Raw genomic sequence first — 72,089 nt, forward strand, 5'->3', positions numbered from 1 at the left:
TGGGGTTGGGGGTGGGTGCGGGGGAAGGGGTGGGGTTGGAAATGGGGTTTGGTGTGGAAGTCGTGGGTAGGGTTGGGGTTGGAGGTGTGGTTGGGGGTGGGGTTGGGAGCGGGTGTGGGATTGGGGGGGTTTGGGGGTGGTGTTTAGAGGTAGGGTTGGGGTAGGATTGGAGGTGGGTTTGGGGGTCAGTTTAAAGATGGGTTTGGGGGTAGGGTTAGGGGTGGTGTTTTGAGGTGGGTTTGGGAGTGGGATTGGAGGTGGATTTGGGAGTGGGCTTGAAGTGGGATTTGGAGGTGCGGTTTAGAGGCAGGGTTGGGGATGGGATTGGAGAGGGGCTTGGGAGTAAATTTAGAAAGCAGACATTGGATTGGCTTCCCAGTGCTTTCCCACCTCTGGTGAGGCTAGATCAAAGCTGCAGTGGCAACATGCTTGACAGCAGCGGACAGAGAGCTGCAGAAATAATTGAAGTAATTAAAGGTCATTTATTAAAGAGTCTTGAGGTTTTACCAAGGGCACATATAGACTGGGATAGTGGTAGTGTAAAAGGCAGTGAGGGGAAGAGTTCCTAGAGTGTGCTCAGGAAAATTTTCTGTAGCAGTAGATTTCCAGTCCAACAAGACCTGGTTCTTGGGAATGAAGTGGACCAAGCAGGTTGAGTGACAGTAGGAGAACATTTAGGAGACAGTGATCACTGTATCATAAAGTTTAAGCTGGACATGAAAAAGGACAAAGAACAATCTAGAATAAGAATAATTAACTGGGGAAGCCAACTTTCCCCAATGGGGTAAGAATTGATCTGAGCCAAATATATTGGAATCATAGGTTGTCTAGGAGAACAGTACCTGAACAATAGGCTACCTTCAAAGGAGAGATAGTTTAGGCACAATCAAGGTCTATTCCCACAAAGGGGAAAGGTAGGGCAAACAAATCCAGAGCACCCTGGATGACAAAAGGGATAGAGATTAAGATGAAGAAGAAAAAGAGTGCTTAAGGCTGACGTCAGGTGGATAATACAATGGAGAGCCAGGCTGAATATAGAAAGTTCAGAGGGGAAGTGAAAGAGCAAATAAGAGAAGAAAGAGAGAGTATGAAGAGACTGGCAGCTAATATAAAACAGAACCCCAAAGTGTTTGATTGGCATATAAATATTAAAAGGGTGGTAAAAGGAGGAGTAGGGTTGATTAGGGACCTAAAAGGAACAAATCAAGCCTCCTTAGACAGCACCTTCCAAACCCACAGCCAGTACCATCTGGAAGGACAAGGGCAGCAGACACATGGGAACACCACCACCTGGATGTTCCCCTCCAAGCCACACACCATCCTGACTTGGAAATATATTGCCATTCCTTCACTGTCGCTGGATCAAAATCCTGGAACTCCCTCCCTAACAGCACTGTGGCTGTACCTACACCACGCTGACTGCAGCGGTTCAAGAAGGCAGCTGACCTCCACCTTCTCACGGGTAATTTGAGATGGGCAATAAATGCTGGCCTAGCCAGCAACGCAAACATTCCATGAGTGAATAAATAATAAAAAAGGGGATTTTGAAGGCAGGCGGCCTAGCTGAGGTATTAAATGAATAGTTTGCATCTGTCTTTACCAAGGAAGAAGATGCTGGGTAGGTCATGGTGAAAGAGGAGGTAATTCAAACACTTGAAGGATTTAAAATTAATAAGGAAGAAGTATGTACTTAAAGTTGATGAGGCACCAGGAGCAGATAAGGTGCATCCAAAAATACTGAGGGAAGTGAGACTGGAAATTCTGGAGGCACTGGCCATTATTTTACAGTCTGCTTTAGATTCAGGGGTGGTGCCAGAGGACTGGAGAATTACAAATGTTACACCCTTGTTCAAAAAAATCAAGTAAAGATAAGCCCAGCAACTACAGGCCAGTGAGTTCAACTTCAGTGGTGGTAAACTTCTAGAAGCAATAACTTGAGACAAAATTAATTGTCACATGAACAAATTCAGCTTAATTAAGGAAAGTAAGCATAGATTTGTTAAGGGAAAATCATGTTTAACTAACTTGCTGGAGTTTTTTGAGGAGATAACAACAAGGGTTGATGAGTGTAATGCTGTTGATATGGTGTAAAAGGACTTGCAAAAGCATTTGATACAGTGCCACACAATAGACTTGTGAACAAAGTTATAGCTCATGGAATAAAAGGGACAGTAGCAACATGGATATAAAATTGGCTGAGTGACAGGAAACAGAAAGTAGTGGCTAATGTGTGTTTTTTGGACTGGAGGAATGTTAGTAGTGGAGTTCCGCAGGAATTGGTGTTGGGACCCTTCCTTTTCCTGATATATATATATATATATATTAATGACCTTGACCTTGGTGTACAGGGCACAATCTCAAAATTTGCAGATATGAAATTTGAAAACGTTGTGAACTGTGAGGAGGATGGCTTCCTTCTGCACTGTAGCAATTCTGTGATCAATTAGTTAAACACAGTGATAGAACATTGTTATGTTGCTCACAGTAAATCATCTTCGGCATCACATCCTAAAGCTTCTATGTCATGTGTAATATTTGAAATCATTCTTTCAAAGGTATCTGATTCTGAAGGCACAGACCAGCTGTCATAACTTCTGACAGCAGATGCTGATGTATTACTCATGCTTCTCTTGATTCTTCCAAAACTGTCTGTCAATATCCCTCTTCCATCTTTAATTCCAATGGTTTCTAAGAAGCTCTCAAAATAGCTTGTGTCTTTATCAGGTATGAAGGCCCGCATTCCTAAGTTAAGAATGAGACATAAATTAGTTAACTTAAAATTTTCCCTGAAGAAAGCTACAAATATTGAAACATTGGGCTGGATATAATGGAGGGAACAGGGATCTGGCCCGCTGGCTGGAGAGCTGGCAGGAGCCCCACGTCCCCTCATTTAGAGAAGGCCACATTGAGTGCCAATGGGACATTTAACTGGAGAGCAGTGGGCCTTCCCTGAAATCAAGGATCCAGGGGGTAGAAGCCCTGCCTGCCAAGCGCTGCCAGCCAATCAGAGGCTGGCAGCTGTATTGAACTGCAGAGCCACTGGAGAGGTGGTAGCCGCTGCCACTATGCCATCCACTCAAGGCCAAGGATTGTCGCTGGATCCCAGGCCATAGGTGAATGATGATGGGAGGGGAGTCTCAGGGGAGGAGGATACGCAGGCGGTGGCTTTCTGTGCACCCTCGCCCTCTCCCTTCCCAATGCTAGGTCGCTTGATCAGGCACTGAGTGCCTTTGAACAAGGGACAACCCTGCACCCTCCCCGCCCTCCCCCACCCCGCCCCCCGGAAGCAAGCAGGCAACCCTGCACGGATTTGCTTGTTATGCTCTCTGCATGGCAAGCCCCCCACAACTGCCACTGGGTTAATACCAGTGGTGGCAGAATAAGGCATTGGGCATTAATTCAGAAAGCAAACATTGGATTGGCCATCCATGGGCCATACATGGGCCTTCCTGCCATGGACCTAATTGGCTTTAGTTCCAAAGACCTGACTCTGTCCCATATGCTAATATAAAATGCTTGTGCAAACTCCGTTAGCAATACTATAATCAATTTTGGTCAAATGTGAAGATCATAGACCACCAACAGCTTTTCAGGTTCAATTTAATGTAATAGATGCAGAAATCAAGAAGCTCATTACCTTCCTTCCCCCTCCAAAAAGGGCCAGATTAAAATCCAGAGTAAAGAGAAACTCTGAAGCAATATCATAATGATTTTTCCATCGTGCTGGTTAGCCAATAGATTTTTGTTAAGTGATCACTGAGAAATTACCTCTTAAAATACATTAAACCAGTCAGAAGTGCATCATTTCAATTTAGAACACAGAAACAATCTTATAATCACAGCATGTATACTCTATCCTCCTTTGTTCTTTATTATCACTAACAAAGTTACACAAATGCCTTAGCATAGAAACAAGAACTGGTATTTAGATCTGAAAGTTACTGAGGAGACATTTTTCTAGTGTACACTGGTAATGGGTGTCATTGGCAAGGTCAGCATTTGTTGCCCATCCCAATTGCCCTTGAACTGAATGGCTTGCTAGGCCATTTCAGAGGACAGTTACGAGTCAACCACATTGCTGTGGGTTTGGAGTCACATGTAGGCCAGATCAGATAAGGATGGTAGCTTTCCTTCCCTACAGGACATCAGTGAACAAAGTAGGTTTTTACAACAATCAGTGAGCCTAGCTTTCAGTTCCAGATTTTATTAATTGAATTAAATTCCACCAGCTGCTGTGGTGGGATTTCAACCCATGGCCCAGAACATCAACCTGGGCCTCTGGATTACTAGCCCAGTGACATGACCACTATGCCACCATCTCCTTTAATGAGGAATTCCACCTACTGGGAATGCATATTGAAAAAGCATGAGCAATTAGTTACATGGTGCTAAATTGAACACAGTTAATGTTGTGCTGTTCTAATTGCAAAACTATGTTACTGTCCTGTTTGTGTTGATTAGTTCTTATCTTTGACTGTGTAGAAGTAATGCATTAAATTATTACATCAAAAGTGTTCTATTAAGAATGACATGGGCTTAACTGATGCTATGCTTTATTCCTACTGGAGACTGAAGTGTGGCTGGACATTTTTAATTGAGTTGGTTTATGTAAGACGATGCAAGTGACAATTTTGATAACAGATACAAAATGCTAGATACAACCCCAAATTCTAATCACTTGTTCCTACGTGCCATATTGCTAATTTATTCTGGCCTGAGCATCCTGTTTTACTGCTGAACCATCACTTTGTGTCCATCCTACATTTAAAATACATTTTAAAATGATTTATTCAGTCAGAAGAGGAATCTTTCACTAGTCTACTTCAGTCTAAGATTGAGTTCACCAGCTGTGACATCCACAAAAACAAGCTTTTACCTAAAAGAAGGAACTTCCGTTTTTCTCCATAAAGGTGAAGGAGTTCTGCACAGTAATCTTCAACTGAAGCGCCAGTTCGATACTCACGGAGCAGCAAAGCAAACTGCTGAATTTCTTGTGCTGACAACTTTGTTCTCAGCTATAAAAAGCCCAAAAGATAAGCACAATAATCTCAGTCAAAAGCTCTATGACTCATCACATGGGTTTTGATAGCTATATTTTACTGCTATCTGTGGCACATATGCTGATATCATTTAAATTACCCTGAAAATATCATTAACAAGAAGTGAACATTTGACGGATGGAATTTAAAACCTTCCAACTTCTGCAGATGTTTGGGAAACTTTTAATTGGATAACATAGGTTTTACATAATAATATTCAGAAGGATTAATAAATCCCTACAACAATGATAATTCTCAAACAAGTGTGGGCCTTTTTTAAAAAAAAATGATCCCCAGCATTTCAGATATACAACTCTTAATTTGACTGCCTACATTCTTTGTTCAGGTCAGAAATATCGACCAATAAGTAGAACATCCTGTACTGTGAAAGATACAGTCACAGATAGAAACATTTCAACATGTTTATCTGCTCAAAGAAGAAAAGAAGCACTGAGAAGAGCAAATGAAAGACATTGGGGGTTCTTTTATATATAGGGAAAAGCTATTAATATTGCCTCCGTTGATGAACTAAACTCTCCCAAACTGTTGGGTGTGGAACAATTATCCATGGCTGAACTCAACAAGGTTTATCCAAACGTTGATTGGGATCTCTGTCCATGTGCCGAAAACAAGACATTTAAAAAAAATATTCCTATTCCCCTCTGCCCAGTTATAAGGTTTGTTGATCCTAACCCTCCGCCCTCCACCTCCCACCCTCACCCACCACCCATCCCCTGCTGAAGTTTGCTGTCTGGTACGTATTATATATTTTTTAATTGAAGTTCCCCATACATCAACATTGTAACCAAAAAGGAGTTTTCCTCACTTGTGGATTCTGTTGATTGTGTTTTTGGGGTCAATTATATTGAGAAGGCAGAGTTTCCAACCTCTCATCATGATGTAGGCATTCTCTTGCATTACAGATCCAGTGAAAACCAAAGAAATTTCACCTGGAACTAATCCAAAGCTCACTTAAGTGAAAGATATACCGCTGTCTTGTGCAATGTTATCCCTGTGAAATGTTGCCCTGTAATTCTGTACAGCATTTCATGGTCTCCAGACTGTATTGACATTCTTTTTGGCAGATAAAGTATTATTTTTATAAACCACTACATTAGAATGGTTTTGTCATACTCTGCTGACAGTGGTATAAATTTACTTCATAGCTTGCTCAGGGTAAGTAGTACATCAGTTACAGAAGAGGCCTTTGAGGTTTCAAAAGCTCATCTGTGCAATAAAATGTCTGTTTAACAAATGGTATTACATTTGTGCTCTGTTTCATTTACAACACAAGAGCAATGGTGGTATATATCCCTGGTAATAAAGAACTGGCTTGCTTCACAATCCCTTCCTACCACAGGATCTTTATACAAGGGCAGATTTTAAATATAATACTCAGATCACGGGTGTATGATTTAAACTAGGGGAGAAAACTCCAGTAGTGCGAAGGCAGAGCAGAGATTGGACTAAATTATAGGTTTGAGAAGGTGGAGAATAAGGACAGCAAATCTCAATAATAGCAAGTAGTCTGTAGAGCAAATCAGAAGTGGACAAGGGACTGTAAGATAAGCATTTATTATAATATAAAGGTAATGAATTCTCTTCCCTCCTAAAGGTATTGACTTCTGCTGGACATACAGTTCAACAGGCACCAGACATCCTCCATTACCTCAGTCACTGGCTATTATCAATATGTGACCCTAGACAATGAGTACTGACAGGCTATTCAAATGCATAAGGCATCAGAGCCATGACCAATCCTGTCCTTACCTTGTGTCATTTCTAAATGAGGTCAGAAATTGTCATGTTGTTATACTGATATAAACACCAATTGTTCGTAAGGGATTGTGTAAACAAGCTGTGGATTCATTTAATAGAATAGGCCCACAAGAACATTTATACATAGGTAGAAAGCTTGAAGACACCAGCAGCAGAGTGTGTGCATGTGTGTGCGTGTGCTCTGCTCTAAAGCAAAAGTGAAACTAAGACAGGACTGCATGACACACTTCCCTTCTCATGATATCATGCTGCTATCCCTTAAAGGTATATTACAACAGTTTTCCCCTCCTGACTCAGGGATGCCTAAGTCCCATTGTAGGGCCCAACTGGTTCATATTGGTGTTTTCACTCCACATGAGTAGTAGCCCTAAATCCCATGTGCCACAGTGTTCCTATGTCCTTTTACCTTCAATCAATTAGTTATCTAAATTATTCTTGAAAGTTGACACTGTTAATGCTTCAATCACTAACATTGGTAGTGGAATCCAGAGTCTCGCCTCCCTCTGTATAACAAGGTTTCTCCTACTCTCTGTATTAAATTTGTAATGGCCAATCTTATATCTATGTTCCCTCATCGGCCTTGTTTTCCCAAGTTTCTGGCTGCCTCAGAGCAAACTAATTTTGCAGTGGGTGCCTCAAATAAGCATTAGGTCCTTTATTAGTGCATGCAAAGCATCTAATGCCTGCTTCAGGCATGAGCACTTCACCCTAATATTTTGGCCTTTACCAATATGGCGGGCAACAATATTTTGGCTTGTTATGAACATGTGCTCCTACTTACTGTACCCTAAGATTAGGAGGCCAATTAGTACTTGAAAAACAGACAATATCCTGATTTCAGGGCCACAAGACTAGTAATAATATACACAAGTCGGTCAAAAATCTTTTGCTCTGCTGGAATACAAATATGTCACCACAATTAATTAGTTAAGTATATAGCTGAATTTTGTATGGGCGAAATTTTTTGCTCTGGAGACTAAGTGCTGTGGCGTGCGGGATTAGTGGCAAGTTTCCCACTGATTGGCAGGGTGGGTTCTCATGCTCAATCTTCTGCGTGAAACCTCATTAATTGTGCATAAGCAAGCTGCTCGCTGAATCACATGGCAGGCTAGGCACTGACTCGTCCACCCACCGTCAACTCATTGGGTTGAAGCCCCTGGCGCCATATTTAAACACCATCCGAACACACAATTTACTCTCTGTAGCCCAGCTGTGTGCAATTGAAGTTCCTGAGATGGCCCCAAGGAACAATAAGAGTGCGCCAAGCTTTAGCCACGGCTCCCTGGAGGCTTGAATTAGAGGTGTTGGCCAGCACCTGGAGGTTCTTTTTCCCAGGGATGGATCCAGGAGGTCCACCAGCCTCACCTCGGTATCCTGGGAGGCAGTCATGAAGGAGGTCAGCTCTGTGGGCAACCGCCAGAGAAATGTCATCCAGTACAGGAAGAGGATGAGTGATCTCATTCGCACCGCCAGGATAAGTCAATGTTCAGCTCACCCCAAACTCACACTCTCATAATGGCATCATGCAGTCAAAGCGTCCCAGAACTCAGGGATCTCACACAATATTAGTGGGGAAATATCAGCATTTAAAGCCTATTCAACATCATCTCATTTATCATCCTGCACAAGCATCATCTTCAGCTCTTATTGGGGAGGGCTCAGCACATACAGGAGGCATGCATGCTCCCCAACCTCTTCTCCATTCCTTCTTACTTCATCCCATCCATTTGCCTTCATGCAGGCCAAGCTTGCCCACAACAAGAGGGAGAGACCCCAGACTGGAGGAGGGACGGTCGACACACTGGAGCTCTCCAGATTAGCGGAGGATGCCATCGAGTTGGCAGGGGAGGATAGAGATTGCTCCTGTGGTGACGATGAGATCGGCCTCTCCCAGCAAGCCAGTATGAATGAACCCTCCACGAGTTGTTCACATCCTGGCACTCTCAGTCAGTGACATGCAATGTTGTATTCAGTCTGTTAATGAACTAAATCTATCTTCTCTCCCTTACAAGCAGCAGCAAATCCAGACAGACCAGCATGGGCAACATAAGCTCCAGCGCCCAGGCCACCTCAGAGGAGGACGCTGAGGAGCCATCTGAAAAAGATCTGTCACTGCATTCATCTGCACCCTCCAACAGCGCAGAGACACACAGGCCAGTGGGTCATAGTTCTAGATTAGGCTAGGAGCTAGTTTCTGGAGACCTCACTGATACGTCTCCACATCAGTTGGAGGCAGTGACAGCCCAGGTCTCTACTTGGAGGACTGCTGGGAGAACAGGCACCCACTGAGTCAGAGTCAGATGATGAGCCACTGGAAGCGGACATGCTGAAGATGCGAAGACAGGTGATGGTACATCAGGCAGAGTTGTGACAGACAGTGAACAGACTGGAACAAAAAATGGAGGAGTCCATTTGCGTTCTGTCTCATGTCATGGCTTTGACATACGAGCACCTTGAGGCTTCCACGGGAAGGGAGGCGAATGCCTTGGAGACCTTGGTCCAGTAGATTCTGCTGGATTTGCGCTTGGGACTTCACTTCATCGCTATTTGGGTTTATAAATAAACACAAAGTGTTTGAAGATTTTTTTAACAAAAATAAAAACACACAATCTTGTTTAATGCCACCGATGATTCTCCTCCTGGATTGGTAGCAGCAGCGTCCTGAAAGTTAATCTTTAATTCTTGCAGACAACCCTGGAGTTCAGCAACATTGAGTTATGACTATTTTAGTCATGATTGACATGTTTATAGATATAAAAACAAGTTACATTTTCTAAATAATCAAATGAAACTCAACTTTCTGTAGATTGCATTAGATTGTGGGCGATGTTTAAACATTTGTGAGTGGTTTGAATTGCATGTCGCCCTCTCTCCTGTCCCCACCCTGAAACCTATTGGGTTGATGTTGTCAATATTACATTGCATTGGCTATGTTTCAGTTTTGTCAGCATTTCTTTGTCCGTGAAGCAGCAAACCTCAATTCACCTGTGTATTCACTCAAAATGCGAGTAGTCATGTTGTCAGACACAGGGAGCTCAAAGCCCAAAGCCAGGTATTGGTGGGGTCCATCAGTGGCTAGGCGAGGGCGGGTGAGGGACACCTCGACCTCCCTCCAGATGCCCCTTCTCCTCATGGAATCAGAGGCCCTCAAGCACTCACAGGGAGGAGGGCTAGCAGTTGGACAGCCATCCACTGAGGTGACTCTGTGAGTCCAGCCGATCCCAATCCCCTCTGCCGTGACCCCATCACCTCCAGCTGCACAGGCTGAGGAGGGTGCACCTACCTCACAGCAGGAGACCCAAAGCAGGCTGGGGCCCTGCAGGCCTCAGCCCTCCAGAGGTTGCCCGCCAAAGTCATCAAAGACAATAAGGTGTAGCAGTCAGCAGGCTGCCTCCACCTCCACTGCAGATGTCAGGGATGCACTAAGACATAGCGGTAGGGTTAAAAACATTAAGAAACCTTGGTATCAATTTTGGATCAAGAGTGTTTACTGATGCACCTTTGTAAATACATTTGCTGTTCATGACAATGGTCTCGTCATTTGAATGCATTGTGCATATGTACCTATGTGGCTGCTTATAGCGAGGGTGACCCAAGCTTCCATCCATGATCACCTCCCTTTGTGAGGTGATTCCTGTGATGTCCAGCTGACTCATTTAAGTTACTCATAAGTTAATGACCCCTGGTGTAATGACAGGGAGATGTGTCAACCTCTTTATTGAAAGTGACTGCAAATTGTGTTAGGAAGTAATATTCACTAAAAGACACCATGGAGTTATGTGTGCTCAATTGTATTGGAGAGCTACTACTCATCATCAAATGGCTGCCTTCAATGTTTGTGCCAAAGCACAAGACCTGCAGCCATGATGGTCTCTCCAGCTATATGTGCATCTCTGTAGCGGCAAGAAGTGTCTCATTCTGGAGGCCACAGCTGCATCAAGTCCATTTGACACAGGCTTTGAGCTGGCTGCTGTCTTTCACTTCCCAGAGCGGCTACAAACAGCTTTGGCTGCTGACCTTTTCCAAAGATTAGGGCCTGGTGCAACATGAGGATTGGATGTCCAAGGCCCAATGCTGACCTGGCTCTCGATGTTAACGGTTGTAAAGGCCTTTCAGGTCATCGGCATGCCACTAAGGGGCAGGGGAAATCCGCTAGGGTGCCCTTGCCTGCATTTTATCCCTCCTGGAACCTCATGGCTATGAATGTGTCACAGGCACGTCTTCCACTCTTGCAGCTTTGATTACATCGTCACGTGGAAGCTCTCCGTCATCACCCTCTTCAGGTTCCTGCCCTTCCAGGTCTTCAACGTTTGATGGGCTCTCACCTCCTCCATGTCTCCTTCTGGCAAGTGATCTCCCCTTTGAAGCACCAGGTTGTGCAGGGTGCAACAGACCAGGACTATGCGGGGCGCTCTCTCTGGAGAGAATTGCAGAGTCCTAGCTGAGTGGTCCAATCATTGGAAGCACATCCTCAGGATGCCAACAATCTGCTCCTTGATGGATCTTATTGAGCTATGTACCATGTTGTATCTTTCCTCTGAGGCACTTTGAGGATGACGCCAGTGTTTGGCCAGGCAGCCCTCATCACCAAGCAACCAGCCTTGTAAGCACTGCAGCCCTTTGAAACCGTGGGAGTGTCACAGGATGTCTGAGTCATGGGAATGCCCAGGGTACCTGGCACAAATGTTGCACACCAGTTGAACGTTTTCTGTTGATGAACATCAGGGTCTGCTGCATGGAGCTCTCAAAGCCACATGTGTGTAATCGATTGCACCCTGTACTCTAGAGAAGCCAGAGATTGCCACAAAACCCAGGAATCTAGCAGCCTGGCTAACTGCATCCAGTGTGAACTGTACATGATGATGAGCCTTACTGTAAAGGGCATCCGTCATCTCCCTGATATATTTATGTGTTAAGGACTGTGAGATGCCATATAGGTCCCCTATGGATCCTGGATCGACCCACTGGCAAAACAATTGAAAGTGGCGATGACCTTTAGGGGCCTTGGCAGAGAATGTCCTCCCAGTCCATGTGACTGGATGCCCTTTGACCCGTTAGCCATGCCAACTGGGGGAAGCACCTTAGAGGCATTCATTGATCATCTTGCAGATATCCAGCAGCTGTGCTCCCTTCATGGTTGGCTGAATCTTCCATTCTCACATTCTTCCCTGTTAATGCTCAAATTGATCAACTTCATTGTGAACCCAATGACTCCTGCAGTGTCACGTTAAAGTGCTCCAAATGCCAATGGCTTCACTTGCACCTTCTCAACAAACTGTTCCTTAGTCCTATCAGCTCAGACCCCAGTTTCACGTTGTTACTCTAAGCAGTGTGAGGGTGCCCCCTGTTGGGGCTCCCGGGTCTAGTCGTGAGCTCCTCCCACGCTGCCTCAGCCAACTCCCTTGCAGATTCTTTTTCAGTTTTGACCTTAAACTGCATCATAATTTTGGGTTCACATGATGTGGTGCTGCATTTTTATTTCGAGGCCAGCTTCGACCCTCCCTCTGTCACAGTTCGGGTCCCCCCGATCTTCCTGGAACCTCACGATGTGCGGGTTAAACTCCATCTGGTGATTCTCCAGCCTCCCCCAGTAACCCGGGATCCCATTGTTGTTGTGGTGGACATTCCAGCCCTCCCCCCGAACCCATCACTGTTGACGTCCCCATGCCCCATGTGGATCTCATCCCTCCCCATCTTGAGGCTGTGTACATGGTCACATACAGAGGTGACCCCCACCCCCATTCTGCCCAAGAGAGTTTCGAGTACCTGTCCATTATATTCCCCCCTTTTCCAGGCTGCAGATACCTCCCCTGACCATGGCCATCCTATCTGTAGCCTAGTACCAAGCCAGGCACCCTCATCACCACTGGCTGTGAGACTATGAACAATCCCTGCACACCAAGCTGTGCCTGATCCTCATTGAGCACACACGCCTTGCTCCTCCCTGGAGCGAGAACACAACGTGCGTGCGATGCTTATCCTGGTAGAATGGCCCACAGAACCTCAGGACTGCCTTTAATTTCTCACCCTGACCTCTTAGCATCAGTCCAGGGGTTATGACTGTATTTCACTCAGCTCTCTGGCTGCTCAGCGAATGACCACAAGACTATTTCTCTTCACCACCACCACCTCCCCCACCAGCACACCCCCACTCCATGAGTCTCTGTGCAACCCATCGTGCCACACTAGCCCAACACCCCCTCCACCCCCCAGACTCTAGAGTCTGTGTGCATTGCGTCCCTTTCATGCAAATAAAATCCCATCAACCACCCATCCCTCCCCCTCCTTGTCTGCGTTCTACTGTCCCATGTCAGGCTCCAGCTTCCCCAGCCCCAATCTTCCCTCTGCCTGCCATTGCACCCTCCCCCTCCAACCCTCCCAAACTGCCTTCACCATTATGTCTCTGTCATCTCCTCTGCCCCCCCACACCCCCGCTTCCCCCCACCCCACTAGCCATGCTGGTTTCTGTTTTAGAGTGCAGCCCTGCCTGAGGCTCACAGCACACAATGCTTTCCTGCCAGAGTAAAGCAGCAACCACGGTGAGCAGCCCAGCTCAACAACCGAGGCAACCACGGTGAGCAGCCCTACCATACACACCCGCCAGTGTGGGCTAACACTGCCATTGCTGTTGTAGCTAGGCTTTGAATGTTGCACTCACCTGGAAGTCACAAGTGAAGTGAGGGTGGACTGTTGCACATCATTTATATCTGGTCGTGATGTAGCCCGGTCTAATTTCCCACTCGTGTGGCACATAATTGGGAGGCGGAGTGTGATTCTGGCAAGTTGCATTTTTAATGAGTATTCATGACATGCTAATGCATGCAAATGGCATGCCTGACGTGGATCAGCGGGAAAGCAGACCCGCCATCATCCCACCATGAAAGTGGCGAGGGGATAACTCCAACTTGTCTTTCCGCCAGTGGGAATCCGACTTTTGGCCTCGCTCTGATTTTTCCACTCCCGCCCGCCGTGAAACCCGCCACTGGTGAGACGGGAAAATTCCACCCCGAGCACAGTTTGAGGCATGTGTTTTGTGAAGCAAAATAATGAAGCTACCAAGTACAGAAGAAACCATTGTGAAGTATATTGTGAAGTGTCAGGCTGAAGGTTTGTCGGAGATCTGTGAATGGCACTCTTGTGACCAGTTACTAGGAGTGCTGTTCAAAGAGGGAAATGCAATAAGCTAGCGTATAGTTGTTTTGACGATATATTCAATCTCCTGTTTGGCTCAATGGATCGGCGTGCAATGAGGTCTAACACTGGGCATAAATGCCAGGAAGATCCTGAATGAATGAATGATTTTTGCTCAGTTGGTTAACCTCAACCAAGGTGGGTGACGCAGATCAACACTTGGCCTCAGGAATGGGAAGGTGAAAAACAACCAAGATTCCTGATCATGCTCACATTCAACAATTCTTTTCTATGTGTTGTGAGGGTGTAGAAGCTTTGGATGAAGACAGGGCTAGATTCAACTGTGATGACACCTGCTGTTGAATAAGCCTGCCAATGCTCATTACCTAATGATAAGCAGGAAGACTGACATTTTAAGGATTATTGCACCAGGGATCTACTTCAAGACAGGAGGAGCAAGGGTACAGTAGAATAAAAAATAACTGCAATTCACCAATTCAAAAGCTTTGCTTTGGAAGTGATGCTGCTATATTTGAGTAACCTCTGTTACTGGTACAGTAGACTAAATAAAGCAATTAGAACAAGGTGAGAAAGAAAGGCTGAACATTTCTGCACTTCAATCAGTGTAAAATCGATACTGTCACTTTTGATGAATATAAATGGAAATGTCTCACTTACGATGCACACAATATTTACTTACAGTTGTCATATAATCCTGCAGCAGATCAGCACCAGTGCTACTCTGGTCACTCTCACTGCCAGCTGTGCCTTGGCTGAATTGTGATTCTCGGTATGAAGGTGAAGAGCTGCCACTGCAGTAAGGATCAAATATGTCCTGTGATCCATCGCTGTGCTCAGAAAAAAAAGGCACTTGAAACAAAGCAGATTAAAATAGGGAAGCTCTATGCCTATTATTCAAGTGTTGTTCAAAACACACTTCCAGAATCAAGATTACTTACAAAGAACTGCAGCAGCTAAAATCTGCTTCATAGCCATATGTCTGAGCAGTTTGGCTGCTGTCACCTGAAGAATCAGTGAAAAGGACACTGTTAGCAGAATGGAAAATGAGAAAGAGCTACAGTGCTTCACACGATTAGGAAAATTAGTTATAACTGAACATTGTAATTAATCAAGTATATATTTCTGACATTGACATTTTACACAAAGGAAGTTTTCTGCACTTTGCTTGCACCTCCTTCAATATGGTCTACTGCATTCGCTGCTCCCAATGCAGTCTCCTCTACATTGGGGAGACTAAACGCAGACTGGGTGACTACTTTGTGGAACACCTTCGCTCAGTCCGCAAGCATGACCCAGACTTTAGGGTCGCTTGCCATTTCAATGCACCACCCTGCTCTCATGCCCACATGTCCATCCTTGGCCTGCTGCAATGTTCCGGTGAAGCCCAACACAAACTGGAGGAACAGCACCTCATCTTCCGATTAGGCACCTCACAGTCTTCCAGACTTTGAACATTGAGTTCAGCAATTTCAGACCATGAACTCTCTCCTCCATCTTGACCCCTTTTTAAAATCCAATTTTTATTTATTTATTTTATATTTTAAAATTTCATTTATTATTTTATTTATTTGTTCATTTTTAATCCTTTTTCCCCAAACCCCCAGCCCCCTCCCCCCACAGGGCAATCTGTCACTTGGTTTTATGTTTTGCTTTCAGAGTGCTGACCCTTGTTCTGCTATTAACACCTTCTGCTGTCTTACCTTTATGCCACTATCAGCACTGTCTTTACCTTCAACACCTCTTTGTCCTTTTGTCTATGACATCTTTTGGCTATCTCCACCTATCACTGGCCCTCTATCCAGCTCTACTTGTCCCACCCTCCCTTTAACCAGCTTATATTTCACCTCTTTTCTATTTTTCCTTAGTTCTGTTGAAGAGTCATACGGACTCGAAACGTTAACTGTGCTCCTCTCCGCAGATGCTGTCAGACCTGCTGAGTTTTTCCAGGTATTTTTATTTTTGTTTTGGGTTTCCAGCATCTGCAGTTTTTTGCTTTTATCTTAGCATAACAGCCATCGCATTTCTACTTCCCTTTAACTCTGAAGAAGAGTCATACAAACGCGAAACGTTAATTCTGTTTCTCTCTCCACAGGTGCTACCAGGTCTGCTCAGTTTTTCCAGCATTTTATGTTTTTATTATTATTATTGAAGTTTATTGTGTGATGGATGATTTTAAAATTTTTAAAATTGAATTCCTTCTCTTTCATGGTTTCCCCTTTCATAGAGAAAGTAACAAATGCAGCTAAATATTTTTCTAAATGTAATTATTTTGAATCTAATTTTTTCATCTGATCCCTTATCCCTGTTCATAATCATTTGTTTCTTAACTGGCATAATTGTGTGGAAGAGGCAAGTTATTAGTTTATGATGTTTTCTAAGGCTTTGCATATCAATATATCGCCAACAAAGAAACAGCCATTGTGAGAGGAACATCAATAATTCCCTGCAAGAAGCAGGTCATCCATTATGAAACCAAACAACCTACTCTGCAGCCCAGATACAGGGCTGACAAATCACAAACACACACTACAGACACAATGTCAACCTGTGTCCCAAACTGTGATTGTTGTATACATACCTCTCCCTCCTCCCTTTGCCCAGTCTAATACACAATGTTAAGACTGTTTTTCCCTTATTCCACTATTTTAAGGTTATTTTAAACCAATAAAACTCCTGCACTCCTATTTGTAAAATACCAGTGAAACGACAGATCAATATCATAGTGCCTTTTTAACAGGAATGCACATTACTAAGGTATACTTCACTTGTTTCAGAACAATTTGTTGTTATTTTACCAATACGTGCAGTAAAACTTGGATTCAGGAAGATTTACTAACACATTATTTAATATCTACAGGAGTTGGGTATACCACAACATGGCGCTATAATAAAATTTAAGCTGAAGATAAAATACAATTTATGCTATTTGCAGCTTATAACTTAATTTCCGTGCAACTGACTTGAATTGTGTGTGTTCTATATCACTCAGGGAGTCCAACATGCACTTTTACATGCACGTCGTGTCAGGAGATATGGAGAGCGATGATAGAGCCCCCAACTCTCTTTCCATCACGTGACTGACCAGAATTTCTCCCACTCTTACCCCCTGCCATTGGCATGCATGGGAAGGGTTTGCAGGTTGATAATTAACTTGTCTAGCCAGGACACAAAAGTGCCTTCCTTGGTCATCAAGTCCTGGGGTGGGATTCAAACCCGGAGCTTCTGACTCAGAGGCAGGGACGCTGCTCATTGCATCACAAGACTTCCTACAACTCACTTCTAATCACTCGGATAAAGAAATTCAATGGCCAGAATTTTCCTGTCGGCGATTTGGGGGCGGGGCCCGCTCACCGACGGGAAAATGACGCGGGATGACGTCGGAAGGAACCCCCGACGTCATCCCGGTCCCTTTAAATTTTTAGAAAGGCGGGCAGACAGCGAAAGCAGCTGTCCGCCCACCGACCTGTCAATGGCCAATTAAGGCCATTGACAGGCTAATTAAGATAATTAAAGACCTGCCCATCCAACCTTAAGACTGGTGGGCAGGCCAGGAGCCCCAGCGGGCTCCTGATAATAAATGAGACCTCATCCACTGGCGGGATGCGGTTTCATGTCCGTTTTTAAAAAGTTTAATAAAGTTTATGTCCTTTTTATTAACATGTCCCATCTTGTGTGACATTGTCACATGAGGGGGACATGTTAATAATATTTTTATTTTTCTATTTTTTAAGTTTTGTGCACTGTCACTAATCCCCCTGAGACAGCACTTAGTCTCAGGGAGCAGTGCGCATGGGCGAACGAGCGCACTTTAACAGCTGGGGATTCCCTCCCCACCCCTGCACAGGAAGTGCATAACACTTCCTGTCGGGCAGGCCGCTGAGCGGGCCTTAATTGGCCTGTCTACTCAAAATGGCAGCGGGCCCCGTTTCGGCGGCGGGGGTCGGCTGTCCGCCCACCGCCAAGCTAGTGGGGCCCGCATGCCCACCAAGGGCAAAATTCTGCCCAATGCATTTTTAAAATTTTAAACTTTCCTGTTTACTAGTGAACCAAGATAAAAAAAATCTATTTTCTCCACAGTCTAAGTAAGAGATTGTCCATAAAACTTGTAGCTATACTAGAACACAAATACACGATGGTCCAATTCATTCATGTAAAATAAATAATAGCCTGGCAGCCAAATTTACAGTTAACATTCATAAAGGAAGCATGAATATTCAAATAGACTTGTGTCTGTTATTTTTTAATACATCTAAAATTTTGAATTGAATTAAATGCTTGCATCACTTTTTTTTAAAGAGAAACAGCCCAATTGTAACGCAGTAAAACAAGCTTGGGACCAGGATTCAATTTCTGTCGTTGTATTCTGCCAGATTTGCAATTGTGGGTCATTTGTATTTTGAGGAAGGGGTCACAGGGACTTGTTTTTCATCCCCTGTATCTAGGGTGACCCTGAAATTGTCTATGCAGTTATGTTATATCATTTTTATACTATTCTAGCAATGTGATAAATAGCAATGTGATAATGACCAGATAATCTGCTTTGTTGTCATGTTGATTGACAGATAAATCCCCTGGCGTTCTTCAAAGCGATGCTTTGGGATCTTTTGCATTCACCTGACATTTGTCCAAACTGCTTCTTACCTGATTTGTGGCAAGTAGGGATGCTTTTGGAAATGGCCAGTTCAGAAACATACATGCACACGGAAACACGCACACGCAGAAACACACATGCAGAAACACACAAAACTGCAAAGTGATTTACAGCATCATGAAGAGATATCAAACACAATTCCATGGGTCTCAAAGATGTTTCAAAATGCTTATCACTATCTGATGCCTTGAATCAAATGATTTAATACAGGGCGGGGAACCTATGGCTCGTGGGCTGGATCCAGCCCATTGCTCAATTTCATCCGGCCCGCAGCAACATTTCTAAAAATATGGACCTGTGTCAGTAGCTACTTCAAAATAGCATTTATTATCATCATTGTGAATTTGATTTGGATAAAAGCGCCAGCTAAATTACTGTAATAATATTTACCAATATAACATTCAAATTCAGCCTTTGCATTAAAACAGCGGGCAAGTTGAATGTTTCGGTATTCTCTCTAAAATACTAAATTAGGTTGATTTTTATGTGTGTGGCCCGCGACTGATTTTGCCTATATGAGAATGGCCTGTAATAAGAAAAAGGTTCCCCACCCCTGATTTAAAAGAAAGAAAGGACTTTTATTTGGGTAGAAATGTGTGACTTCTATTGAAAAGATGATCAGGCACGATGTTTGTTATTGCACAATACCTATTTTACTCTCATCTAGCACTTTTCACAAACTCAGGACGTTGCAAAGTACTTTACAATCAGTTAAGGACTTTTGAAATGTAGTCACTGTTATCTGCAATCCATGGTTCTCTGTGTTTCAAAATCACTGTTAACAAATAGAATTACTAGGCATTTGCAGTTGATCCTGTCACAAATTAACTTTGCCAAGCTGTAATCTTTACCGTGTGTATGCGTGTGTGCGGGAGAGAGTGTGTGAGTAAGTGTGTGTGAATGTGTGTGGGAGAGAGAGTGTGTGTGTGGGAGTGAGGGTTGGTGCTGGGAGAGAGTGGGTGCGTGTTTGTTGGGGAGATTGTGTGTGTATGTGTGTGTGTGTGTGTGTGCGTTTGGGGAAGAGTGAGTGAGTGTGTGTTTGTGTGTTTGGATGGGAGTAAGTGTGTGCGTGTCTTGGGGAGAGAGAGTGAGTGAGTGTGGGAAGTGTGTGTGTGGGTGGGGGGGTGGCGGGGGCTGGTGCTGCGAGAGGGTGAGAGTGTGTGTGTTGAGGAGATTGAGTGTATGTGTGTGTGCTTGGGGAAGAGTGAGTGAGTGAGTGTGTGTGTGTGTGTATGCAGATCTGTGCATTCCAGCAGTGTTAAACTACAGGACTGTACAGGTAGGCTGAGAATTTGAGAGGTACTGCTATTATTAAAATGGAGTTCATTAGAAAATAAGTGGTTTGAGATTTAGAAACTCATAGACGTTTACAGCACAGAAGGAGGCCATTTGGCCCATCGTGTCTGCGCCGGTCAACAAAGATCTGACTACACTAATCCCATTTTCCAGTGCTTAGCCCAGAGCCCTGGAGGCTACGGCAAAGCAAGTGAATATCCAAATACTTCTTAAATGTTACGAGAGTTTCTGACTCAACCACACTTTCAGGCAGTGAGTTCCAGATTCCCACCACCTTCTGGGTGAAAAAAATTCTCCTCAACTCCCCTCTTAGCCTTCTAGCTCCTACCTTAAATCTATGCCTCCTGGTTATTGACCCCTCTACTAATGGAAAAAGTGCCTTCCTATCCACCCTATCTATGCCCCTCATAATCTTATACACCTTTCTCAGGTCCCCTCTCAACTTCGCTGCTCCAAGGAAAACAACCCTAGCCTAGCCAATCTTTCCTCATAGCTCAGACCTTCCAGCCCAGCCAGCATCCTGTAAATCTCCTCTGCACCCTCTCCAGTGCAATCACATCCTTCCTATAATGTGGTGTCCAGAACTGCACGCAATACTCCAGTTGTGGCCTAACCTGCGTTTTATACAGTTCCAGCATAACCTCCCTGCTCTTGTATTCTATGCCTTGGCTAATAAAGGCAAGTATCCCTTATGTCTTTAGAAGTGACAAATTATTTTAATAGTCATGCATACATCTCTGCAAACACTATAGAAATTGTCAATAATGTTTTTTACTTGATGGCAACACTGTTAATGTTAGGATTGTTACCAGATTCTACTGTCAACAGCACTGAACAAATATATTTGATACAAGCCTTTGATGGCTATATGACTGTTTTCATCCTGAAACATACTTCTCTCCATTAACCACCGTCTGTCTGGTGTGGATGTATAGTGGAGTCCTGCTCGATCCACACAGTCTATTGTCTGATCTCCATAAATGATTCGAAATACCTGACAGATGAGGGCACAATATTCTTCGGCTGAATCCTAGTTCCAAAACAAATTAAGATTATTAATTTTGCCACGCGTCTGTGAAAATCGATCTCAAAATTTTCATTCTTAGTACAACAAGAACAGCTCACTCTGCTGTCCACTGCAAGTATCACTAGGTTGCAGTCCGTTTCTGAATTGGGCACAGCTTCCTGCGGATCAGACAAAGTTCCTGTTGTTTGTCTACGTTCCAAACTGCCACCAGCAGCTACAGCAGCCACTCCAAGACCTAATGTGAGATAAATAGTTGTAATATTCATGCAACCAGATAGAAATTACAGACAATCCTATAATATTAAAATAGGTAAAGGGACTGCAAAGATAAAGTGTGAACAGGAAAGAAAATCTGGTGAATGAAATGAAGGGTGCATGAAAAGCAATTTGTTTTCTTTAATATTCATTGGGTAAGATGAAAGCATTGTGTGTGTTGCTAAGCAGTGCACGCCAAGGGATTGAGATAATGTTTTCAACTATTGGAGGAAAACTCAAGCGATTTATTAATGTCATTTTAACCTTGAGATGTGTTATGTCCATGAAACATATGCAGTCTGTGTTTTGCTATATCGCACACCTGCAGGGGAAATTTAAAGATACTTCCAGCAAGTTTATTTTGCTATGACATCAAGTGCAATAGTGTGGAGTGAAGGAAACATGGTTCTATAATGTAACTTGAATTGCAAAGATGGTACAGTATGTGATTTGCACTGAAATGTTGTTGAGTTGTATAAAAATCCATGTTACGTGGGGAACAGCATACTTTATACACATGCTAATAAAAAAGGTTATTGAATTACATTCTGCATGAAGCACCTAAATTAAGTGCAGACATGGCTTAATTGTCTGGACCATATTAATTAACATCACATTTACATAATACAATTTAGCTTCCATGAATTGTATTGGCAGCATTGATTTGGATATTTGACTGGTTACTTAACAAGTAAGTGTTATTTAAACCAATTTTTTTATCCAATGAGCAAATTTCAAAGGCATGACAGCTTTTAAAGTTTTGTGTTATGAACATTTGTTAGAAGCAAGATTTTTAAAAAAGTAATAATAATCAAAGTGATCAGTGCTGGGGAATGGAACAATTTGCATTTCAGCTATCCAAAGTAGCTGGAGGTCAGGTATAGCCCACCTAGAAATGGGATAAATTCTGCGCCAATACTGCCTCAACTACAACTTCAGAAGAAAACATGCCTATATGGTGTATGTTTTTCCCAGACCAAACATCTTGAGGTCTCTCTGAATGTTATTGCCAATTAGTGCGAAATAATGGGCAGTTTTTGTATTGTGAAATCACCAAAATTTATTTTCACATAGGACTTTTATAGCCCAAAAATGGAAGAGGCTCTTATCCCATGAGTCTAGGCCACCCAAGTCCTTCAGACCAGTGTCTAACCCACTACACCACCCAATGTTTGAGAAGAAAACGTATTCTGGCCATGGCAACGCCACTTCACTCGCAAACATTTTTTTTTAGACACACATAATTCTGAAATTTTATTAACATATTTAAGACATAAATGGTTGGAGTCTTACAGGACTCCTTCTGAACTGATAGTGGTGATTCTGATCAAGATCTTAGAAAACTGTTGCCGACTTGCACTGAATGTTTTGATGTAAATGAATATACCTGTCTTCAGAATGAGTAGATGCAGTGCATCATCCCTGACATAAGACACAGCAGCAATCTCGTGGGTTGGGATTCTCAGAATCAGCTCTTCATTGTCCCTCCAGGTCAAGAGAAGGCAGCGTGCAGACAAACTCAGAATGGTATCCTGCTCTGCAGTCGTTTGCAAAGGCAGCTGCTTCTGTTGCTGTCAAAGGTAGGATTCTGTATATTTCAATTATTCTTAATTACTTTCTATCTTCTTTTGTTTAAACCTATTATTTTACATAAAATCTACTTAACAACCAAATTCTTTGAGTTTATAAAAGAAACAAATTATCTCAATCAAATTCTATTCAAGCGGAGATAACAATTTCTGTAAATTACAATATTAACATTCTGAAATATGAACTGACTTTTGAACTGACGAAATAAACCACTTTACTTTGGTAAATTATTCATCAAAAGATCTATGACCTGGAATCTCTTCTTCAAATCAAAATGTATATAAAAAAATTGGTTAACATTAATAATTCTAACTATATAGTTTCATTTAAATCAATTTGATTCAAACAGGGACTGGTAGGGTCTGGCATTCCTTAAGTGACAATATTATCTCAATGATGTCATAAATTTTTCATGTAGCCTCAATTTAAAATTTAAGTCATATTGAAATGCAAAAGTGAATATATAATAATGTGCTATATTCAAATATTTAATCAATTTTACTTGCCTAGCTTCAGGACTTGAGCTCTCAAGGATTTGAGCACCTGCCTAATCTAGGCTGACACTTCACTGCAGTACTGAGAGAGTGCTGCTTTGTCTGAAGCCATGGGCGGAATTTAATTACCACTATTCGAGGAGTGGACTTGGGGGTAGCAGCCATAGAATCAGGAGGGAAGGCAGGTAGTAGAGTGCCTTTCGCCTTTTCGACTTCTCCTTGATTATGCTAGAGGGGGAGGAGGATAAGGAGGGCATTCCCACCCGGAGGCCAATTGCCCTTAAGTGACAAATTAATGGCTATTAAGTGTCTCTCCTGTCATGGGGTGGGGCTATACTCCAACTGGGGAGACCATCCAGTAAAAGCTGTTGGCCTCCCTGAAGGCTCGGGGGGCTCCTCCAGTGTGGTTTATGGAGGCCCCCCTCACCTGGTGGAAAGGGCTGCCCCCGCTGAAAAAGCCCCCCTTTCCTCCACAAGCACCCCCCACTCCACCTCACCGTAGCCTGTTTGAATGTCCCCAGTGAGCGCGACCAACTTGCCTGCACACTGGGAGCCACTTCCATGTTGCTATTCTGAGGCCTGCTGCAGTACTAGCAGTGACCACCGTTCTTGGTGGCACTACAGGGACCGAAGAGCTGCCAGCCCTCTGATTGACTGGGGCTTCCGTAAAATGGCAGGGTTGCCCCCAATTTTCCAGCTGGTGGACTGGGCCCTTGCACAGCCATTAAATTCAGCCCCAGGTCTTTTGGATGAAATGTAAAAGCGAGGCTCCATCTGCTCTCTTGGGTGAACATTAAAACTCCATGATGCTCCATAAAGAAGAGGATGGGAGTTCTCCCAATATACTAGTCAACATTTTACCTTCAACCAACATCACTAGACCAGATTGTTTGGTTATGTCATTTGTGGGGCCCTCTTTCTGCATCCAACAATCAACTTGTTCTTAAGCAGAATTGAGTGAACTATTTATATTTGTTAGCCCTTTATGATATAAACTGCTCAGAATATTCTCTAGTATTTGTCCCTTACCCTTGCTGTATCCAAAAGCTGCAGCACTTCAGCTCTGCTTGCTGGATTTAAAGAGCATGAAACCCACGTCAAGTGACCTAAAAACTGGAGAAAAAGAAAGACAACTTAAAGGAGGGAGCTGGTGAAACTTGGCCCCTGGTTGTATAAAATTACTGGATTCTTTAACGAGCCTATCGGAATATCCTTATGGGGAACTGACTCACACAATGTTTGGCTAAAGTTCTTTTACTGTTGCATCTTCAGTTCAAGTCCAGATTAGATTAATGGAATTAAATCAAACCCTGTCTGTCTCAGTGAAATTACAGTCTTAAACCAAGTTGCTCCTTAAACACTGAGAGGTGACAATGCAGATCAATCCATTATTTATACAAATATAGTTTAATTCAGAGGTGGGGGTAGGGGGCACATAAGATGGAAATTTTTCTAAGGAACAAATAGGCTAGAGATTATTGTTGGCAACAATACTGGATGTTTAAAATAAATACTAGATTCAGACAATTCTAATGCAATAATACATTTTAATTTAATCAAATGCAGGTGGAAATCCACATGCCTATAGGAAAAGGAGAATAATATGGGTAAATTTACACTGCAGAAGTTTACAGAAACCACTACACATCAATGCTAAAGTTGAATTGTAAATTAGCTGCTAAAGCCTGAGAAGACTCTGAAACCTTGTTGCTGTGTCAGGTTGGGCCTTGATTGTAGATTCAGGCCGTATTTACATTGTAACAGCAACACTGGTGCAAAACCAGATTATTTCACACTAGTATTGAAGTGCAATAGACTAAAGGACATATGCAGATCACAACTGGAGTTTTTCTCTGTGTGATGTTAAACTAATCTTGGACCAAGACTATTCTCACAGAACAGATCATCAGCACCAATATGTCGGCATACACCAAAGGACTATCCATTCTTTTCCATAGGGTGGGATTTTCTGGCTCCGCCCACTGCCGGGATCGTCTGGTCCCGCTGAAAGTCAGTGGGCTTTTGGCTGGCCCGCCGCATCCCCTGCTGAAGGTTCCACCACGGCAAGGCCGGAAAATACTGGCCGTAGAGCCAATAAAAGTGTTAATTTTTGGGTGCTGCGCTCTGATCTGCGTTGCATGAAAGCCCACGCATAAGTCAAAATTTAAATTCGTTCTGAAAGAAAATCTTGGAAAGTTATACCTCATCTTATTCAATGATTATTTATACCAAAGTAATCAGACCCGATTTTAATCCATTCAAAAACCATCCCACCCGCTGGCATTATGTTAAAATCTGATCCATCGTGCCTACAACTGAGACATGCTCCTTCTTTTGCCCCTTGTCTCCAACCTGTGTCACCATCTTTCTACTATCTCCCTATTTTATCAATATCTTTGGTCAATGCTCTGCTGAACTTTTCTCTCTGTTCCTCCTGAGCTCCAAATGTGCTGTCCTGCATGTTCATCCTCCCTGCATCCTACCTTAATGTGTTCTTTCTCAGGGGCCCCGAGCTGAAACTCTTTACCTCCATGAGTTTTACCTTGGCTTTGGTATTTCACTTTGGTTTCTCAATAACAAAACAAAACATCAAGTTTCCAATATATCATCAGCCAAGGTGACACGTTGCAATCGCTGGAATGGTCCAAGATATACTGTAAAATATAGAATTATGTTATCCAGGTGTGAATCTGATTATTTTTCCCCTTAATCTAATCTGGTGAAATTATAGCTGATGTGACCAGTATCCACAGAATGCCACACAGATAAGAAACATCATTGATCACATGATCAGGAAAATGGTCATGAATAAAGATTTAGTTTTTATCATAACTTTAAAGATTTATATGACAGAGTCATTAAATGCGGAAAATGATAAACCTGGGAGTGATCATAGTAATGCAGTTAGAGGCCCAGGAAGTGGTGTATATTCTGAGACTGAAATGGTTCATGACCGTCAACTAAATTTGAAAATTAGTGTGTCAGTTCAGTGGTGGTGCCCATTCTAGAGTGGAATTTTCTGTGAGGGTGTTTTCTGAGGGGGTTGCAAAATTACACCCATTTGTGTGTCCATTCTGCCCATGGGCAACAGTTTTCCTCCGTCGGGGGAGATGTGCGGGATCGGGCGCGGGCGAGGGCAGGAGGGTTCCTGATCGGTGCCCTGATCAGGGGCACGCCGCCATTTGATGTGGGTGGGCTAATTAAAGCCCGCCCAACATGATGTCCGCTTGGAAGCGCTGTGCGCTCCCTGTCCGGGTGGGGGGGTATTCCCTGAACCGGGATTGCGCTTAGGGAGATCGCTGGAAGTTTTAAAAATTTGTGGAAGTGTGGAAAAAAAAATTCCTGACATGTTCCCCCATGTGACACTGTCACATGAGCTGGGACATGTCAATTTCTTTTATTTCAACTTTTCACAAACATTTTAAAGCCCTCATGAAACCTCGTCCCACCCGTGGATGAGGTTTCATGTTTACTCTAAAGGCCTCCTGGCCTCCTGACCTGCCCGCCAACCTTAAGGATGGATGGGCAGGTTCTTTAATTAGCTTAATTGCTTTTTTAAAGGCCTTAAGTGGCCATTGACAGTTCAGCGTGCACGCAGCCGACTCAGCTGCGCGCCCGCCAAACTGAAAGTCTAAATCATGCGGGGTGACATCGGGACACACGTCCGACAGCACCCCACATAATTTTACACGTTGGCGAGTGGGCCCCGCCCCCCCTCTCACCGACCGGAAGGTGTAGCCCATGTCTATTTACATCCATATTTCCTACCAATCTCATTAACTTGCATTAGAACAAGTGGAAATCAGTGTTCACAACCAGTGCCCGAGGTATTGCTTTTTACAAGGATAAAAATTAATGCTTCAAGTCACCGAACAACCATTCATGCATATTAAGTACAGCATGTTTAAGAATATGCAATTGTGGAAGGTTTTCAAACTTTCATATGACTTGTACCCATGTCATAAAAATTCATTCAGACAAACAGAAAATACACTGCAGGTCTCAGCGAGGATATTTACTTTAAAAACTGGTGAAAATACCACATCAATGCTGTGCCAGTTATTCTGGGATTTATTTTACACCTGCTTTGAACCAATGTGATTGTAGGAAATTCATGTGTAGCTAGGGGTTTGGACATTACAATAAGCAAAAATGCATTTAGGCACAAGGATTGATAGATGGGCATAAAAAAACATGGAATCAAGGACATAGCATAACTACGTAGCGTAGTTATAGTGGATAGTTCCTTAATTCACTGATTACACATGTTCTTGGTGCAAAAATATACTGGAAATTCCAACCTACTGTGCAAAGTCTCGCTTGCTGAGAGTACATGTAATCCTGGGAAATGGCACTGTATACCATGAGAGCAGCATCATTAAATATACCCATAGATTGGTACCTCGTAATCACTTCTGTTGTATGTAACATTTTAATATGGTGGGATTTGGTCAAGTTTACAGTTAACAGTTATTCTCAGTGCAGTTGTTACTTGTGTTCTAATCCATAAAGAGAATTAACAGTTTTCTATTTTTACTGCCACAGATCTAACTATAAAATTTATTTAAAAAAATAAGAAAATTAGTTTTCCAATAATAATTTAGAACTATGTGGATTCCATTTCAATTATCAGAAGGCTATGTGAATAAAAAATATTTGTATAGATGTTTTAATTGTCATATAAAAAATGTAGGTGAAGTTTTAGATAGTTTTCATGCATGTAACTTTTGTGCTGGGTGTGGGCAAGGCTTATGGACTGGGGTGCAGCAGAAAAAACAAAATGCGATCTCCTCTTTTTATCCTGTTATGTTTGGCAATTTGTGTAAAAAAAACACTTTGGCCAGAATTTCTGTCTCCGTCGGGCATCATGGTGGGCGTGAGCAGACAATATGGCGGGAAGGCCAAAAATCAGTTTCACGACATTGTGAAACCAGTTTGTGATCATCTGCTCCATCCGTCAATGGTGGGCCGTGTTTCTCACCGCTGGATGTCGGGAACGTCATTTTACTACATCTGCATTAGCCCTGCTCACTGGAATCATCCCACCACGCTGGATCATCCGAGCATGTTGGAGTAATTGTACATCGATGCGTTTCACCACAGCATTTAAAAGGCGTGCACCTGGCAAGCTGAACCTCGAGGGGAACTCAGAGGTGGGTGCACACAAATGTTGTGCAGCGCTCACAGGGGCAGCCCGTTGGATTTCAAGGTTGAGGCGCTACGCACTCAGGTGAGGGCACAGGCAAGTCACTTTTTTCTGGCTGGCTTACAGTGCAGTGCCAGGGCAAGGGCTGCACTGCAGTTGGGGCAAGTTGTGGGGGGAAAGGCAGCCCGGCTTGATGGTAGTGCACAAGCACACGCAGGATTGTGGTGGGTGGAGCGGGGGGCAAGTGGTGCATTAGGGAAACCTTATATAAAGTGACCAGTCCTCCACAGCTGAGATAATTCAGGCACAGCCACATTGATATGATTGGAGTCGGGCCTCTAACTTATCTGCCCACTCAAGCAACGCAGAGGCATCAAAGTGCCACCAAATGACCCCTCGGGCGCAAACTGCAAAATAATGAGTGTTTTAGTGCACTGCAGAACAATTGGATGACTGGGCAAGCTGTACATTCTCCTTGTGGAAGCTGGCCATGGTGGAGGTGCTCATAGCCCCTGGCGATGTCATCATCCCGGTTTGGACCAGTCTCCTCCATGGTTCAAGGTAACAGTGTAGCCTTGCAGCGCGGGTTAGGAGAATGCCTGCATCTGAGCTGAGAGCACAGCATGCAGTCCAGTGAGAGAAGCTGCTGCATTTCGGTCAGGTGGAGTGGGGTGGAGTTTCGGGCAGCCATGCAGCACACTAAACTCTGGCCATCCAAGTGGTGGACTGTGCTCTCTGGGGTGTGTTAAGGGGCCTTCAAACTTAGCCAAACTTAACTACACCCATGTTAACCCATGTGTCTCTCTTTCATCCTGCAGGAGGAGTACATTAGGAGCATGGAGCCTAACGAACTAGCTGTATGCCTCAAGGCGTACAGAGAGCAGAGATGAAGGAGAAGAGAGTGACGGAAGCGCTTGGCTGGACAGTGGGAGGAGCAGCACCCTCAAGAAGAAGGGGCAGCTGGGGCTCCTGCGCACGACACTGAAGAGCCACAGTGAGCCATCGCTGGTCGGCACCTAGCTAGACACGGTCAAGAGACAACACTTGTCACTCCTGCAGATGACCGAGAACCAGTGTTGCTGAAGACTGCATATGTTTAAGGAACTGGTCGGTCACATCTGCCACTTGCTGCAGGATTTGGCGACCTGTGGGCATGGAGGGCATCCACTGCCAGCGGCTGTGAAAGTGACCGTGGTGCTCAATTTTTATGCCAATGGCTCCATTCAGGGCTCCACAAGTGATCTCTATGGGATATCACAAGCCTCCAGACAGAAATGCATCCAGAAGTTCACGGATGCCATATTGGCGAAGGCACACAACTTTGTGTATTTCGCTTGGGATCAGGAAAACCAATGGGTTGGGACCCGCTCACCGACGCGTAAAATGACGTGGGATGATGTCGGGCAGAACTCCCAATGTCACCCCACATCATTTCAATTTTCAGATTGGCGGAAGCGCAGCTGAATCAGCTGTGCGCCCGCCAACCTGTCAACGGCCAATTGAGGCCATTTAAAAACTAATTGGAGTAGTTAAAGGACCTGCCCTTCCAACCTTAAGGTTGGCGGACAGGCCGGGAGCCCTGGCAGGCTTCAGACAAAGCATGAAACCTCAACCATGGGTGGGATGAGGTTTCACGTAGGTTTTAAAAAATTTAATAAAAGTTTAATTAAAAGTGATGGACATGTCCCAACTCATGTGATAGTGTCACATGATGGGACATGTCAGGGCAATGTTATTTTTCCAAATTTTATTTTTGAATTTGGAGCCGGTCTCCCTGAGGCAGCACTTAGCCTCAGGGAGATGAATGTGTTCTTTCATGCGCATGCGTGAAAGAGCACACTCTCAGCTTAGGGAACCACCCCCCCCCCCCGCCACCTGCACAGGGAGTGCATAGCGGACGTCATGCCAAATAAGGCCCGCCCGCCTACATAAAATGGCTCAGCTGGGGTGTGACCACCACAAACGTATCCTGCAGGTCTGCACATTGCTCCCAGGGAGTGTCCACACCTCCTACATTCTCAGAGGTCTCAGATCCCTGACGTCATCCAGGGTCCAAAGAGGCTGCAGGGTTGGCTCCTCAGGGACAAGGGCTACCCACTGAGGATGTGGCTGATGACATCCATGCAACGGCCTCAGACTGTAGTAGAGTGAAGGTATAATGAGGCTCATGCTGCAACTTACACCTTTCTGGAGCAAACCACCAGAATGTTGAAAATGAGGTTCCGGTGCCTGGACCGGTCTGGTGGAGCCCTGCAATACAGCCCACAGAGGGTGTCACACATCATCGTCGTCTGCTGCGCCCTTTACAACCTGGCACTGCAACAGGGAGAGGAGCTGCCTGAGGAGGAGACGGAGGAGCTGCACGTCTCCTCCAATGATGAGGATGTCGACGAAAATGAGGTTGAGGAGGTCCTCGAAGAGGACAACTGTGGTGAGGCCATCGCACTGGCCAAATGAGGCAGGCGCGCCTGGGAGGCTCTCATAGCTGCTAGACTCGTGGAAGGTGATGATGGCACACAGTGATGAGATGCCATGGATCCTCACATTGCATTTTTTCTTAATTCATTCACGGGATGTGGGCGTCACTGGCTGGGCCAGCATTTACTGCCCATCCCTAGTTCCCCTTGAGAAAGTGGTGATGAGCTGCCTTCTTGAACCGCTGCAGTCCATATGGCTTAGTTACACCCACAGTGCTGTTAGGAAGGGAGTTCCAGGATTTTGACCCAGCAACAGTAAAGGAATGGCAATATATTTCCAAGTCAGGATGGTGAGTGACTTGGAGGTGGTGGTGTTCCCATCTATCTGCTGCCCTTGTCCTTCTAGGTGGTAGTGGTCGTAGGTTTGGAAGGTGCTGTCTAAGGAGCCTTGGTGAATTCCTGCATCTTGTAGATGGTACACACTGCAGCTACTGTGTGTCGGTGGTGAAGGGAGTGAATGTTTGTGGATGTGGTGCCAATCACATGGGCTGCTTTGTCCTGGATGGTGTCAAGCTTCATGAGTGTTGTGGGAGCTGCACTCATCCAGGCAAGTAGGGAGTATTCCATCACACTCCTGACTTGTGCCTTGTAGATGGTGGACAGGCTTTGGGGAGTCAGGAGGTGAGTTACTCGTCGCACGATTCCTAGCCCCTGACCTGCTCTTGTAGCCACAGTATTTATATGGCTAGTCCAGTTCAGTTTCTCGTCAATGGTAACCTCCAGGATGTTGATACTGGGGGATTCAGTGATGGTAATGCCATTGAACATCAAGGGGCGATAGTTGGATTCTCTCTTGTTGGAGATGGTCATTGCCTGGCACTTGTGTGGTGCAAATGTTACTTGCCACTTGTCAGCCCAAGCCTGGCTATTGTCCAGGTTTTGCTGCATTTGGTCATGGACTGCTTCAGTGTCTGAGGAGTCATGAATGGTGCTGAACATTGTGCAATCATCAGTGAACATCCCCACTTCTGACCTTAATGTGGAAGGAAGGTAATTGATGAAGCAGCTGAAGATGGTTGGGCTAGGACACTACCCTGAGGAACTCCTGCAGTGATGTTCTGGAGCTGAGATGACTGACCTCCAACAACAACAACTATCATCTTCCTTTGTGCTAGGTATGACTCCAACCAGCAGGGACATATCCCCCTGATTCCCATTGACTCCAGTTTTGCTAGGGCTCCTTGATGGCACACTTGGTTCAATGCTGCCTTGATGCGAAGGGCAGTTACTCTCACCTCACCTCAGGAATTCAGCTCTTTTGTCCATGCTTGAAACAAGGCTGTAATGAGCCAGGAGCTGAGTGGCCCTGGTGGAACGCAAACTGGGCATCAGTGAGCAGGTTATTGCAAATCAAGTGCTGCTTGATAGCAGTGTTAACAACCCCTTCCATTACTTTACTGATGATCGAGAGTAGACTAATGGGGCGATAATTGGCCAGGTTGGATTTGACATGGAGGAACACTGGTTCACCAGCTGAGGGGGAGCGGTACGTGGTAATCAGCAGGAGGTTTCCTTGCCCATCTTTGACCTGATGCCATGAGACTTCATGGGGTCCAGATTTGATGTTGAGGACTCCCAGGGCAACTCCCACCCGAATGTATACTATTGTGCCGCCACCTCTGCTGGGTCTGTCCTGTGGTGGGACAGGGCATATCCAGGGATGGTGATGGTGGAGTCTGGAACATTATGTGTAAGGTACAATTCCGTGAGGATGACTATGTCAGCCTGTTGCTTGACTAGTCTGTGAGAAAGTTCTCCGAATTATGGCACTAGCCCCCAGATGTTAGTCAGGAGGACTTTGCAGGGTTGACAGGGCTGCAAATGCCATTGTCGTTTCCGGTGCCCAGGTTGATGCCAGGTGATCTGTCCAGTTTCATTCCTTCTTTGTGACTTTGTAGCAGTTTGTTACAACTGAGTGGTTTGCTAGGCCATTTCAGAGGGCATTTAAGAGTCAACCACATTGCTGTGGGTCATGGAGGCCAGACCAGGTAAGGATGACAGATTTCCTTCCCTAAAGGACATTAGTGAACCAGATCGGTTTTTACAACAATCGGCAATGGTTTCACGGTCATTATTAGATTTATAATTCCAGATTTTTATTGAATTCAAATTTCATCAGGGTCCCCAGAACATTCCCCTGCGTCTCTGGATTACTAGACCAGCGACAATACCACTATGCCATCGCTTCCCCCAGCAAACGTTTGACTTCTGATGGCTGATAGCAGCGCACATACCCTATGTGATAAGGCTCCTATCATGGAGATGCAGTGGATGCCCATAATCTCTACATTCCAGGAGGATGGTGATGACATGCAGTGGGGACATTCCACACATCCTCACTGAGTTTATGTAAATGTCTGACTCCTGTCTGGCTGATGGCAGCTCGCTTGCACTCTGTGAACAGGGTCATAGCATGGACAAAAGAGCTGAATTCCTGAGGTGAGTTGAGAGTGACTGCCCTTCACATCAAGGCAGCATTTGACCGAGTGCAGCATAACTACTCGTGATCCTATGGCATCCTTCATGAGCTGAGCCCTTCAGGGCCACACTGTCACCAGACACAGATGCTGTTGAGATGGGGGGCCAGCCGCACCCCAAAGGTGCTGGGAGCACACAGGGAGAATGACAGAACTCTGTGCCGCTGGCCCAGGATATTCTGGCAGCAATAACAAGCACCATCGAGGTGCAGGCTTCATTAATGTGTCCAGTGAGTGTGAAGATGCACCATCAGTGGTGCAGGGAAGGTTGCACAAGCACAGAGAAGAGGCCCTGGACTGAGACACCTGCCTTTAACTTGTGCAGGAACCAAGGTTTCACATCTGAGTGACATGAATACTGCTCATCAGAACAAGGAGCCATAGGCAGGGAGACATTCTTGAGTGTTTATTTACAATAGTGAACATTATGTACAAGTGATTGACACCCATGCCAAGGCTGTGCAACATCTTCTTAACCTTCCTAACCCTGGTGCTACGTCTTGGTGCTCCCCCAACATTCACAGTGGAGGAGGAGGCAGCCTGCTGATTGCTACACCCTGTCCATGATGACCTTAATGGGTGTCCTCTGAAGGGCTGAGTCTTGGAGGGCCCCAGCCTGCTTTTGGGATCCACCTGTGTGGCAGTAGCACCCTCCTCATCCTGTGGTGCTGGAGCTGCTGGGGTCACAGGAAAAGGGGATTTGGGTGGGCCAGGGTCACCTGGATGGATGGCCCTGGGGTATGCACCTACTGATCCTCCTCCCTATAGGTGCCTGAGGGTCCCGGCTGACTCCTTGAGGGGAAGCGGAACTGGAGTGAGATTGAGCTGCCCCACACCCCTCTCATGTTGACAGTGTTGGAGGCCAAGTATGGTGTCAGCGATGGAACTCAGCCTGTGCAGCAGTGCTGGAGTGAAGTCCTGGCCCAAGGTTTCCTTGGCAGCCTCCATCCTACTGGTGTTGACCTTGATGCATTGGTATGCTGGCACTATCACCTCAGAGTGAAGGCTGATGGACTCCTCCACTCTGCCTTACAATCTGAGGAGTGCAGCAGACATCCCTTCTTGATGTTCCCGAGCTTGTCTTTGCAGCTTCAGCAACTGTGACATGACCAAGTCCAGAGGCTTCTCTACTGACTCAAGCTCAGCAGACTTCTGGTCTTCAGCAGTCCTCCGAGTGCCAGACACCTGGGAAGTCCCTGCCGCTGTCTGCTGTGGATCAGACAGTGCGATGTGCTCAGCAGATTGTGACATCTACTGTAGAGCTACGTCCCACCGAAGTGTGTGTCTCTGTGCTGGTGGAGGGTGTGGGTGAGCGCTGTGATGGGTCTTCATTGAGGGTGTCATCAGGTTCTTCTTCTGGGGTTTCTTCAGGGCATGAGTCAAGGATCTGAGTCATGGACCCCCTTGGCAGTTTCCCAGATGTGCCTGCGAAAGCAAGGAGAGATAATTAGTGCATGACAGGGGACTATGAAACAGGGGAGATCACTCACAGCATGGTTGTGTGATGGATGTTGCACTGCTGGATCTTCACTTGGTTGAGCACGGCCGACCCCACCATCAGCACAAGGATGGTCTAGGTCATTGCCGGCCACCTGGATGACTCTATATTTGAAGTCCGTGAGGACCTTAATTTCAGGCATTTCTCCACCAGCCTGCGACCTCTCCCTCTTGTTGTGTGCCAGCTTGTCCTGCATCAATAGAGATGGAGAAAGTGTAAGCAGGACGCATGCCAGGCCAGATGTGAAGGGCGCCTGGCATGTGTGACTGGTGAGTGGTGCCATGGACGGGATGACGATACGATCTGCAGGGCAAATGAAGGTGTGTGTGAGAGAGTGAATGGTGATGTCCCTTGAACTGACATATAATGAGTTCCCTGTGGATGTGTGATGGGTTTGTGAATGTGAGAGTTGAGAGTGATGAGAAGAGTGATTTACCCTGTCGGAACGAAGGAGATTATTGATCCTCTTTCGGCAATGGGTGGCTGCCCTCTTTTGCAGGGTGTTGGCGCTGACCACCACTGCCACCACCTCCCACGCAGGATTAGTGACCTTGCTTACTAGTCACCACCCAGAGCGCGTGTAGACAGGACATCACAGTGGGCCTCCAATGCGTCCAGTAGGCACTCGAGGGAGGCATCGCTAAATGTGGGGGCAACATTTTTTTCCTCCCTTTGGCAGCCATCAGTTCCCAGCAGCTTCCTATACCTTGAAGACTGCTGGCTTTTTGCAGGAGTGGCCTTTAAAAATGGTGTCCGGTTTACTGAAGGCCTGAGGTGATGGCAGAGTGGGCCAATCGGAGGATGCCACGCCAGCGACCTGGTGTGTTTCCGGGGAATGCATAATTAATGAGGTGGGAATGGGATGATAGGAAAAGCCGCCATTGTAGCCAGCGGGTAAAACATCCCTTTTCCCGTCCACTAATGCACTTAGTGAAAATCTGGGACGGTTCCGCCCTTTGAGATCGACGTGCTGATCTCTACAAAAGAAAAACTGAAACAAAAAACAAAATGCCGACTCTGAGGAACACAACTTGCTGCCTAAATAAACTGATTTCAGTCATAGGATGATAGGGAAATGGAGCTGACATACTTCATGGAAGTGTTAAATGTTTTAACCTTCAGTTTACTCATTAATTTATAAACAGGCATAACAAGGGTTATTTGACTATAAAGCAGGTTGATAATATAGGTTCCATTTCTACCGTTGTTCCCAGTAAGAGATGACAAAATTATCTTTTGGGAATATGGCAAAAACCTATTCAATGGTATCTGGAACTGTCTGCTCTTGCAGTGGTTTTACAGCTTGTACTACAACCAGGAATAGTTATTTTTATGTCAATCCCTAGTTTTGAGATACGTACCATAAGCTTGTACTGCCTCCAGTTAATTGTTTGTTAATGTATTGACAAATGACCAAGATGCCCTTTAATATCCTTCTCTGAGAAAATATTTAGTTACAGGTAAGCCATATGTATATAAAATACTACAATTTTTAGAACAATTAAAATTCAGTTAGTCATTCACTACTATACAGAGGGAAATTTTAAGAGTTGAAAACAATTTGTTCTTTTATCAACCAGCATTATAGAACTTATACTTATAAACAGAAACTGCACACTGGACTTTGTCTTTCCATATTACCAAACACACCAAAAGGTTAAAGTGCTCATGGAGAGACTGTGCGAATATGAGTATTGACAATGAAAATGAGGTTGGGAGGGGCCTTATGTGGAGCATAGGTGCTGATTGGTCTGAATGGCTGGTCTGTAAATTCTGTACTATTCTATTGAGATTACAGTGATGGTGTCTATTATTAATATTTTATTTACTAATAAAAAATGCAGTCACATAGGGTGCGTATTTTGTGCTCTGGAGACCAAGTGCAGTGGTGGGCAGCAAAAGTGACACATTTCCTGCTGGCCGCAATGGCGGGTTTCCGTGCCAGATTGTCCGTTTTTCAGCTCATTATATATGCATGAAGAGGAAGCACATTGGATCCCGTGATGGGGCAGGAGGAAAAGGTCGTCCACCAGCTGCACCATTCCGGCTTGGGAGGAGGTGGCCAGCACAGTCAGCTATCCAGCGCAGAAAAGGGATGAATGATCTCATCCGTTCCACCAGGGTAAGTCAACCTCCTCACTCTCAGCTCACACTCCCACAAGCCCATCAGGCATTCACAGGGTTACAGTCCATAGGGATCTCTCACACTACTATCTCAAGGGACATCACCACTGACTCTCTCACACACACTTCGACATCTTCATCTCCTCTCACATCCTGTGTTGCTCGTGTCCTCAGCCCTTACACAGGCCCACTCAGCACCCACACAAGGCAGGTATCCATATAGTCTGCCTCAGCATCCATCCAGCTCACAGTCCGTCCACCTGTCTTTTTATAGGACAACCTCCCTCACAACTAAAGGGAGAGATCCCTGACTGGCTGGTGAGGGTCAGGGTGATGCCTGGGCTCAAGCCCCTCACAGAGTTTAAAGAGCGTGCGGCAGAGCTGCTGGAGAGGACCGGGACTGTGCGTGTGCCGATAGTGAGACCGGCATCTCCCAAGCAAGTAAGGACCCAGCACCAGCTCAACATTCACCCAACAATACTGTGAGTGCTTTATAATGTTGTTGACTATTCAGCCAATTACTAATAATCTGTTCTCATATTGACAACAATGGGAAATGCAAGAGGGACAGTGGCAGGTAGCCCCTCAGCCCCAGTCCTCTCACCACCTTGGATGAGGATCCTGAAGACACATTAGATGAAGGCCCATCTCAGCATTTACCTACACCCTCCACCAGCGCAGAGACGCACACCCCAGTGGGACCAGGTTCTAGAGCAGGTCACAAGCTGGTGAGCACAGCACAGACTCTGGTCCACAGCAGGCGAAGGCAGGGACATCCAAGGTCTCCAAAACTCAGAGGACTGCTTCAGGCCAGGATTCTGCTCAGTCCCAGTCAGATGGCGAGCCTCTGGACTCTGCCCTAACACAGATGTAGAGCTTCAACAACAGACAGGGGAATATCAGGCAGGGCTGTCAGATGGACTCAACAGATTGCAACATGCAATGTCAGTACACTGAGGTCAGCACTGGTAGAATGGTGACCGCTATGGAGACCTTGGTCCAGGATATAGGGCCTACTATACTCAAAGAGTTACACTCCATCACTGTAGGCATAGATGACATCCATCAATGGCTAAGCGAGAGGGGACAAGGCACCTTGACCTCATTCCAGGTGTCCCTTCTCCTCAAGGAGTCAGCCAGGGACCCTTGGGCATCCAGAGGGATGAGGAACAGCAGCTGGACACCCTGGGGACATCCACCCAGGTGACTCCAAGAGTGTCCAGCCCATCCCAATCCCCTCTAACTGTGCTCCCATCAGCTGCAGGTCCACAGGCCAAGGAGGGGGCACCTGCCCCACAGAAAGAGGCCCAAAGCCCTCCAGGTCTCAGCTCTCCAGAGGACACCCACCAAGGTCATCTCAGACAACAGGGCGTTGCAGTAAGCAGGCTGCCTCCTGCTCAGCTGTGGATGTCAGGGATGCACCAGGATGTAGCAGTAGGGTTAGGAAGATTAAGAAATACTAGGAGCGCAAGGATTGCACAGGTGTTCACAATCTGTATATCATGTCCACAAGTGTAAATAGATTTGCACCCATTCCACTTCTCCTGGTCTGTATCCCTTTGATGAAATGTTTTGTGGTCAATGAAGTTTCACACATTTCTGTACCCCCTGCCCCTCCACCACCTTCTCGCAAATGTCCCATCATGTGCTTCAGCTTGATGTTGTCACCTCATGACGGTGTCTGTCTGTTCTCTGCTCAGTGTCAACATCAGTGAAGTGTAAGCCTCAAAGAAATGTGTGGTTGCCCAAGGCATCTCTGGGACCTGCTTTAGAGGTTAACATAACCTTCAGTCATGATGGTGTAAGATGGAGGCTCATGTAGTCATCCAATGCAGTGGCATTGTAGAATGATCAGTGTGTTTGGTAGATGATGAAATGTAGAGGTGCATGAAGACAGGGCATCTTTCACTGACCTCCATATACTGTCCGTCAGCCTTGCTTATGGTCTATAAGCCCAAGCTCTGCACTCGTATGCGCTCATGTCTGCCTGCAGCATTCTCTAATGTCTGTCTGAAAATGTTAAAAGGACCCCAATATTAGTGCCCATTTTCCCACTTCCATGTTTCTGAGATGAAAACATCGCCGACATATTTTTGTCGGCCATTTCCAGTTACATGTTTAAAGGTTTGTGACCTAGCTGCTATGTGCATTTTCCCCATGTGGCTACCATGGTCATGGGAGGATGCAGCACAGGGCCATAAGTTCTGGCTAGCGTCTCCTGACATAACCCCTCTGTGAGTTCCCAGATGCTCAATCCTAACGATTATGTGGAACTAACAATGGCATCATTGTGTCTGGTTTCCGTGTGCATGTGTCAGGCTGCAGCTGTGAAATGGGCTAAGAGTGAGAACAGATAGCAGCTGATGTGTATTCTTTATCATGTACCACTTGGGACCTTGAAGGTTACATAGCGTGTCTGCCTTTTCGGTAGCACAAAGGCCAGGGCTGAGCAAGAGGGCAAAATTGAAGTCAAGATGGCAGCATGTTCCAGTGTGGCACGCAGGTATCATCAGAACATAGTGCTCATGAAGTGTCTGAGGTTAATTGAAAGGTGAGATGAACTGCAGCCCTGCACCCTTCGCTGAGAGCGATGGATGACTGTGTCCTGAGGATGTATGTGATGATGAGGACTGAGTACAATGAGTAGGCATCCACACTTGTCTTGCCTAGTCGGCTGGCAGAGACCAAAAACCACATTATGGTATCACAATCAAACTCACACATGAAGGTGATGTGTACTAAGTGGAGATGGACCTCCTTGAGGCGCCTTGTCATAATGCTGGCATACTGCCACAAGCGCACTGAGGGTTGCAGTGCTGCTCCTGACCATCTGTGCACACAAAAAGTCCTGTTGTAGATATGATCACATTACAGAAAGGCTAAATGCTCCGAGCTTCCTAGGATGAGGAGGTAGTGATGAAAGAGCATAAGTACTCATTCAGCAGCTGAAGTGGATCGTTGAGATGAGGAGGAGAGCGACAAAGATGGTAAAATGGACCCAGCATGGGGAACATTGGTAAAAACGGATCATCATAGCTAATCGTCATCATCCTCCTGGAACTCGGTGGCTATTAGAATTGCACGTGCACACCTGCCTCATCTGGCCAGTAAAAAGGCCTCTTCCCCTGCTCCCTCAGCTTCCTTGCCCTTATTGCTCTCAGCCCTCTCAACATCCTCATCATTGGAGGGTATGTGCAGCTCCTTCATCTCAGCATCTGGCAAGTCATCCCCCCTGTGTAGGGTGCAGCAAGGCACAATGATGTGTGCGAGCCTCTGGGGAGTGAACTGGAGAGCGCAGCCTGACCTGTCTAGGCATCGGAATCACATCTTCAGGATGCCAATAGTTTGTTCTATCAATGAGCGTGCTGAGGCATGAGCAGCGTTATACCTTTCCTCAGAGGCACTTTCAGGCTGCCGGATGGGAACATCAGCCCCATCTTTAGCGTTTGTCCCCGAGGAGCAACCCTGGATGCGCTGAAGTCCCTTGAAAATCTGCAGAACCTGCGATTGACTCAAGATGTAGGAGCCATCTGGCACATACCTGCATAATGTGTTCCTGGTGGTTGCAAACCAGCTGCTTATTGAGAGAGTTCCTTTGATGAATTGAAGTGGCTGCTGTCAGGGAGCTTTTATAGCCACATGTGTGCAGCCTGCACCTGTGGGAATCCAGAAATACCAACAAAGCCCAGAGCTCTCGCAGCCTGGCCGGCTTCATCTTGAGAGAACTTCAAGTATTGTGTGCCTTGCTAAATACGGCATCCATCACCTCCTGTATGCACTTGTGTGTAGAAGCTTGAGAGATCCCAGGGAGGTCACCAGTGGAGCCCTGGAAGGAGGCACATACAAAGAAGTTCAGAGCAGCAGTGACTTTGAGAGCCTCAGGCAATGGATGTCCTCCTAGTCTCTGCACCTTCAAATCCACTTGGAGAATGTGGCAGATGTGAGCCACCAGGCCCCTAGACAACCGGGGGCATTGATGGCACTGATTCTCATTCCTCTTGAGGTATGAGAAGCGTCTTCTGTCCACTCATGATCTGGCTCAATGGCTCTGTGAGCCTCAGCTTCTGGGATCTGAAGGGGCCACACTGCCCCTTGCTCATCAGGGTGACCCTCTTCCCTTTGCCCAGCATGGTGCCAATGCACCCTTCTTCTCCACCTTTGCTGTAGCCTGTGCGCCAGGAAGAACGCCACATTAGCTGATCCATCCATCTTTCCCTTGCAACCATCTTTGCAGGAACACTGAACAGAGGCATGAGCGAGCATTAGCCTTCAAACGACATCTTCCTCTCGCTGACTAGAGAGTGACTGTGGTGCCAATGGGTTACTTCAATTCCATCCAGTCCCTTGGCAGCACTATTACAGCCTTCAATATTACCTGCAATGCTCTCATCCCAGCACACACCCCCGACCCCTCAACAGACACTACTGCAATGACAGTGCTTAGGACGGGCACTTGGATCTGCAAGAGTTCTGCCAGACACTGGAAGCCTCAGGCAGGGTGCTCTGAGACTGCAGCATTTGGTTTACACAGCAGCCCAAATGACCAGTGAGGGAACGAAAGTATTTTAAGTGGGGTGGGAGAGGTTCCCATCTCTAACTCTGCCAGCTGGCAAGATTTAGAGGTGTTATGGCCAATAGGCATCTGCATTTTGTCCCCTTGTCTATTGGTGCCTTCTTAAAATGGGGATTTGCCAAGAATGGGACGAAGGGTTTTGGCAAGGAGGTCGTTGAATGGCCCAGTTATAAATTACTCTCGCATGAAAGCATCACAACAGCTAAGGCTCCAGATTTCCTCAGTTAGGTTTGGAATGCTCCTAACATGTCTCAGCTGTGCCTTCCTTTCCATTCGAAAATTTGGAACTTAGGAGGGCGCCCCTTCAACTGGCCAACATGCGCAGTGGTTGACTCCTCCCACAAGCCCTGAGAGCCTCTCCTGCAGATGTTTTTCAGACTCTCTTTTTCAACTGTGCCATAGATTCGGGTTGGAAAACGGTGGTGCTGAGGTTCTACTTCGAGACCAGCTTCGAACATTCCCGTGTGACTGTGGAAATCCCTCCCGTCGTCCTGGAGGAGCATAATTCTCAGGTTTCCCTCCCTCCAATCACTCTCCTTTTCCCTCTAATCCTTGTTCCCCTAGTCACAGTTGTGGATATCCCTGTCCTACCTCCTGAACTCTTTGCTGTTGATGTCCCCATGTCCCATGTAGACCTGAAGCCTACTGCACCGTCACATACAGAGACTCTCTCCATGAGACCATCGAGTGCCCCCCCCCCCGCTACATTAACTGTTTCCCATTTACAGGCTGCAGATGCCTCCCCTGACTGTGAGAGTGCCATTTTCATGCCAGTATGAAGCCTGAAACCTCGAGGACTGATGTGTGTGTGCGTGTGTGCATGTGTGCGTGTGTAGCGGGTGGTGGTGGTGAGGGGTGGGTGGGTGGTCACAATGCCCTGCGCACACCATGCTGGACACGAATGACCCAGGACTGAAAGGCTGGCCCCTTTCCTGGATAGGGACAAGGACAGTCTTTCTAAGCTCAGCCGTCTAAATTATGGACTTCTGCACAGGACTGTGTTTCTATTCTGGCCCCAAGTACGTTTCTCCCCACAAAACTCACCCCCCACCCCCTCCCACACCAAGTCATCTGTCTGTATGCACTCTTCCCCAGTCTGTCCCCTACCCCAGTCAAACCTTTGCCCTGCAGATCCATCCCTTGCCTCTGTATTCTACGACACCATGCTGTCCCCAGTCAAGTCTTTGTCCTCCAGCTCTTTTCACCATCACCCAACCCATTTCCCTCACCCTCGGCCTTACTGCTGCCCTGGAATGGTGAACCATGCCTCTGAACCGACCTTGAGTTCCTGCTGGTCTTGCGTGTGCAGCCTGGCACGGAGTCAGAGCAGCCGCGAGCGCAACGCATTAGGTGAACGTGTTTTGAAGACACGAGTGAAGTGCAGGTTGACAGGTGCACAGCACTTATATCCGATTGTGAATCATGCCGGTCTTATTAGAGGCCGAATTGGGCTTCTGATCAGGAGTGGGGCCGTGATTCTAGCGAGCTAGCTTCATAAAGAGTATTCATGAAATTTAAATCCATGCAAATGTCGTTCCCAACATGGCGTGACGGGAGGCCGCCATTAAAGTCGGGAACGGACAATTGCATCCTGTTCTTACGCTGACAGAAAACTGACTTTTTTCCTTCCTCCACATTTTCCGGACCTGCCCACCATTACGCCCACTGCTTGTGGGACTGGAAAACTCCACTCATAGATTCCCAAAGACACCACATGTAGCTCATTGAACATATGTTCTAAAAGTTAAATGTAAAGATTCAGATTGACTGTGGCACAGAAGGAGTGATTTTATTCTATGCTGTTGCCTCCTGGTTTATTCAGCTTTATACTTTTTCTAACTCAAAGCCTGTTGCTCACACACTGCAGCTACATTTTGTAATCAGTTTTTTGTTTTATATTAAAACCAGTTCATAACCAGTAATTACATCTAAACCATCTTAGCATGATTAAAATCCTGCACATGTATCCAAATGCTCGGTTATAATACTTCCGTGGGGACAAACAAGATGATGTATGTTTGTCAGGGGTTTCATTGTGCCAAATAATTGTCTGAATGTGAGGTAAGATTAAGAAGTAAACATTTCCATACTCCACACCTTTCAGCAGGAACCCCACCATATGTTAATTGTTTGTCAATTACATTGCTAAGGTTTGTAAATGACATGTCAATTACATTGTTCAAGTTAAAAGAAACAGGTGATGGGCATTAATTGTCTTTGAGCATATGTAAATAGGGGACAAATCCCCTCTCATTTATTGATTTTAGTTTAATTTATTGATTTTTGTTTTACTTAAAAGAGTATAAATAGGGGATAGCTGGGACACTGGGTTGAGTGGGAGAAGAGCTGTGAGACTGAACAACTCAATAAACTATCTTGAAAAAGGAGAGCTCTGTACTTAGTTTTGGCTTCACGGGTCAGCTTGAATCCTATTAACACCATATACCACATCTTTCAATAGAAAATTCCAGTACATACCAACCTTCTAATGAAAAAAAACTCACCATATACCCTACCTTTCGATAGCAAATGCCACCATATACAACACCTTTCAATAGTAAACCCCACCAGGTACCACATCTTACTACAGAAAACCTCAGCTTTCAATGGTAAATTTCACCACAAAACCACAGGTTTCAATAACAAATCCCATCATATACTACATAATTCAGCACAAAACTGTACTATGTACCATATCTTTCAATAGGAAATTCCATTGCATACTACACCTTTCAATAGCAAACCCCACCAAATATATCATGTCTTTCAGCTTATTATTAACTATTAACTATTAACTGTATCTTTTCAAAAGAAAATATAGAATCACAGAATTTTATAGTATGGAAGGAGGCCATTTGCTCTTGATGCTTTATCCAATTCCCTGAAAGAGCTTCCTGCTAATCCACTTCCCCTCATATATGTTTAGAGATTTTAAATATAAATTTATCCATTTATCCGTTGTATTATGGATTCTGCTCGCACCACTATATCTTGTATAGCATTCCATGTCGTCACAACCAGAAACAGAGCCGATAGTTACAATGGTTACACTGGGGATCCTAAAATCTTGTTAGCCATTTATAACATTAACTCTGCAGGTTTAATTTTGTACTTCGAATCATAGAGATTACAGCACAGAAAGAGGCAATTCAGTTCATCAGGTAGACAGTTCTTTAACTGGAGCTGTTTATTCTAATCCCAATTTTTGTCCTTTTCTCATAACCTGTTACAATTATTTTCAACCTAAGTAGACTGTTTATTAGTCAATAGCTTATTCAGTACCCAAAACACCTAGAGACATGAGGTTATGAAACCAAACCTACTTTAACCTCTTTCTCAAGATAATCGTGCAGCAGGATCTCAGGATCTATCAGGTAATCTGGAGGGAAGAGCGGGATAGAATGGAGAGGTCTCCTGTATACACTGCTTCTGTCCTGCTGTCTCCGGTTCTTGTCGGCTTTGGGAAATACCAGCCTCTTGATAGGAGACACAAATCCCTGAAAATGACGAGAAACCTAATTATCATAACTTTAAAACAATTGTTTTAAATATCTCTCCAAACACACTCTGAAAAGGTGATGATTAAGATTTTAGAAATAAAGGCAACACAAGTTATAAGCAAGGTGCCCTAAATTGCTGCAGTCACAACCAGGAAATTTGGCAGAGTTTTTCACTACAAGAGCTATTGCTCTATTCTCACTTGCCTGTATCCTCCATGTACATTAATATTCCTCTTTCTCAGGCAATTATCTAATTATTTATTTAAATAATTTATAGGCTCTGTTTCGACAAGTTTATGACAAAACAATTTCACATTCCAACCACCCTCTTTCTGAAACTTATTCATGTAAAGATGTCAGTATTTCATAATTACATTGTATACATTTTGATAATACATAAGCAATGGAACAAATCCATCTGAATAAATCTACAACATGTACAGCAGAAAATGTCTGACCATTTATATTGACAATATAAAGTATAAGATTCATTGTTTGCCACTTGAAAACTGGCACAACTATAATAACAGTCACACATTGTGACACAATTTCTGATTATTCATTGCTACCTCCTATTATTTATCTATGTCACACTGCATTCACAATGCAGTTTTCATAACAATCACTAAAGGGCTTTGTAAGTTTTAAAACCTACGTGTGGAAAGAACAATAAATATGCATTGGTTTAATCAGGCTAGGGATATAAAAAGGGAAATAACATTTTGACAGCAGCTTATTAATTTATCAGAACATTCAAAAATATTTCACATATAATGAACTACACTTAAAGTTTTATTTGAAATGTTGTTTTGCACACAGGAATATCCAATGAGACACATGAGCATCATTGAACTGATTGGGAAGAATATTGGATAGAGAAGCAAAAGGACAATACTGTAAGACCATAAGATGTAGGAGCAGAAATAGGCCAGTCGGCCCATCGAGCCTGCTCCGCCATTCAATGAGATCATGGCTGATCCGATAATCCTCAACTCCACTTTCCTGCCTTTTCCTCATAACCCTTGATTCCCTTTCCTGATTAAAAATCTGTCTATCTCAGCCTTGTATATACTTAACGACCCAACCCCTACAGCCCTCTGTGGTAAAGAATTCCATAGATTCACTACCCTCTGAGAGAAGGTATCTCTGTCTTAAATGGGTGACCCCTTGCTCTGAGATTATGCCCTCTGGTCCTTGACTCTCCCACAAGGGGAAACAACCTCTCAGTATCTACCCTGTCAAGCCCCCTAAGAATATTACATGTTTCAATGAGGTTGCCTCTCATTCTTCTAAACTGCAATGAGTACAGGCCCAACCCACTCAACCTCTTCTCATAAGAAAATCCCTCCATACCCAGGATCGACCTAGTGAACCTTCTCTGGACTGCCTCCAATGTCAGTATATCTTTCCTTAGATAAGGGGGCCAAAACTGTTCACTAAGTGTGGTCTAACTAGTGCCTTGTTTAGGCACTATATTATGCTCCTTCCCCTTCTTTCAATACTGCCAGAAAATTGTGCACATCCTCTTGAATTGGTGGGTGGTAGGGGTGGGTGGTGGTGGGGTGCTGGATTTCACACTTTCTCAGTACTGCTCTGAATTGTCAGCTTAGGTTATGTGCTCAAGTTCTGGAGCAGGCTTAAGTCCACATCCTTCTGACTCAAAGGCAAGATGCTACTAAGTGAAGCAAGCTGGAAATGATATTCAGGATCCATTCAAGGTTTGATTTATGGGCTATTTTATGAATTACTGCTTTGTAACTCACTGCCTGGCATCTACTCTTGTATATAAAATGTATTTTGACACACTAAATGGCCCTGATCTTCTGGTCCAACTGGTGGTGAACACAGACATTCACTGCTATTGAGGGTTGCAATGGCATCAGATGTTCCTGGGAGTTGATTTATGTCCAAATCTGCAATTTCTGGTTTGTCAGGTATGGTTCCATCAGAGCCCACGCTGATGGTTCCCCGTGCAAGACCTTTCAGTACGTAAACTTGGACTTTTGCCATGATACTTACACTGTTTTCACCCTGATTTAATAAGGTGTAAAGCCTGCTAGGAGTACATGTCTTTAGATTCAGAGGACTGTCCAGCACCCTGTACATCCAGCACTGCTAAATCCCCTCCTGGCAAAGCTCACCCCCACCTCTCCTCTTCTCACCCACTCCCATGTCCCTGACGCTGGTCAGCCTCACCTGCACACTTGACACTGCTCAACCCACTCCCGACACCTCTCACTCTCACCCCCCTCACTGCTCACACAGTCCCACACTCCTGACACTGCTCAACCCCCTCCTTACACTGCTCACCCACTCCCAAACACCCGATACTGCTCAGCCCCACTAGCACCCCTGACACCATTCAATGCCTTTCTGACACTGCTCAACCCCCACTCGCCAAAATTACTCACCCCCTCCAGCATCCCGAACACTGCTGACCCCCCACTCCCCAACACTGCTGACCCCACTCCCGACATAGCTCACCTGCTCCTGCATTCCCGACACTGCCCAAACATCCCTGCACCCCTGACACCCGCCTGGGCTCCATAACACGGGGCTGGTGGAATCCAAGAGTTTCAAATCATATGTGCTGTAAATCTCAAAGTGTAAGAAGTGAATATCTTTTCACCATTGTAACACAAAAACAAACCAACAGTAAAGATTGCACAGGGAAAATAGTTCAGAAAACAACTTTGCTTTTACAGTTGCAAAATGGGAACATGAAAGTAAATGTTTGCAAACAGAGGATTATTCAAGCATGAAATGCTTTATCACAATGGTTATTGAGACAGAGACTGTAACATTATTTAAAAGTATAAATGTTTGAAAAGGAGGAATATAAAGGATGTGGGGATTAAGTAAGCAGGTAGAGATTTACAGCACGTTGATTTGCAAGTACCAGCACAGGCACAACGGGTGAAATTATCATCTGTTATGTTGTAAATACTATGATTATAAAAGAACTTCAATAACAGAAATCAGATTAAGGAGATGAATGCGTGGCTCAAAGACTGGTGTGGGAGAAGTGGGTTACAGCTCATGGGGCACTGGGATCAGCACTGGGGAAAGTGGGATTTGTACCTTTGGGATGGTCAACACCTGAACCGTGCTGGGACCGGTGTTCTTGCGGGCCGCATAACTAGGGAAGTAGAGAGGGGTTTAAACTAAGTAGCAGGGGCAAGGGATCAAATTCGGGAAGATGTGGTAAATCAAAGAGTAGAGGCAAGACAAAAGAGAAAGGTATTATGGGAAATGAAAAACAGACCGTAACAGGAAGAGATAGAGAGTACAAATCTAACTGTAAATCAACAGGTGAGACTGGAGGTTATAAGAATAACAAAAGGATAAAACTAAAGGCTCTGTACCTGAATGCACAAAGCATTCGAAACAAAACAGATGAACTGAGAGCGCTCATAGAAATAAATAAGTACGATTTGATAGCCATTACAGAGACATGGCTAACGGAGGACGTGGATTGGGATCTGAATATTGAAGGGTACAGGACACTTATAAAGGACAGGAAGCAAGGAAAATGTGGAGGGGTGGCTCTGTTAGTTAATAATGGTATTAGCACAATGGACAGGGATCACCAAAGTTCAGAAAATCAGGATGTGGAAATGGTTTGGGTAGAGATGAGAAATGGTAAGGGCAAGAAGTCACTTTTGGGAGTTGTGTACAGGCCCCCTAACAGTAACCACATGGTAGGGTGGAGCATAAAGGAAGAAATAATTGGAGCTTGTCAGAAAGGCACAGCGATAATCATGGGAGATTTTAATCTACGTATAGACTGGAAAAGTCAGATGGGCAAAGGTAGCCTCGATGAGGAAATCATAGAATGTTTTCGGGATAGCTTCTTAGAACAGCATTTTCTGGAGTCAACCACAGGGGAGGCTATGATATTCCTGGTATTGTGCAATGAGATAGGCTTAATTAATGACCTCATAGTGAAGGCACTCCTAGGTAGCAGTGACCATAATATGATTGAATTTTACATTAATTTTAAGGGGGAGAGGAGTGGGTCTGTGACCATGTTTTTAAACTTAAATAAAGGCAATTATGAAAGCAGAGTTGGCTAAAGTGAATTAGCAAATTAGGTTAAGGGATAGGTCAATAGAGATGCAGTGGTAAACATTTAAGGGGATATTTCAGAATGCACAGAATAGATGCATCCCAACGAGTAAGAAAAAAGTCCAAGGGACGGACACACCATGGTTAACCAGAAAGGTTAAAAATAGTATCAAACTTAAAGAAAAAGCATATCATTGTGTAAAGGCAGGTGGAAGGTCAGAAGATTGGACAGAATATAAGGAATGGCAAAGGATGACTAAAAGATTAATAGGGAGGGAATAATTAGAGTATGAGAGAAAGCTAGTCAGAAATATAAAAACAGATAGTAAGAGTTTCTATAAATATTTTAAAAATAAATGAGTTAACAGAGCGAGTGTTGGTCCTATGGGGTCTTAAAAGAAGCGGCTAGTGAGATAGTTGATACATTGGTTTAAATTCTAAAACTCCCTAGATCAGAGGAAAGTCCCATTAGATTGGAAGCTAGCAAATGTAACTCCACTGTTCAAAAAGGGAGACAGAAAACGGGAAACCATACCAGTTAGCTTAACATCTGTTGTAGGAAAAATAAGACCATAAGACATAGGAGCAGAAATTAGGCCATTGAGCCCATCGAGTCTGCTCCGCCGTTCAATCATGGCTGATAAGTTTCTCAACCCCATTCTCCCACCTTCTCCCTGTAACCTTTGATCCCCTTACCAATCAAGAACCTATCTATCTCGGTCTTAAATACACTCAATGACCTGGCCTCCACAGCCTTCTGTGGCAATGAATTCCATAGATTCACCACTCTCTGGCTATTATATTAGAAGCTATTATTAAAGAAGTTATAGCCGGGCACTTGGATAAGTTCAAGGTAATCAGGCAGAGTCAACATGGTTTTGTGAAAGGGAAATCATGTTTAACCAACTTATTAGAGTTCTTTGAGGGAGTAACATGTGCTGTGGATAAAGTGGAACTGGTGGATGTACTGTTCTTAGATTTCCAGAAAGCATTTGATAAAGTGCCACATCAAAGGTTATTGCATAAAATAAAAGCTCATGGTATAGGAGGTAACAAATTGGTGTGGATAGAAGATAGGCTGGCTAACAGGAAGCAGAGAGTATGATAAATGGGTCTTTTTAATGGCAAGATGTGATGAGTGGTGTGCCACAGGGATCAGTGCAAGGACCTCAACTGTTTACAATTTATATAAATGACTTGGATGAAGGGATGGATGGGATGGGTGCCAAATTTGCTGATGACACAAAGATAGTTATGACAGTAAGTTGTGAAGAGGACATAAGGAGGCTACAAAAAGATATAGATAGGTTAAGTGAGTGGACAAAGACCTGGCAAATGGATTATAATGTGGGAAAATGTGAAATTGTCCATTTTGGCAGGAAGAATAAAAGAAAAGCATATTATTTAAATGGTGAGAGACTTCAGAGCTTTGAGATGCAGAAGGACCTAGATGTCTTAGTGCATGGATTGCAAAAGGCTAATATGCAGTACAGCAAGTAATTAGGAAAGGTAATAGAATGCTATCATTTATTGCGAGGAGGATTGAATACAAAAGTAGGGAGGTTATGCTTCAGTTACACCACACACTAGTGAGACCACATCTGAAGTACTGTGTACAGTATTGGTCACCTTATTTAAGGAAGGATGTAAATGCATTGGAAGCAGTTCAGAGAAGGTTTACCAGACTAATACCTGGAATTGGGCAATTCCATTGGGTTGTTTTATGAGGAAAGGTTGGACAGGAGTTAAGAATAATAAGAGGTGACTTGATTGGAATACATAGCGCAGAATTTTACGAGTCGGCAAGCGGGGGCGGGGCCTGCTCGCCGATGCATAAATGACATGCGGTGACATCAGGGGGAACTCCCAATGTCACCGCGCCTGATTTAAATTTTCAGGAAGGCAGGAGCGCAGCCAAATCAGCTGTGCGCCCGCCGACCTGTCAGTGGCCAATTGAGGCCATTGACAGGGTCAATTAAGTAATTAAAGGACCTGCCCATTCAACCTTAATGTTGGCAGGCAGGCCAGGAGCCCCGGCGGGAACTAGAAAAAACATGAAACCTCATGCACGGGCGGGATTACCTTTCCTAATTACTTGCTGTACCTGCATATTAGCCTTTTCATGTAGGTTTTAAAACATTTAAATAAAGATTTTGTAAAAATTATGGACATGTCCCAACTCATGTGACATTGTCACAAGAGGGGACATGTAAGGGAAATTTCATTTTTCTATTTTTGACTTTTTAAATGTACAGCTGATCTCCCTGAGGCTGCACTTGGCCTCAGGGAGATGAGTGCGCTCTTTTGTGCACATGCACGAAAGAGCGCACACTCGATTTTGGGATTGCAACCCCCCCCCCCGCCCCCCACCCGCACAGGGAGTGTATAGCGCTTCTGTGCAGACGTCACGCTTAATTGGCCCCCCCACGTAAAATGGCGGCGTGCCTCCGATCAGGGCGCTGATCAGAAGCGTGCCCGTACACGCCCGCCCATCAAAATTCAGCCCATAAGATCTTGAGGGGTCTTGACAGGGTGGATGTGGAGAGGATGTTCCCTCTTGTGGGAGAATCTAGAATTAAAGGTCACTGTTTAAGAATAACAGGTCGCCCATTTAAAATGGAGATGAGGCGAATTTTTTTCTCTCGGGGGTTGTGAGTCTTTGGAACTCTCTTTCTGAAAAGGTGGTGGAAGCAGAGTCTTTGAATACTTTTAAGGCAGGGGTGGATAGATTCTTGGTAAGAAAGGGGCTGATAGATTATCGGGGGTAGGTGGGATGCAGATCTGAGGTTACTATCAGATCAGCCCTGATTTTATTGAATGGCGGAGCAGGCTCGAAGGCTGAGTGGCCGACTCCTGCTCCTGATTTGTACGTTCATATGTTTGTAACAGCCAAAACCCACTTTACAGCAAAAAAAAGTAATTAAACCAACAAATTGGCCAGTGACTGTTTAAGGCACATTAGTAATAAGATCTGCACTGATTTAAAGTGAAATTTAAAAATTCAAATTTCACCTTTCCTTAAAAGTTCCACGAATAAAATGTTTACCTGACTGGAACAAGTCACCTCTGTAACTACTATAGGAAAACCATACAACATGTGGTCAACATACATACATTTGTTTCTTCCTGCAAAACTATAATGTTCTTTTCAAATTCATGGAAAGGATTTGAAAACATTTAACATCCTCTACACTTGATGAATGTTCCCTTATCAAAACTGCAATCACATTTAAGTCTGACTTGTGCTTATAAATCCTATAAAATACTTCAAGTTATAACTAGCTGTTTTTTCTATTTTATGAAAAATTATCAAATTATTAAAACTTTTACCTTCTTTCCTTTCTTGACATCTTCATCCATTGTGTTTTTGCATCTATTCTGACCTCCTAAGCTTTCTCATTTCCTTAAGATTTGTGCTGTTACATGCAGGAAACACTTAGCCAACTCCACCAAATGAGTTCTGACGTGAAAATTAATATTTCTTCCTCTCCTGGAACTTACAGCAACATACATCAAACTTTTAAAGACTTGTGCACTTACCCTCTGTGTTTGGTTTGCTATTTGGTTTATAGAAAATAGAGCTAGCCTAATTGCTTTTCTGTCATCACAGTGAAGAGTATCAGTGCTGGGGAAATACATCACCTTCCACTTTCAATGCCCACTCTGAGTACCCTGAGATGCAGAGCAAAGTTCCCTCTATTCTGCCCCAGCAATATGCTTTAGTGTCCATTCCCAACAGGGTGCTTTTTTCCTCATCAACCACGTTCAGGGAGATATTGTCATTTAAGTGCTGAATTAGGGACTGTTTGTGCTGTAGATCAAACACCACTTGGAAGAAGGTAGAAATGATCCAGAAGAAAAATGCTGGAAATGCTCAGCAGATGAGGCAGAACTACAGAGAGAGTAGAAGATTTAGACTGCAATATTGGGCTCTGTGGTACACATAGTTTCCATTCCAAATGCCGCCTTTGGTAAGAGAGTTAGCGGGGCATCAGAACCATGTGCCAGAAGTATGCAGAGTAGGCACATTGTGATGTCAGTCAGTGTGTAATGCTGAACAAAAACAAAAACACCTGGAAAAACTCAGCAGGTCTGGCAGCATCTGCGGAGAGGAACACAGTTAACGTTTCGAGTCCGTATGACCCTTCATCAAAACTAAAACATATAGAAATGAGATGAAATATAAGCTGGTAAAGGGGGGTGGGTGAGACAGATAGAGCTCGATAGGGGGCCAGTGATAGGTGGAGGCCCCCTATCGAGCTCTACCTGTCCCACCCACCCCCCTCTACCAGCTTATATTTCATCTCATTTCTATATGTCTTAGTTCTGATGAAGGGTCATACGGACTCGAAACGTCAAGTGTATCCCTCTCTGCAGATGCTGTCAGATCTGCTGAGTGTTTCCAGGTATTTTTGTTTTTGTTTTAGATTTCCAGCATCCGTAGCATTTTGCTTTTATTTTAGTGTATAATGCTGATTTGACTCCTGCTCACTGCTCCAGCTGTTGCTCTCTCCTAAACACTACTTATGTTCAGTAACAGGAAAAGCCCTCCTTTAAAGGTTTGAGTTTGTCTACGCGCTTGGCAGTTTGAAGAGTTTATTAAAGTTGGTGAAGTCAACAGGGAATGGTGCTGTACACATGGAGCAGACCTTGGCTGTAACTGCAAGGGTTCTGGTCAGACCACTTGCTGCCAGCCATGGGGTGCTATAGTTGCCATTCCCCTTGGGCAGCAGCATGAGAGAGAGATGGAACAGAGACAGCAAAAAAAAAGACAAGCTCCACCTAGAGGGTAGAGAAGGCAGGGGAGAAGAGCAACCATCAGGAAGTCTTTTCCATTTAGGGTCCTCTGGAACCATATCTCTTATATCCATTTTAACCAAGAGCAGTGTGTATGTCATCATCATCTTTCAAAGCAGGTCCTTACAGATCCCTGCCACATCTTGCAACCAGACTGGGCTCTAGGTTCTGTGCAAAAACCTGTGTCAAGTTGGAGTCAGATTCCTCCATCCTCTTTGTCAATGACAGCAGGCTTTCTGGCAAGCCAGGCAATGCAACAAGCATTTGTGTGTTCATGTCCATTGGCCTCTTCCTGTACGTTGCCCCATTGAAGTCCCCATCGGACCCTTCTGAAGCAAAACTTGTGTGCGACCACAGCCTCTGAGGAGCTGGCACCTGATCTAATCAGGGAGCTTGGGGAGCCTATCATTTCCCATTTATTACTCCATGGCAATAACTTGGCCAATCAGCACCCTTTTCTCCTGTGGTATCAATTGTTGTGATCATTGGAAATTTAGCATTCCTGCACTTGTCCTGATGAGTGCGAAATGAAAAGCTTCAGCAACATGTTTCCCTTTTCAACAATATTCAAGTTCTGCACCACCAAGGGACTGTTAGTACGAATGTTGCTTATACACGGTTCCTGGATCCTCATCAATATTTTTACGGAAAAAGTTACTGCCTATTTTTGGACACGTTTTAAAATGTTTCCTGCATATTATCAAAAATTTTAAAATCCAACCATAAACTGTGGAAACATTCCTACCCCTGTTGCCATGCCTTTAGATTTCCCAACAATCAGTTCACAATATTGTAAAATGTAATGAATGCTGTAATCCCTAAATATTTCTGTAGCTGATTACTAAAATCAGCTGAGCATCCCTACCACTCTTCCAGGCTGTTTGCCAAACTTTGTTCCCAACTGGGAATAAAAATTAAGTCCAATATCATATTTGCAGGCCATGTCTTTTTTAACGGCAGGACCTCATTTGAAATTTTTTTACTTTGTTTCTTGCACGACAGCCAGACAGATTTAGGGGTTGGATGGCTGCTGGATGTGAAAGCCTGTGGCGCAAGGCAGTAGCTGGGGACCTCTCAGGATGGCCCCTGTCAATGAAGAAGATCAGGGTGTCACAGAGGGGAGAGAGGGTCTAGGAGTGCATTAGTGAGGAAGGAGGATAGGAGAGATGGCAGAGGGGGGAGAGATCATGGGGAAGAGATCATGGGACGGGAGGGGTGCTGGCCAATCTCCGGTTAATTGACTTCCTGAACCTTAAATTCCAACATGCCCTTTGGTTGCCATGGTAGCTCAAATGTGGCTGGCACTGTGGACTGCTGCAGAATGGAGGCATCATCACTGCTGGTGGGACGTGTGATGGACATCATGATCTGCCTGCTCTTCATACTTCTGACAGACATTCATTGTGCGCACATGCTAATGCCCTCACCAATATGGCATCCAGTACAACTTGGCCCACAAGCATGCAAGTGCATGTGGCTTCGCTTATCCTATTTTGGAGTGCTAAGGGCACTAAAAGTGCCCAAAAAATGAGTGCCCACAAACCCAATTTCTCTCACACGGTCTTCTGGGATGCTAGAGGGTTAAGATTTGTACAGAAGCCATGGGTTTACAGGACTATTGAGAAGTCTTATTTACTTCAAGCACACTGGTCCAGTCAGAATCTTTTAATTAGGCAAGAAAGTAATGTTGTAAATCTTAAGCAGTGGAAAACTTTTTTTTAACCTTTACAAAATGGCATAGGCTGAACAAATACAAAGCAGTGTGGGCTGAATAATCACTAACATCCATTTCTACAAAGAAACTTCATCAGACAACTGAACTATATCACTCCTATCGTAATTGCTATTGTGTCCTGAGAAAACATTTCAGTGACATACAAAAGGAACTTTTGCTGCACAGAGCAGATTCTTAAACCAATAACGTAGGCTGTTTACGCCAAATAACTGTATGCAAACCTGACTTCCAGAAACTGAAATTTCTAAACAATTGCCTGTCTGGAAGAAAGCCACACGTATGTATGCTGCAGCTATGTCAGAACTTTAGCCTTGTATGGCAAAAATTATAACATTGGGTTAACATAACACATAATCGTTAGGCATCCTCAGCAAAGTAATATTTTTCATTTACAGTTCTGAAAGCGATTTGAAAAGCTTGTACTCTTTGATGGATGTGAGTTTCCCTAAAGGAAACTGTGGGTGTGTATACCTCCAAATTCTGTATTATATCTGGCACACAACAGATTTAAAATTTTGAAGTCATAACTAGTTTGGGCATGAATCTAAGAAAGATTGATGCCAAATTATAAAAATATTTTACCTTTTTTCCTTTCTTGATCTCTACATCCATTGTGTTTTCACATCTGTTCTGAACTCCTGAATTTTCTTGTTTTGTTCTTGTGCTGTTACATGCAGGAAACTCTTGGTTGACTCCACCAAATAAGTTCTGATGTAAACTTTTAACAGTTCTTCCTCTCCTGGGACTGATACAATATATATCAGCCTATTAAAATCCAGCAAAAAATAGACTGTCTCCATGTCTGCATTGTTAGATACAACTAAAAATATATTTTGATTTTAACATGAGCACTGACTTCTTGTAAGATTACAAAATAATTCAAAGGCTTTCCATAAAATAGCGATACGTTGATTTAAGCCCATGATTTCCTTTTGTCACCATAAAGTTTAGCAGTCACTTCCTGTGGATGTGTCCTTTCAGTACCTCCTGTTGGCTAACGGGCATTGTAATGAAACAAAGTAGAGCAGGAAATGACTCCAATATCAGTCCTTTTCAGAGCAAAGTCATTGTGTTAACTTAACTGATACAAATAGAGCCTTTGTGATCCTTTTCATTTCACATATCGCAGTTTATACTTTGATTTTGAGACTTTTGGTAGGCTGAATGTTTGTTCCGTCTTCAATGACTTATGTTCATCAAAATCCTTTCCTCCTGCCCAATTTACAATGACACATTTGTGCAAAAATAATCACCAATATTTGGTGTCAAGCTGTTAAACCACTATTTAAAATTATAGTTTTAGATATCTGCCATTTCATGAACCATTGCCAAGGTTGAATGGGCCCTGTGGTCAGGAAAGTTCACCGTAAAGGAAATTGTCCCTTTACTTCTGGAAAAAAAAGTTTGACATTTGAATTCTCCTACGTTCTCATAGCAGTTTCCAGGAACATGCCATTAGACTTTTTAAACCGTTATTCTTCTGACAAAAATTGGTCTAAATATATTTTGAAAGCTATAGATACACAGTTTCAAAATGCATTGTACAAAAAAGGGACGGAATTAACTAAATCAAAGATGATTTGGAGGGTATATGCAAATATTGGACACTTGGACTTTCAAAAGGAAATAGATAAAATGCCATATAGGTTTTTTGTCTAAATTATGGTACTTGTTATTAAAGGAAATATGGCAGAATAGGCAGGAAATCGGGTAAAGAGCAGAATAACTTTCTGACACAGAAAGAATGTACAGTGCTGTCTCCAGGTGTCTGTTTCTTCACAATGCATACAAGTTATCTGCTATTGGGTCAGGGATACAATATCAAACATTGCCAATACATGAAAATAGGGAGAATGGTTAAATGAAGAGGACGTCAGGAACTTCAGGGAAACATAGGCAAGTTAATAGATAGATAGCAGAAGAAATTTAATGTAAAACAATTTGAAGTGATGCATTTTGAGAAGAAGAATAAGGAGAAGAGATATACACTAAATGGTAAAACTTTAGACAGAGTAGAGGAGCAGTGAGACCTAAGAATTCAGATATAGAAATCTTTAGAAGTGGTAGGACAAGTTGGTAAAGCGGTTTAAAAAAAGCGACTGTGGGGTCCTAGATTCTATAAACAGAAACAGTTAAGTATGAAGTCAAAGGGGGAATACTAAACCTATTTAAACCATTAGTTAGAATATGATATTAGTGCCTTACTGTACGTAGGATATCAAGGCCATATAGAGGCTGTGATCAATAGATATTTATTAAGCAAAGGTATCAAGGGATACAGGACAAAGACAGATAAATAAAGTTGTGTACTTGATCAGCTATGGTCTTTTTAAATGGCAGAACAGACTGAGGAGCTGAAAGGCTTATTCCTATTGTTATGTTATAGGAGAAATTCACTAATAAGTTTTAGTCATATGGAAGGACTAGAGAAATAGGGCCTCTTTTCATTACAATAAACAAGGTGAAGAGGAGATCTAATAAAGGAAATTATGTGCAGCTTCCATAAGATAAATTGGACTAACCTATTTTAACTGATTAGAGATTCTGTAACTGGGAGGCATAAACTTAAGGTCATCACCAAAAGAATGAAAGGATGGGATAGGAACCTTTGCTTTTTTATCACAAAGAGTTGTTCAGACATGGAATTCCCACTAAAAACACTGGTGGAAAGAGAGCCAGCAGTTCTTTTAAAAAAAAATGCATTTATATAGTGTTTTTCATGATCATCGGATGCCTCAAAGTGCTTTATAGCCAATGAAGTACTCTAGAAATGTAGCCACTACAGTAGCATAGGAAATGCAGCAGCCAATTTGCACATAGCAAACTCCTGCAAAAAGTAATGTGACACAGGCCACATAATTTGCTCTTTTTTGTGATGTTGATTGAAGGATAACTATTGGCCAGGACATCGAGGATAACTTCCCTGTTCTTCTCCAAAATAGTGCCACGGGATCTTTTCCATCCACCTGAGAGGGCAGCCTAAATTTCTTCTCAGGATCTCAAAGATAACAGCTGTCTAAATGTGCCCTCAATGGTACGGAAACCTGCCACTTCCAAACAAAACATGGGATTGTCTCTCTCGCTGGAATGTCTGATAGGTTCCACAGTGGATCCCAACCCAGCATAATGGCATATTTGCTGGGGGTGCTTCCGCCCACACCCCCACCCCCTGAGCATCTGTGGTATTTCAGAGCTTGTATGCTAAGATTCTTATTCGTATTCCATGGAGTCAATGGCAGGTAATTGTGTTTTGATAGTCCATTGTGATCATGATTGACAGCATTGTCAAAAGGTAAAAGACATGAGAAATGTTCAATGATTGGCAATTCTGGCAAGGGTACCAGAGTGTACAGTTGCGAGAGTTTCATTTATTCTACAAGTAATACCTCATTCCACAAACTACACTTCAAGAGTGCATACTGTTCACCAAGGGACAAGACTAGGCACATTTGAAGGAATTATTTAATTCAACTTTCTTTACTGATTCTTTGAACTGTACATGATGCTCCACTAGCTCTGATTATATCACAGAATGTGCTAGCAGACCTCAATTATTCTATTGGCTTTAGATTAGTGTCTAAGTGTTACTCACCGATAATAATAGATATCAGCTTAATTGGGGCTATGTAGAAGGGCCGATGTAGTGATTGGAATACTTATTTCCAAGGAACAAGATTGCTAGTTTAAAAGTAGTATTGGGTGACACTTAATCCTCCTGGCATCAAGCTTATTTAAAAACAATATAACTTCAATAATCCTGGTAATAAATCACGTGATCATTTATAACCTATATTTATAGCCTTACTGTTTTCAATAATGATTTTATTTACATGTCTTTCTTCTCTAGATTCTTTTTTTAAATGACAGTATTTTTTTTCCAGTATTGTATAAAACTTACAAAGCTTTCACTGATATCAAAAACAATGATAAAGGGAAAAGTCAATGCTACTTTGACCAATGATGTACCAATGCATCTTCAGTGCTGGTGAACTTGGCCCATGAGAGTTCTGGAGTTTATATCTGGGATTTTATGTGGCGGTGGTGGGCCCACCCACTGGCTGTAAAATTGGGGGCAATTCCGCTTCTGTCAGCCCTGGAAACCATAAAAGGATTTTATGATCCTCAGGCAACTAATTGCCTGCAGTCGTGGCTTTTACCCCTTTGAGGAGCCCCTTTGTCCCACCTCCAAGAGATGTTGGTGAATCAGAGAGCTGGCAGCTCTAAAGTTCCAGCAGCGCACCAGGAGCAATGGTCACTGCTGGGACTGCAGCAGTCCCCAGACCAACCATGATGGAGGAGGTCCAGAGTGCAGTTAAGTCAGGTTGGAACTCGCTGCAGCCAATTAGGCAGGCCCCAGCGAGGGGAGGGTGGGATAGTCGATTGTGAGGGCAGGGGGGTTGGGTGGTGTGGCATCTTCCAGCAGGTGTGGTCCTTGCTGCTGGGGAGGCCCACCCTAGGCCACAAGATGCCTGATCAGCAACCAACCCCCTGCACTCCCAGCTCACAGCAAGGCTGCAAATTTTACCAACACCCTCCCCAGTTGGCAAAGCCATTAATTAGCCACTTAATGGCCTCAATTGGCCAAAGGGTGGAAGGCCACCTACCACCTACCATGTTGCTGGTAAAAGGAAAGGTGATGGGCATGGCTGGGGTGGGGGCTTAAAATTCTGGCTTTTGTGTGCACTGTATAAACAATAACCTATTAGACAATGTACTGGAATTTAACAACTAAGGAGCAATCACCAGCAACTGAAGCAGAAAGGAATAGTGACCAAAAGTCAGCAAGTTAACTAAAGTAGCTGATTATCTTTTATATTTTTTACAATTGTTCTTGGGATGTGCAAGATGTTGTTAAAGCCCCATTTGCCCTCAGGTGATGATTATGGGCTTTCTCCCTGAACTGTTGCAATGCTTGTTTTGATAGTGCTCTTGAAATGGTATTATGGAGGAATGTGTGTGATGAACTGTAAATCTATGTATTTGTACACATTTAAATCACTAATTTAATATTAATCACTTGCTAGCTGGGTGGTACCACTCATGTCTCTTGTTCAGAAGACTGCAGACTTGCAGCACACAATGTAGGCTGAGACTTCAGTGCAGTGCTCAGGGAATGCTGCTTCTCCAGTGGTGCTGTCTAAACTGAAGCACCATTTTGCCTTCTTAGGTGGATGTTCAACATCCCTCTCTCAACCATCACCACTAGAGTATAGAATAACTGGCTATTGATGGCACTTGCTGTTTGGAAGACCGTGCTGCCTGGAACTTGGCTGCCACATTTGCCTGCACAACAACAATAACAGTGCTTCAAAATTCATGAGTTGGCTGAAATGCATTAAAGATTGAATAGAAGGATGAAGAGATATGAAAACAGATGTTGGTTACATTATTATTTGCTCAGGTGGAGGGTAAACTCCCACAAAGATTGGTTGGGCCAAATGGCCTCTTTCTCTGTTGTAGCTTTTATGTTGATAATGTTTGGGTGTTTACATCTCTAAAATCATTTTATATCTAATTATATATTTCCTGGCTTTCCTTCCTTTTCTTGCTCTGCGAATGTTGACAAGCTATTTGGCTGTGAATTCTGATCTTGTTCATACATGCACACTTAAGTACAGGTTGCAGTATAGTTATCAGGAGCAGGAATACTGGATACTTTTCCATAACTCAGAGATGCTGAGACCATTTTATGGGGGAGATGGGTAGCTTAGAGGTAATGTCACCGGAGTAGTAATCCAGAGGTAAAAACAAAAAACTACTGCGGATGCTGGAAATCCAAAACAAAAACAGAATTACCTGGAAAAACTCAGCAGGTCTGGTAGCATCGGCGGAGAAGAAAAGAGTTTCGAGTCCTCATGACCCTTCAGCAGAACTGAGTAAAGTTAGGAGAGGGGTGAAATATAAGCTGGTTTAAGGTGGTGGGGGAGAGAAGGTGGGGGGTGGTGGTTGTAGTAGGGACAAGCAAGCAGTGATAGGAGCAGATAATCAAAAGATGTCACAGACAAAGGAACAAAGAGGTGTTAAAGGTGGTGATATTATCTAAGAGAATGTGCTAATTAAGAATGGATGGCAGGATACTCAAGGTACAGCTCTAGTGGGGGTGGCGTGGAAAGACTGACAGGGCATAGTTTCATTTTATTCTTCGTCTCATCCGACGCCTCAACAAGAAACTTTTTCTCTTTCTCTCAAGTGCTAAGGAACGCAAGCTCCAACAACTCATCGACACCAACACCCATCTAGGACCCTCCACTCCTGCCTGTCCCTCCGTCCCCACCCCATCTTCCAATCCCAGTCCCGGCCGTGTATTCACTATACCCCCTGACCTTCCCCTCTCCGATGCTGAACGTTCAGTGCTCAGCAAAGGACTTAGTTTCATACCCTTACGCCCTCATCTCAATGAATTTCGGGCTCGGCACGATGCTGAACTCTTCTTCTGCCGTCTTCGTCTCCGTGCTCACTTCTTTGGGCAGGAGTCCTCTCCCCGTTCAACTGATCCTTTTACCCACCTCCAATATTCTCCCTCCACCTGGACCCCTCCCTCTGGATTCTTACCTTCTCTTGATCTTTTCATTGAGAACTGTCGGCGTGACATCAGTCATCTCAATTTCTCTGCTCCTCTTACCCATTCTAATCTGTCTCTCTCTGAACTTACTGCACTCCGTTCTCTCAGGTCCAACCCCAACATTGTCATCAAACCTGCTGGCAAGGATGGTGCTGTTGTTGTCTGGCGCTCTGACCTCTACCTCGCGGAGGCTGAGCGTCTACTCGCAGACACTTCCTCCTACCTCTCCCTGGACCATGACCCCACCACTGAACATCAAGCCATTGTTTCCAGGACTGTCACTGACCTCATCTCCTCTGGAGATCTTCCTCCCACAGCTTCCAACCTGATAGTCGCCCAACCTCGGATGGCCCGCTTCTACCTCCTACCCAAAATCCACAAACAGAACTGTCCCGGCAGACCGATCGTGTCAGCCTGTTCCTGCCCCAAGGAACTCATTTCTCATTATCTTGACTCCCTTCTCTCTCCCCGTGTCCAGTCCCTTCCCACCTACATCCGTGATTCCTCTGACACCTTACGTCACATCAACAATTTCCAGTTCCCTGGCCCCAACCGCTTCCTCTTCACCATGGACGTCCAATCCCTCTACACCTCCATCCCCGACCAGGATGGTCTGAGGGCCCTTAGCTTCTTCCTTGAACAGAGGCCCCAACAATCCCCATCCACCACTACTCTCCTCCGTCTGGCTGAACTTGTTCTCACACTGAACAATTTCTCCTTTAACTCCTCTCACTTCCTCCAAATAAAAGGTGTGGCTATGGGTACCTGCATGGGCCCCAGCTACGCCTGTCTCTTTATGGGGTATGTGGAACATTCCTTGTTCCAGTCCTACTCCGGCCCCCTCCCACAACTCTTTCTCCAGTACATCGATGATTACTTCTGTGCTGCTTCATGCTCTCGTCGGGACCTGGAAAAATTTATTAATTTTGCTTCCAATCTCCACCCCTCCATCATTTTCACATGGTCCCTCTCTGACACTTCCCTTCCTTGACCTCTCTGTCTCAATTTCTGGTGATAGACTGTCCACCAATATTCATTACAAGCCTACCGACTCCCATAGCTACCTCGACTACAGCTCCTCACACCCCGCTTCCTGTAAGGACTCCATCCCATTCTCTCAGTTCCTTCGCCTCCGTCGCATCTGTTCTGATGACGCTACCTTCAAAAACAGTTCCTCTGACATGTCCTCCTTCTTCCTTAACCGAGGTTTTCCATCCACGGTCGTTGACAGGGCCCTCAACCGTGTCCGGCCCATCTCCCGCGCATCCGCCCTCACGCCTTCTCCTCCCTCCCAGAAACATGATAGGGTCCCCCTTGTCCTCACTTATCACCCCACCAGCCTCCGCATTCAAAGGATCATCCTCCGCCATTTCTGCCAACTCCAGCATGATGCCACCACCAAACACGTCTTCCCTTCACCCCCCCAGCGGCATTCCGTAGGGATCGTTCCCTCCGGGACACCCTGGTCCACTCCTCCATCACCCCCTACTCCTCAACCCCCACCTATGGCACCTCCCCATGCCCATGCAGAAGATGCAACACCTGCCCCTTCACTTCCTCTCTCCTCACCGTCCAAGGGCCCAAACACTCCTTTCAAGTGAAGCAGCATTTCACTTGCATTTCCCCTTAGTCTACTGCATTCGTTGCTCCCAATGGGGTCTCCTCTACATTGGAGAGACCAAACGTAAACTGGGCGACCCCTTTGCAGAACACCTGCGGTCTGTCCGCAAGAAAGACCCAAACCTCCCTGTCGCTTGCCATTTTAACACTCCACCCTGCTCTCTTGCCCACATGTCTGTCCTTGGCTTGCTGCATTGTTCCAGTGAAGCCCAACGCAAACTGGAGGAATAGCACCTCATCTTCCAACTAGGCACTTTACAGCCTTCCGGACTGAATATTGAATTCAACAACTTTAGATCTTGAACTTCCTCTCCCCATCCCCACCCCCTTTCCATTTCTTCCCCCTCCCTTTTGTTTTTTCCAATAATTTATATAGATTTTTCTTTTCCCACCTATTTCCATTATTTTTAAATCTGTAATGCCCTGTCAGTCTTTCCACCCCACCCCCACTAGAGCTGTACCTTGAGTGTCCTGCCATCCATTCTTAATTAGCACATTCTCTTAGATAATATCACCACCTTTAACACCTCTTTGTTCCTTTGTCTGTGACATCTTTCGATTATCTGCTCCTATCACTGCTTGCTTGTCCCTACTACAAACCCCCCACCCCCACCTTCTCTCCCCCCACCTTAAACCAGCTTATATTTCACCCCTCTCCTAACTTTACTCAGTTCTGCTGAAGGGTCATGAGGACTCGAAACGTCAACTCTTTTCTTCTCCGCCGATGCTGCCAGACCTGCTGAGTTTTTCCAGGTAATTCTGTTTTTGTTTAGTAATCCAGAGGCCCAGGCTAGTGCTCTGGGGAACACAGGTTCATATCCCACCATGGGAGCTGGTGGAATTTAAATTCAATTAATAAATCTGGAACATAAAGGTAGACTCAGTAATGATAACCATGAAACTATCATTGATTATCATAAAGACCCATCTGGTTCATCATGTCTATCTAACCTATATGTGACTGTGGACCCAAACAGCTCTTAACTGCCCTCTGAAATAGCCTAGCAGGCCACTCAGCTTCAGGGACAATTAGGGATAGGCAACAAATGTTGACCTTGCCAGCGATGCCCACATCCAATGAAATAATGAAAAAATAGTTGTAAGACCTGTAAAGGCACCCAAACTAATTCAGTAAAGACTGAGCATCCAATGTGGAACTTTCATGGTTTATATGGCTCAGTAACTCATTCCCTTAGTCAGCTGAGCCATCAAAACTATTTTAAGGACTAGATTTTAGTATTTTGTTTTCAAGAATAACCATGTTTTATTTTCATGTGTAAATAAATGACTTGAATCTTTTGTTCCTTTTATCTATGTAGTAAAGTAGACTTCTTGTACCAATGTGAGCATTGTACCCTGTAGGTATCCTTTAAGTTAAGGAAACATGACTGTTCTAATGAAAGGTTTATTGAATGTCCACAGAACCATGGGAGTTTACAGCATAGAAAGAGGCCTTTTGGCCCCTTGAAGCTCCATGCTGGAGCAATCCAAAAACTTATCCCACGTGGCCTGGTCTCTTTCCATACCCTGCTTGCTTCCTCTACTTCAATACTTATTCCATAAAATGCAATGGTCTTTGCCTCAGCCACTCCCTGACACAAGGCATTTCATGTTCCAACAATCCTTGATGTAGATAAGTACCTCTTAGCCTTTTTTCAATTACAGTATGGGCTACCAATAAAAATAAATCATTAGTGATTAATGAATATAGCCATTTACTTGTATTTCACTAGCAATTTGAGTGCGGATGTAATGAAGGATTGCATGAAGCTGAAACATGGCACCGTCGAGCACTTGTCAAAGTTGAAATGATCTTGAAATTTGACACAGGAAATTAAAATCCCTTGGGACGCTGCAAGATATTGACAGAATTCAGGCCAATTTCCAATGAGAGAGCATTTCCAGTCAATTGAATTATTCCTATATTGTTATATATAGTTTGGTGTAGCAAACGGAAGGATGTTTAATTCATCTGGAGCTCTCCCGGAAGCAATTAGTGTGACATTTTGTGATGCTTATTACCTTTGTATTCCCTGTACAAAATTTATAGGCATTCATTGTCTAAAGATAATGTTATTACCCAAAACGTGAGCGATCATTTTCTCCCTACTTTCTGTGACCAAGTATAAGTGTGATTCGACATACAACCATGTACATTTATATGCTGCATCATTAAAGACTGGGGGATCATTAAAGATTAGTATTGATATTTTTATCATATTAACATCTTGGGGCTGGTAATTGATGAGAAATTCAAAGAACGCACAATTATGGCCATGGAGAATGACTGAATGCCAAGGTTTATTTAAAAAAAACTCAATCTTAATAATATGCCCCCAGTGAAAGTTTCTATATGATCTATTAATGCTCTTAAAACTAAAGTTAGTTATTATGAGATTCACACATAGCTTCATATCTTTCCTTTCATATCTTAAACTTTGAGTCTTATTTTCAAATTATTTACAGTTTCCAATTTTTCACTGGTGAATAAGTTGTACTGTTGCTAGGTAGAGCTATAGCTGGAGTCTCCTTCCACTTCCCTGTCCTTTGTGAAAAATGAATGTGATCCACGCTGGGGGGCTTTGGAGTTTGCTGGAAGCCACTTTAGGAAAGGAAAGTTAAAAAAAAACTGGAATTTATCAAGAACGGCAGCAAAATATTCCTCAAATTTAAAATAAAATTCATGGAACCCAACACAACTAAGGAGCAAGAGACCTCTCATTAAATCACCCAAGTTGCAAAGGGGTTAGAAAATTGATGATGCATTTAAACTGCAGCTGTCAGTTCCAGCCAGGTTGGAGCTCATTTATATGACCTGGCTGCAACTGCAATTCTCTTGCCTTGGGGAGAACTTTACACCCGTGTGTGCTCATATCCATGTTGAGTTTCCTTGCCAGTGGTTATAATCTCACAGTGCAGGCAGGATTAACTAAATACTTAAAATCTACGTAAATGTAAAAAGTATTCAGGTGGTCCAAGGTAAGGGCTATACTTTGTGCTGTGTCTAACCCAAGACGCACAGGCCTGCATCCTCCAGAGGTTTTACGCCACTGAGCTCCAATGTCTGATCAGACTCAATGACAAGGGTTGTATGCCATCATTGGCATTGCTTTGAAGTAAATTTCAAAGTAGCAGTCAGTTAAATGCAGCCTTAGAGGCACTAGGTAGCAGGAAGCTTCACTGATTTGTAGGCATGATTAGCCAGAGCTCCTAGGCATTAAGTATTTTGAGCATGTACAATCAAATTGATTTTCAGAAAAAGACATTTATTTTACCTGCTTACTTTTGATCATTTTCCCTGCTCTGTAATTGAAGATACATTCCTAACATCATGTAATAGTCTGAAATTTGTTACCCATTTGGCCTGGAAGGGATTTTATGTTTTTATGAAGTTAGAATTGTTTGTACCTTTAATCCTGAATGATTGTCATACCATATCTCCTGATGGCTTAGCTAAACAGCCATAGCTGCCTAATTTCCCACACAAACGAGAAAGCTTCTTTTTCATGTTGGTACTGTAGCTTTTACTAGCAGCTCAGATAGCCAATCATTGGCATACAGAGCTGAGGGAGGAGTTAGACATTAGCCTTTGCCTGGCTCACTCAGGGCAGAATTATCCCAGATTTGTAGGGAAAAAGGACGTTTTACCTGCTGGCCGCAATGGCAGGTTTTCGCGCCGTAACATCCCAACTCCATCTCATTAATCATGCATTCCTGGGAAACATACCGAGTCGCTGGCAGGCATCCTCTACTTCGCCCGCCTTACCATCATCTCAATCCTTCAGTAAACCAGGTGCTATATTTAAAGGCTGCCCCTGTAAAGATCTAACACTCTTCAAGGGATAGGAAGCTGCATCAAACTGATGGCTGCCAAAGGGAGGAAACATACTGCCTCCAGATCTAGGGACGCCTCCCTTGAGTGCCTACTGGACGCAGTGGAGGCCCGCTCTGAAGTCCTCTCCCAGCTCTGGGCAAAGGTTAGCAAACAAGGTCGCCAATCCAGCATAGGAGGTGGTGGCAGATGTGATCAGCGCTAATGCCCTGCAAAAGAGGATAGCCACCCAGTACAGAAAGAGGATGAACGGTCTCATCTGTTCCACCAGGGTAACTCACTCTTCTCATCACTCTCAACTCGCACTCACAAACCCATCACGTATCCACAGGGATCTCACACCTCAAGGTACAACACCACTAACACACACACACCCTCACATCTCCATCAGGCTCATATCTTCTGGAGCTGGCAGCCTCATCCTGTCCATGGCTCTGCTCACCAGACATTCCATGTTGTGTCCTGCTCACACTCTCTCCATCTGCTTTCATGCAGGAGAAGCTGGCTTATAGCAGCAGGGAGAGGTCCCAGACTGGGCTGAAATGGCCCACATTAGGCCCCTTGCTGACTTTGAGGAGCATGCCTTTGTGCTGACTGCTGAAGATGTGGACCATGCCTGCTGCAACGGTGAGGTCAGTGGTGAACACTCATGTGAGGATCCTGCACCACGTCATCCCTCTCTCAACGCAAATGTGAGTGCTCTCTCTCCTGCTTTCGACTCTGCTGCCATGCACTACTTATTTCTACTTTGGTTCACAGGGAGCTCTGCCAAGCTACCAACACCCTCAGCCAGGCAGACCCTCAGCTCCATCCACGTCCTCATCTCCAGCCAAGGGGACACCTCCTCCATTGACGAGCTGAAAATAAGCAGCCTGGAAGAAACGTCACAGTGCTTACCCACACCCTCCACTAGCACAGAGACACACACCTCAGTGGGCCCTAGATCTAGAGCAGGCTCAGGTTCACAACCTGGTGGTCACTGTACAGAAATGTAACTGCAGGAGACAGGTTCACTCGGAGGACTGCTGGGGAAGAGACACCTGTGAGGTTCGAGTCAGATGATGAGCCTCTGGATTTGGCCTTCCAACTCATCCTGGAGAGTCAGCAGAAGGTGGGGGAACATCATGCAGAACTGTTGGAAGCCCTCAACAGAGTGGCACGCAAGACGAAGAGTGCATCTGCCTGCCCACTGATCCAGTGGTGCCCACATGTGCGTGTATGCAGGTCTCCATGTGAAGGGTGGCAGACGCCATAGAGACCCTGGTCCAGCAGAACACGGAGACATGTGCAGACCTGCACTCCATCATAGCAGCCATGAGTGAGTTCCTGCAGTGACAATGCGAGAGGGAAACGGGGCACCTCGACATCTTCCAGGTGCTCCTTCCCTTCAAGGATTCAGGCCGGGGTCCTCTGTGGAGGATCGGCAGCTGGACACCCCTGGGTCATCCACTCAGTAATCTCAGAAACTGTCCTCTCCCTCTGAGTCCCCTTTGCCTATGACCCCCTCAACCTCGTCCTCCATCACTGCAGAGAGAGCAGCTGGCCCACAGGACGACAGCCAAAGCAAGCCTGGGCCCTCAAGGCCTTGGCTCTTCAGAGGACCCACACCAAAGTCGTCAGAGGCAACAGGGTCAACCATTGCGCAGGCTGTCTCCACCCCTGCTGCGGGTGTCAGGGCAGCACCTGGCAGTGGTAGGCCTAGAAAAATTAAGAATTTCTGATCACAAGTGGTTGCACAGGTGAATAAATTTTGTCACATTATAATCTGAAACCATATTTGCTTTCACTGAATAATGTGTAATGGTGTGTTTCAGCTTCATTGAAAGGCTTCACAAGCCCTCTCCCTGCATTCCCTCCCAACTAGCAGTATTGCTGCATGCAGCCGGCCCATGAGTGATTCTGGAAGGAGGAGTGCATGTGTAGAAGGGCCTTTCAGAGCCTCGTGCAATCACTCTCTCACACATGCGGATCCTTCCCACATCACACTCATCTCAATGGCCTGAGCATTTTCAATATTGCCTGCTGGGGTTCTCTTTCAGTTATCTATCTGAGCTGACCTGCATCTCCGCCCACCCACTGATCGCACTCCCATGCAGCGCCTGTTCCCGCCCAATCCGAGGCTCCGCTCACTTTCAAGTTTGCAAGATGGCTGTAATGAAGTATATCTTCAGACCCCCTGTCCTTTCCTCTCCCCCAGTCACTCAAGCCCTTTTTCCCATCACTGTTGACCCCCAGAATCATCTTCCACCTCCCCTCCATCACCTACCAGCCAGAGCCCTTTTCTTTCTGGGATGTCCAAGGGAACGTGCACATTCTCTATCTTCCCAAAAATCCCACCCCCATTCACATTGACCTTCCCACCCCCAGGGATCGTGTCTGCCTCGGAGTCCCCACTAACCACCCTCGCCATCCCATCTACTGCTAGCGTTGCACCCTCACCTCCTGGCTCTCTCTGCCCTCTCTCATTCTCACCGGTCTCTCCTACCATGCCCACCCTCATTTTACTCCCCAGGAGGCAGTCACCGACTGCAGACTCCTCCCTTGTACTTTCACCTGGACATCCCCCCACTTACTCCTCCCTCTCCACTTCCTCCCCCCATTACTCCTTCCTCGCCCTGTGCTCCTCACTCCCTGCAAACTCCTTCCTCCCCCCTGAACTCTTTCCCTCCTCCGAACTCCTTCCCTTACACATACCTGCTCAGTTGCTGCATTCTCCCCCTCCTCCCACCTGTACTCCCTCCCCCAACTCCCAACCTCATCCCATCCCCGACACCATTGTTCCGCTCCTCCCAACCTCACCCCCTCCCCCGCACCCCCCCCACCCCCACACCCCAGTACACCAGCCCCTCTCAGTCAAACCTTCCTCTCCCACACCCGTGGTACACCTGCTTCTCCCACTCACAAGCTGAACTTTCCTCTCCATCCCCTCGACAATCATCCGCAGCAGACCATGGCCAAGACACTGATGTCCCGAAGAAGTCCTCACATCAACAGTGACCTTCCACCTTCCGTGAGCTGCTTTGCGGCGGAGCCATGTCCATCATAATCCACCCAGAATGCAATGCATGATATCCTCCTGGATGTGGGATGATGGGCAGGGTAGGTTGTGGTTGATTTAAAGTATGCTGTAGGGCTCCAGCATCTTCCGCTCCTCAGATGTCCGTGATGTGAGCAAGGTCCTAATGGTAAGTCCCGACTTCTGCACATTACACTGCACCAGCATGTTTTCCCACCAATGTGGGTGAGAAATTTAATGTTAGGGCATGATTCCAGTGAGCAGGGCTTATAATAAGATGCAGATGTATTAAAATGACATTCCTGACATGAGGTGGCAGGAAAGGCAGCCCACCATTGACAGGCAGAGCAGACGATCACAAACTGGTTTAACGATGGCGTGAAACTGATTTTTAGCCTTCCCGCCATATTGTCCGCTCACACCCGCCATGAGGCCTGACGCCAACGGGGACAGAAAGTTCTGCTCAGTCTGAGTAAATCAGCTTTGGGCAATTTTTAGTCGGGAACACAGAGGCACAGAGGATTTACTTTCTAATGTTAGTGCCAGGAAGTTCGGGAACTGTTGAATTGTGAAGTGATTTTAGCATATAAGAAAGAGCAAGGTCACATATTATTGTTATTTTGATGGTACAAAGGTTGATAAGAAATGGGTAAAACTCACTGTGATAACCATATATTCTGTTCATTCATAAACTTTATCTAAAATAGACCAGCCTGATTGTTGACAATTGACGTCATCTCACTAGAATGCTATCAGACAGCTTTTTGAAGAATAGAAGAATACACATGGTGATTTGTTTGATATAGTCCATATAATGAGGGGCTTTTTGTTAAGATCTCCATGCTGTCATTTAACTTGATATTGGCAGTAAAGATACACATCAGTTTGTAAGGTATATAATGTTCACCTACATGAGTAACTTTGCAACACCATTAGAAGGTTCGAACTGGGTTCGATGTGAGAAGGGATTTCTTTTCCCAGAGCATCATTGACCTTTGGAATAAGTTGCAGTGGATGCAGAAGGTGTTTCTTGGGAAGCGGTGACCACTGCACACAAAAGATAGTGGGGTGTTGGATCATATAACTTGTGATCATGATATGTTGTGAAAATTGCTTTTACTTGCCTTTGGGAGTCAGAGAGCAATTTCAAGATTTTTTTCCCCTGAATTGGCAAAGGTTTCTTCTCTTATTAATCTTTCTTTTTGCCTTTGCTATGAGTTTACGTGACTGGCAGTGTGTGGGGAGTGCTGTGGTTATGTTGCCCTATTATAACGCAGCTGATTGGGTCAGACTGACGGGATGAGCTGTCTATCTTTATCACATGGTCGTATGTACATTCATAACCAAAGGTAACATCTAGTACACATCCAAAAATTGTTAT

The 72,089-nt window shown here is 44.6% G+C and overlaps 1 protein-coding gene across 1 annotated transcript; it reads right to left on the reverse strand.

The window, feature by feature from the left end:
• Nucleotides 1–1,702: 1,702 nt before the first annotated feature.
• ccm2l (CCM2 like scaffold protein) lies at nt 1,703–56,600 on the reverse strand. The gene is made up of 10 exons (XM_078556287.1): nt 56,261–56,600; nt 44,902–45,075; nt 24,313–24,396; nt 22,587–22,770; nt 21,043–21,179; nt 20,812–20,947; nt 14,909–14,972; nt 14,650–14,797; nt 4,877–5,015; nt 1,703–2,742 (listed from the first exon to the last, which is right to left on the reverse strand). The coding sequence occupies exons 1-10, from the start codon at nt 56,288–56,290 to the stop codon at nt 2,480–2,482; spliced, it is 1,359 nt and encodes a 452-aa protein (XP_078412413.1). The 5' UTR covers nt 56,291–56,600; the 3' UTR covers nt 1,703–2,479.
• Nucleotides 56,601–72,089: the final 15,489 nt, after the last annotated feature.

This window comes from Cetorhinus maximus, chromosome 13 (assembly GCF_964194155.1).
Source record: "Cetorhinus maximus chromosome 13, sCetMax3.hap1.1, whole genome shotgun sequence".
Taxonomy (NCBI): Eukaryota; Metazoa; Chordata; class Chondrichthyes; order Lamniformes; family Cetorhinidae; genus Cetorhinus; species Cetorhinus maximus.

Coding starts and splice junctions, on each gene's coding strand:
- ccm2l (XM_078556287.1), bottom strand. CDS start 56,290: ATGGATGTAGAGATCAAGAAAGGAAAAAAG. Junction 24,397..44,901: donor ATCTTGAGAAAGAGGTTAAA/GTAGGTTTGGTT, acceptor CTTTTTCTCCAG/TTTTTAGGTCACTTGACGTG. Junction 21,180..22,586: donor TCTACTCATTCTGAAGACAG/GTATATTCATTT, acceptor ATCTCACATTAG/GTCTTGGAGTGGCTGCTGTA.